This window comes from Zea mays, chromosome 2 (genome assembly GCF_902167145.1).
Source record: "Zea mays cultivar B73 chromosome 2, Zm-B73-REFERENCE-NAM-5.0, whole genome shotgun sequence".
NCBI classification, from domain to species: Eukaryota; Viridiplantae; Streptophyta; class Magnoliopsida; order Poales; family Poaceae; genus Zea; species Zea mays.
In genome coordinates this window covers 233,704,285-233,776,373 of record NC_050097.1, presented here as the reverse complement: position 1 = coordinate 233,776,373, position 72,089 = coordinate 233,704,285, and the positions used below count along the sequence as shown (strand labels likewise).

General features: G+C 46.8%; 1 protein-coding gene and 2 pseudogenes across 1 annotated transcript; all 3 read right to left on the bottom strand.

Annotated features, from left to right (window-relative positions):
- Positions 1-41,842: 41,842 nt before the first annotated feature.
- On the bottom strand, positions 41,843-43,211 carry LOC100275833 (uncharacterized). The gene has a single exon (NM_001374093.2). It carries the CDS (start codon positions 42,758-42,760, stop codon positions 42,260-42,262), a length of 501 nt encoding a protein of 166 aa, NP_001361022.1. The 5' UTR covers positions 42,761-43,211; the 3' UTR covers positions 41,843-42,259.
- Positions 43,212-66,372: 23,161 nt separating this feature from the next.
- Positions 66,373-67,269, bottom strand: LOC103649408 (pentatricopeptide repeat-containing protein At1g80150, mitochondrial-like; annotated as a pseudogene).
- Positions 67,270-67,469: 200 nt separating this feature from the next.
- LOC103648102 (F-box/kelch-repeat protein At5g60570-like) lies at positions 67,470-69,041 on the bottom strand (annotated as a pseudogene).
- Positions 69,042-72,089: the final 3,048 nt, after the last annotated feature.

Sequence of the window (72,089 nt, the reverse complement as noted above, 5' to 3'; positions counted from 1 at the left end):
GAGTTAGAACAATGAAATCAAATGAGAAGAGATGAGAGCTCTTGTGAAGCACAATAGACACAATAAGGACAAGCACAAGAGACACGAGGATTTATCCCGTGGTTCGGCCAAGTACAAAACTTGCCTACTCCACGTTGTGGCGTCCCAACGGACGATAGTTGCACTCAACTCCTCTCAAGTGATTCAATGATCAACTTGAATACCACGGTGTTCTTCTTTACTTTACTCTTTCTCGTTTGCAAGGAATCTCCACAACTTGGAGTCTCTCGCCCTTACAATAAGAATCTCAATGAAGCACTAGAGTAAGGGAGGGAAGCAACGCACTCAAATCCACAGCAAATACGCACACACAAGACAAAGACTTGAGCTCAAAAGAGTATCACAAGGTTCTCACTAGAACGGAGCTCAAATCACTAAGAATGTCGAACAAGTGTGCAAGAATGAAGTGTGAGTGATCAACAATGCTCAAGGAATGCTTGGTGTACTCCTCCATGCGCCTAGGGGTCCCTTTTATAGCCCCAAGGCAGCTAGGAGCCGTTGAGAGCATTTCAAGAAGGCAATTCTTGCCTTCTGTCGCCTGGCGCACCGGACAGTCCGGTGCACCACCGGACACTGTCCGGTGCGGATTTATTTCCTTCTTTGGCAAAGACGACCGTTGGCACTTTGGAGCCGTTGGCGCACCGGACACTGTCCGGTGCACACCGGACAGTCCGGTGCCCCTTCTGACCGTTGGCTCTTGCCACGCGTCGCGCGTGGATTATGCGGCCGACCGTTGGCCCGACCGACTGTTGGCTCACCGGACAGTCCGGTGATTTATAGCCGTACGCCGTTAATTGCTTCCCGAGAGCAGCCAGTTGACAGACGCCGGCCTGGCTCACCGGACACTGTCCGGTGCACCACCGGACAGTCCGGTGCACCCAGACCAAGCTGTCTTTGGCTGAACAAAGCAATCTCTTTTCCAACTTGATTTCTCCTGTTTCCTGCACTTAGACACAATACATTAGTCTCCAAAACAATGTACTAAGTCTTAGAAACATACCTTTTTACTTGATTTGCACTTTATCCATCACTTCGCATAGATTAACATAAGTCCACTTGTGTTGGCACTCAATCACCAAAATACTTAGAAATGGCCCAAGGGCACATTTCCCTTTCACCTACCCGAGCTCGCCACCATCTCTCTCTCTCACTCTCCTCGCCGTTAGAGCCATCGCCGCCGTCCGTGGAGACTCGCCGGAGTTCATACTCACCGTTTGCGTTCCGCGGCTGAACCCCCTGTCCCGCTCCCTACTCGCCCGACCACTTCCTGCTCGTCGACGTTCATCCCTGTGCATGAGCGAGAACACAAGGTTGAAGACAACCCGTTAATTTATTTTCTAAATCATGTTTTGAATTAATTTATGGATCTTGTGAATTATTGTTGTAATATTAATGCGATTTGGCGATTCACGTGTATGATTTTAGAGATTTCGATGTATACATGTAGCCAAAATCGAACCCCGCGACAATACTTTGAATATGTGTATGATTTTATAATTTTAAAAATGAGTACGGTCACTATTCACTACCTCAGTGATTTTCATACTAGGAAACGTTTACATATTTGATTTCGCTTTAGTGTATAGAGCGATAATTGGTTAGTATTGGTATAAGTATAATTTTATTGATATAAGAAAATAGAAGAAAGACTAGGCCATGTAGTTCCGGTCAAATGAAAATATAGATGTTACTAGTCATAATAAAAGTATTCATAAGTATAGCACTTAATTACTTAGAATTAGTAAAGTATTTATCTATGTCATAATAACCATGAATACGTTATTAAAAGTCCTATTTAGTAATTTACTGGTACTTCTTAGAATATTAATGTTAGAAGAATAAAATAAACAATTTTTAGTTATACATATAGTTTCTATTTAGAAAAGAAAGGAGAAAACAGAAAGATTAGAGTTTTCTAAAGATACTAAAATGATAGAATTGGTGTTCATATCTTTAAAATGATGACCTATCGGTTTGAATGTAGTTTTCTCAACAAATATAGATTTAGTATTTTCCTAATAGAATGATAATCATTTATTATCCCTTCACATAAAACCCATTTAGACTCATATTTAAGTATCCATAATTATATGCTTTACAGTAGAAATATGTCATAGAACTTTTCTAATAAAAATATAATGCCTTAATTAAGTGCTCACACCGCCATAACTAAAACAATAGTTAATAATTTATCAATGAATATAATATTCATTTTAAATATCTAGATCATATGTTTCTAAACTAAAGGTAAAGATAAGTAATAGAGTAATTATGTCCTCTCATAACCTAGTTAATTAGATTTATATTTGTTCACAACTGGTTATATAGGCTTAATTAATCATTTACTCAAAATTAGTTCATATTATTTATATATATGTCACTTAGTTTTTCCTAAAGAATAAACTAAGGAAATTAGTGTTCATGTTCATTAATAATAATTAAAATTTTAGTTTAATTATTGTTTTGTATATAGCTTTCTTAATAAAGAATATAGGACATGTACTTTCTAATAAAAATAAAATATAGTTGTTTGTTCATTGTCTTTTAACTAAAAGTTCATTTAAGGCATATATCATAACTTTTCATAAAATAGGTGTTTAACAATAATGATCTTTTCACCTAAAACCTATTTAGACTTATATCTTAGTTTATCAAAAGTGAATGTTTAACAATGAATTGTAAAACGTTCCATAATGCTTCTAAAATTAATAACGTGTTTCGTAGCGCATTAACCTTAGATATATAACTTATATCTTTTCTAAAAAGCTAAAAAGGTTTAATATTGTTATAACGTGTTTTATCGTCTTATAAACCCTTAATCTTAGACATATCATATATGACGTTTTATAAAAGATTAATTTGGTGAATGTCACACCCGGTTTTAGAAGGTAAACCGAATGCGAACCATGTATGTGCCAGGATCAGAAACTCACGTACACAGCGATTACATAATTGGACATCATCACACAATGCTTGAAATAAATAGCAGAAATTTACTTAATTACATCAAGATATCCAAGACTTTCACACAGTCTATTACATAACCATTGTCTTTAGCATAAATATCAAAGTGCGGAGAAACAAAAGTAGATGATCAGCCTACACAGGCAGTTGACTGGGGGTTTGCCACTAAGAATAAACTAGAACTCGTCGTAATCCTGGAACTCCTCGAAGTCCTCCATGCTGCCAGCATCACCTCCTGAACACTGAGTACAATGGGGACAACCTGAGGTGGGGGTGGTTTGTAAAGCAAGGGTGAGTACACATCAACGTACTCATCAAATGTCCCGTTTGGCTAAAGTGGACTAGCTGTATGTGGGGTTGAGGTTAAGCAGTTGCTTTTAGTTGGTCAAGTATTTATTATTATTAGTAGAGCCGAGTCTTCGCGGAGAAGCAACATTGGCCAGATCGCCACGCCAACCGACCGTATCGTAGGAGCATTTAATGCAAGGATCGCCTGACACCTTATCCTGATGCGCGCTCTTCAGTCGACAGAGCCGAAGTGACCGCAGTCACTTCACCGCTCCACTGACCGACCTGACAGGAAAACAGCGCCGCCTGCGCCGCTCCGACTGCTGTGCCACTCGACAGAGTGAGGCTGACAACATCTAAGTCTAGCCTCGGGCGCCATGGGAAGCTCCGCCTCGCTCGACCCTAGGGCTTGGACTCAACCTCGACCCCGGAAGACGGACTCCGCCTCGCCCGACCCCAGGGCTCGGACTCAGCCTCGACCTCGGAAGACGGACTCCGCCTCGCCCGACCCCAGGGCTCGGACTCAGCCTCGACCTCGGAAGACGGACTCCGCCTCGCCCAACCCCAGGGCTCGGACTCAGCCTCGACCTTGGAGGAGCCTCTGCCTCGCCCGACCTAGGGCTTGGACCGACCACGTCACAGGGGGGCCATCATTACCCTACCCCTAGCTTGCTCAGGCTACGGGGAACAAGACCGGCGTCCCATCTGGCTCGCCCCGGTAAACAAGTAATGATGGCGCCCCACGTGCTCCATGACGACGGCGGCTCTCAGCCCCTTACGGAAGCAAGGAGACGTCAGCAAGGATACGACAGCCCCGACAGCTGTCCTTCCACAGGGCCCAAGCGCTCCTCCGACGGCCACGACATCACATGAACAGGGTGTCAAAACCTCTCCGACTGCCACGACGGCATGTACTTAGGGCTCTAGCTCCTCTCTGCTAGACACATTAGCACACTGCTACACCCCCATTGTACACCTGGACCCTCTCCTTACGCCTATAAAAGGAAGGTCCAGGGCTCTCGTACGAGAGGGTTGGCCGCGCGGGAGAACGGGCTGCCGTACGGTCTCTCTCTCTCTCTCCCTCGCGGACGCTTGTAACCCCCTACTGCAAGCGCACCCGACCTAGGCGCAGGACAACACGGAGGCCGCGGGATTCCCCTTTTGCCTGTCTCTTCCCCCCTTCGTGCTCCGTCTCGCGCTGACCCATCTAGGCTGGGACACGCGGCGACAATTTACTCGTCGGTCCAGGGACCCCCCGGGGTTGAAACGCCGACAGTTGGTGCGCCAGGTAGGGGCCTGCTGCGTGTTGACGAACAGCTTCCCGTCAAGCTCCAGATGGGTAGTCTCCAGCAACCTCTTCAACCCGGGACGATACTCCGTTTCGGGAGTCTAGAGTTCATGTCCCTCGACGGCAGCTACGACATGATACTCCTTCCTCCGCCGTGCGACAACGACAATGGCGGTCGTCAGCCCGCCCGCCGGCGGCGGAATCGACGACGTCTTCCCCTTGTGGCGGAAGAGCAACATCCAGGTCTGTCCCATCACCTTCCCCGCCGATGGAGGAGGAGGCGGGGCAGGCATGGCCAAGCAGGAGGCGGCACCTCGTCGGCTGTCAAGCGAGTCAACGGCGCCGGCACCCCAACGGGGGACACGTCGGGCGTCGACCTCACGTCTAAGACAAAGACGAGCGTCGTTTCCCCGCAACACGCCAACTCCAAGTAGACGGATGATGCCAGCACGCTCGCGAAGGACATGCTGGGCGTTAGCCTCGTACCTGAGACAACGGTGCAGTCCGTCCCTGACGCGACTTCATCACCACCCGTCGATCAAGAGGTACCGTCCGTTTCCCGTTCCATGCCTTTTGAATTCAGCTGCGATCCACCGAGCAACCCCGCTTCGATGGACGCTTTCGTAAAGGCATGTCCAAACCCTCCGGGGTATCATATGCGGTCACCCTAGGACCAGCTGACGGGCGTCTCGACCTACGGGCCTCTGGGTTCCGAGGAAGATGACGAGCCCGACTCTGGTTGGGATTTCTCCGGACTCGATAACCCCAGTGCCATGCAGGACTTCATGACCGCATGTGACTACTGCCTCTTCGATTGCTCCGATAGCAGCCACAGCCTCGGCGACGAGGACTATGGCCCAAGTCGCGAATGCTTCGACGTTGATCTAGGGGGTCTCGACGAAGGCAACCATCTTGGTATGCCGGAGGATGGTGATCCCCCTAGGCCTGCGCCTCGCGTTGACATCCTTCGGGAGCTAGCTGTGGTCCTAGTCCCTGCGGGGGGTCAGGACGCACAGCTCGAGCAAATCCGCGAGGTACAGGCCAGGCTCGACGAGGAAGCAGGACAACGTGTGCAGCTTCGGCAAAATATCAGGCAGGAGTGGGCAGGCCGAGCACCGGCCGGAGAAGCGCGTCACCTGGCCCAGGACGTCCAGCACCGCATCGTCGATGATGCCTGGGCAAGGCTGCCTCCGGCTTCCAGTGGGGTCGGCCAGAACCTGGCTGCAGCATCGATACTACTCCGAGCGATGTCGGAACCATCCACTACCGAGGGGCGGTGTATCCAGGGAGAGCTCAAGAATCTCCTGGAAGATGTCGTGGTCTGACGGGCCGAAAGCTCTGCCTCCCGAAGGCAGGGGTACCCCCCGGAGCATCGCGCTGCGGCTTCCCGATTCATGCGGGAAGCCTCGGTCCACACCGGGCGAACGCGGAACTCAGCGCCTGCGGCCCCGGGTCGCCTCGGCAATGAGCACCACCGCCGCGACGGTCGAGCCCACCTCGACGAGAAGGTGCGCCGAGGCTACCACCCCAGGCGTGGGGGACGCTACGACAGCGAGGAGGATCGGAGCCCCTCGCCCGAACCACCCGGTCCGCGGGCTTTCAGCCGGGCCATACGTCGGGCGCCGTTCCCGACCCGGTTCCGAACCCTGACTACCATCACCAAGTACTTGGGGGAGTCAAAGCCGGAGCTGTGGCTCGCAGACTACCGGCTGGCCTGCCAGCTGGGTGGCACGGACGATGACAACCTCATTATCCGCAACCTCCCCCTGTTCCTCTCCGACGCTGCCCGAGCCTGGCTGGGGCATCTGCCTCCTGCGCAGATCTCCAACTGGGACGACCTGGTCAAAGCCTTCGCCGGCAACTTCCAGGGCACATACGTGCGCCTTGGGAACTCCTGGGATCTCTGAAGCTACCGCCAGCAGCCGGGAGAATCCCTCCGGGACTACATCCGGCGATTTTCAAAGCAGCGCACCGAGCTGCCCAACATCACCAACTCGGATGTCATCGGCGCATTCCTCGCCGGCACCACTTGCCGCGACCTGGTGAGCAAGCTGGGTCGCAAGACTCCCACCAGGGCAAGCGAGCTGATGGACATCGCCACCAAGTTCGCCTCTGGGCAGGAGGCAGTCGAGGTCATCTTCCGGAAGGACAAGCAGCCTCAGGGGCGCCAGCCGGAAGACGTCCCCAAGGCGTCCGCTCAGCGCGGCGCGAGGAAGAAGGGCAAGAAGAAGTCGCAAGCGAAACGCGACGCCGCTGACGCGGACCTTGTCGCCGCCGCCGAGCACAGGAACCCTCGGAAGCCTCCAGGAGGCGCCAACCTGTTCGACAAGATGCTCAAGGAGTCATGCCCCTATCATCAGGGTCCCGTCAAGCACACCCTTGAGGAGTGCGTCATGCTTCGGCGCTACTTCCACAGGGCCGGGCCACCGGCGGAAGGTGGCCGAGCCCACAACGACGACAAGAAGGAGGATCACAAGGCAGAGGAGTTCCCCGAGGTCCACGACTGCTTCATGATCTACGGTGGGCATGTGGCGAATGTCTCGGCTCGGCACCGCAAGCAAGAGCGCTGGGAGGTCTGCTCGGTAAAGGTGGCGGTGCCAGTCTACCTAGACTGGTCCGACAAGCCCATCACCTTAGACTAGGGCGACCACCCCGACCGCGTGCCGAGCCCAGGGAAGTACCCGCTCGTTGTCGATCCCGTCATTGGCAACATCAGGCTTACCAAGGTCCTCATGGACGGAGGCAGCAGCCTCAACATCATCTACGCCGAGACCCTTGGGCTCCTGCAGATCGATCTGTCCTCGATCCGGGCCGGTGCGGCGCCTTTTCACGGGATCATCCCCGGGAAACGCGTCCAACCCCTTGGGCAACTCGATCTGCCCGTCTGCTTCAGGACTCCCTCCAACTTCTGAAAGGAAACCCTCACGTTCGAGGTGGTCGGGTTCCGAGGAACCTACCACACAGTGCTGGGGAGGCCTTGCTACGCCACGTTCATGGCCGTCCCCAACTACACCTACCTCAAGCTCAAGATGTCGGGCCCCAACGGGGTCATCACCGTCGGCTCCACGTACCGACACGCGTACGAATGCGACGTGGAGTGCGTGGAGTACGCCGAGGCCCTCATCGCCGACCTAGAGAGCCTCTCCAAGGAGGCACCAGATGCGAAGCGCCACGTCGGCAACTTCGAGCCAGCTGAGACGGTCAAATCCGTCCCTCTCGACCCCAGCGACGACGCCTCCAAGCAGATACGGATCGGCTCCAAGCTCGACCCCAAATAGGAAGCAGTGCTCGTCGACTTTCTCCGCACGAACGCCGAAGTTTTTGCGTGGATTCCCTCGGACATGCCTGGCATACCGAGGGATGTCGCCGAGCACTCGCTGGATATCCGAGCTGGAGCCCGACCCGTGAAGCAGCCTCTACGCTGATTCGACAAAGAAAAGCGCAGAGCCATAGGCGAGGAGATCCACAAGCTGATGGTCGTAGGGTTCATCAAAGAGGTATTCCATCCCGAATGGCTTGCCAACCCTGTGCTTGTGAGAAAGAAAGGAGGGAAATGGTGGATGTGTGTAGACTACACTGGCCTAAACAAAGCATGTCCGAAGGTTCCCTACCCTCTGCCTCGCATCGATCAAATCGTGGATTCCACTGCTGGGTGTGAAACCCTGTCTTTCCTCGATGCCTACTCAGGGTATCACCAAATCAGGATGAAAGAGTCCGACCAGCTTGCGACTTCTTTCATCACACCCTTTGGCATGTACTGCTATGTTACTATGCCATTCGGTTTGAGGAATGCGGATGCGACATACCAAAGGTGCATGAACCACGTGTTCGGAGAGCACATTGGTCGAACGGTCGAGGCTTACGTCGATGACATCGTAGTCAAGACAAGGAAAGCCTCCGACCTCCTCTCCGACCTTGAAACGACATTCCGGTGTCTCAAGGCGAAAGGCGTAAAACTCAATCCCAAGAAGTGTGTCTTCGGAGTCCCCCGAGGCATGCTCCTGGGGTTCATTGTCTCCGAGCGGGGCATTGAGGCCAACCCGGAGAAAATAGCGGCCATCACCAACATGGGCCCCATCAAGGACTTGAAAGGAGTACAGAGGGTCATGGGATGTCTTGCGGCCTTGAGCCGTTTCATCTCGCGCCTCGGCGAAAGAGGCCTGCCTCTGTACCGCCTCTTGAGGAAGACCGAGCGCTTCACTTGGACCCCCGAGGCCGAGGAAGCCCTTGGGAACCTAAAAGCGCTCCTTACCAGCGCGCCCATCTTGGTGCCCCCCGCTGCCAGAGAAGCCCTCTTGATCTACGTCGCCGCTACCACTCAGGTGGTCAGCGCCGCGATCGTGGTTGAGAGATGAGAAGAGGGGCATGCATTGCCCGTCCAGAGGCCGGTCTACTTCATCAGTGAAGTACTGTCCGAGACCAAAATCCACTACCAGCAAATCCAGAAGTTACTATACGCGGTAATTCTGACGCGGCGAAAGTTGCGACACTACTTCGAGTCTCATCCGGTGACTGTGGTGTCATCCTTCCCCCTGGGGGAGATCATCCAGTGCCGAGAGGCCTCGGGTAGGATTGCAAAATGGGCGGTGGAGATCATGGGCGAGACAATCTCGTTCACCCCTCGGAAGTCCATCAAGGTCCAAGTCTTGGCGGACTTTGTGGCTGAATGGGTCGACACCCAGCTTCCAGCGGCTCCGATCCAGCCGGAACTCTGGACCATGTTTTTCGACGGGTCGCTGATGAAAACAGGAGCGGGCGTGGGCCTACTCTTCATCTCACCCCTCGGGAAGCACCTCCGCTACGTGCTGCGCCTCCATTTCCCGGCGTCCAACAATGTGGCCGAGTACGAGGCTCTGGTTAATGGGTTGCGCATCGCCATCAAGCTAGGGGTCCGACGCCTCGACGCTCGTGGCGACTCGCAGCTTTTCATCGACCAAGTCATGAAGAACTCCCATTGCCGCGACCCGAAGATGGAAGCCTACTGCGATGAGGTTCGGCGCCTGGAGGACAAGTTCTACGGGCTCGAGCTCAACCACATCGCCCGATGATACAACGAGACTGCGGACGAGCTAGCTAATAAAGCCTCGGGGCGGACAACGGTTCCCCCGGACGTCTTCTCCCGAGACCTACATCAACCCTCAGTCAAGACCGACGACACGCCCGAGCCCGAGAAGGTCTCGGCCCTTCCCGAGGCGCCCTCGGCTCAGCCCGAGGCACCCTCGGCCCTCGAGGGTGAGGCACTGCGCGTCAAGGGAGAGCGGAATGGGGTCCCGCCTAATCGAGACTGGCAGACCCCGTACCTGCAATACCTCCACCGAGGAGAGCTGCCCCTCGACCGAGCCGAAGCTCGGCGACTGGCGCGGCGCGCCAAGTCGTTCGTCTTGCTGGGGGACGGGAAGGAGCTCTACCACCGCAGCCCCTCAGGCATCCTCCAGCGATGCATATCCATCGCCGAAGGTCAGGAGTTATTACAAGAAATACACTCGGGGGCTTGCGGTCACCACGCAGCACCTCGAGCCCTCGTTGGGAATGCCTTCCGACAAGGTTTCTACTGGCCAACCGCGGTGGTCGATGCCACTAGGATTGTACGCACCTGCCAAGGGTGTCAATTCTACGCGAAGCGGACCCACCTGCCCACTCAGGCTCTGCAGACAATACCCATCACCTAGCCGTTTGCTGTGTGGGGTCTGGACCTCGTCGATCCCTTGCCGAAGGCACCCGGGGGCTACACGCACCTGCTGGTCGCCATCGACAAATTCTCCAAGTGGATCGAGGTCCGACACCTAAACAGCATCAGGTCCGAACAGGCGGTGGCGTTCTTCACCAACATCATCCATCGCTTTGGGGTCCCGAACTCCATCATCACCGACAACGGCACCCAGTTCACCGGCAGAAAGTTCCTGGACTTCTGCGAAGATCACCACATCCGGGTGGACTAGGCCGCCGTAGCTCACCCCATGACGAATGGGCAAGTAGAGCGTGCCAACGGCATGATTCTGCAAGGGCTCAAGCCACAGATCTACAACGACCTCAACAAGTTCGACATGCGATGGATGAAGGAACTCCCCTCAGTGGTCTGGAGTCTGAGGACAACGCCGAGCCGAGCCACGGGCTTCACGCCGTTCTTTCTAGTCTATGGGGCCGAGGCCATCTTGCCCACAGACTTAGAATACGGTTCCCCGAGGATGAGGGCGTACGACGACCAAAGCAATCGAACCAACCGAGAAAACTCACTGGACCAGATGGAAGAGGCTCGGGACATGGCCTTACTACACTCAGCGCGGTATCAGCAGTCCCTGCGACGCTACCACGCCCGAGGGGTTCGGTCCCGAGACCTCCAGGTGGGCAACTTGGTGCTTCGGCTACGACAAAACGCCCGAGGGCATCACAAGCTCATGCCTCCCTGGGAAGGGCCATTCATCATCGCCAAGATTTTGAAGCCCGGAACATACAAGCTGGCCAACAGTCAAGGCGAGGTCTACAGCAACGCTTGGAACATCCGACAGCTACGTCGCTTCTACCCTTAAGATGTTTTCAAGTCGTTCATACACCTCGTTTACATACGCCAATAAAGTCTAACCATCAAGGAAGGGTCAGCCTTGCCTCGGCAAAGCCCGACCCTCCCTCAGGGGCTAGAAGGGGCGAACCCCCTCTGCGTCAAAATTTTCCTCGGAAAAAGTCTTTCTGCCAGAACGTCTTTCGTGCTTTTCGACTACTTCGAAAGTGGGATCCTAAAAACGACAGAGTACATGTAAGCAGCCAAGGCCGACCAAGCCGAGGGACTCCTACGCCTCTGGGATACGGATACCTCACTCATCACCTTCTGCGATAAGTAACTCACGCTCGGATAAGCGATTCCGCTGACCGAACAAGTCTTAATGCTCGAAAACTTTTCTGCCGAAACGATTTTTCGTGCCTTCTCGACTATATCGATAACAGAATCCTACGGACGTGTAAGAGCACACGTAAGCGGCAAGGCCGACCGAGCCGAGGGACTCCTACGCCTCTGGGATACGGATACCTCACTCATCACCTTCCGCGAAAAGTAACACTCGCTCGGACAAACAATTCTGTTACCGATAAATAAGTCCAGATACTTGAAACAAGGGGAAAAGAAACGTAGCTTTACAACACGACGACGATATGTTTGGGCCTCGGCGGCCGCAAAAAAACATATGCACACTACAAGATAAACTGTTCCTGCAGGATCAGACATCAGTGGGGGAGCAGCAGCACCCTCGGCGTCAACTCCACCTTTGGCGGAATCCGACCCGGCCTCGAACGGCAACACGGTCGGAGGATCTCCACCTCGAAGGAACCTATTGGCACCACGCTTGGGCCATCGTCGCCGGGGTCTCCTCCGGGAACCCGGCCCGAGCAGACGGCCCGACCGACCGCTCCGTAGCCTCAGCCAGCTGTCCCCCGAGGACATCAGCCGGCTCGTGGCCTCGGCAACCCAACTCCGGTGTCGATCCCGCCAGTGGATGACCCGGCCAGGCTCCGGCTGACGAAGCTTCTTTTCGAGCCATCTCTGCCTCTGTCCGTGCTGGCACCGCTGCCTCTGGCTCCAGCTCATCGCAGAGCGGCCGAAGGTTCCTTTAACTAAGCAAGAGAAGCCTCGGGCGGCAAGGCCGACCGAGCCGAGGGACTCCTACGCCTCCGGGATATGGATACCTCACTCGTCACCTTCGCACGAGGCAACTCACACTTGGTTAAGCGGTTCAGCTAGCCGACAGGCGAGTCCTAGTGCTCGAAATGAGGACGAAACACGGCTTCACGCCAAAATACATACATGTTCAGGCCCCGATAGCCACGATGAACAGACACCGGCACTCAAGGTGCCATTACAAATGGAACTCCGGTTCCGCCCCTGCAGGTACGAACAACCCCCCACATTGGAGGGCCTGCGGGGCGATGAAACCCTAGTTGGCTCGCCGACGCCCGCTCCGGCAGCAGCGACAACGACCTCCGCTCCGGGTGGCCAAACAGCAGCAGCGATGGCCTCAGGGCGGACGCTGCTGCAACGAGCCCCTCGCCCACGTCCCCACTCGAGGGGCGAGGACAAGCTATCAAAGCCAAAGAGCCGGAGGCCCGGAGCGTGGATGGTGGCAGTGATCCCATCGGCGACGAGGACTTCTTCAGCCGCCACCACCTCAACGCCGACGACGGAAGCCATCTGCCCACCGGCAGATCCCCACTCGGATCCTCCCGGGCGGGCGAGCACCGACCCCCACGCAGAGGCATCGTACCGGAGCAAAGGCAGGACAACCTAAGAACACGAACGCCGCCCTAGCAGCGCGCGACATCTTGGGCGGTCCTCCGGTGCGCGCGGCGCGACAACCGCTCTCGCGGCGGGAGGGGGCACCGGGCGCCGAGCCAGAGCCAGCTGAGCCAGCGAGCCCAACACGCTGAAGCTGACGACGCTCACGGCCGACTGGCCCCGCGTTGTCGAAGTCTGACCCTCCCGCTAGGCCGGTGAGCGCCCTCTCCCCTGAATGCTGAGGGAGAAGGTGACCCACGAACCCGCGTGGGAGGTAGAGCTCTGGCTCAGCCCGGCCTCCGCCCCAGCCAGGATGATGAACATCCTTGAAGCTGAGGGAGGGGCGGAGGCCGCAGCCCGGCTCGCTTCTCCCGACCATCGAACTGGTGGTCACTATCTTGGGTGACCACCGGCGAGGGGATGCAGCCGGGCTGCCTGATGAAAATCCTTGAAGCCGAGCGATGGCTGAAAGGTACCAACTTCCGCGAAGTTGTGTTCCTCCAACGACGACAAGACGGAAGAACCACGAGCGCTCCCCATCCGGGGGCTCGGAAGGTGGAAGGGCGCGATGCATGAAGGGAGTGCGAAGACATGGTTGCCACCCAAGGGGGTCACCCCCCTTTTTAAAGGCGACTCTCCCCACTTGCGTCCTCAGCCGTCACGGACTGAGTCTTCACCAACACGCTCCAAGATCCTCCCCCTACGACACGGGGGCTGGGTCCCACGCGTCATGCAAGCTGGCCCAAGAGAGAAGGAGCCAAACCGCCGCACGCGGAGCGCACAACTGCCCAGCGGTTACAAGCACTCCTCCACTTTCGCCCAGACCAGCGGGTGAAAGGGCGGACCGCCATGCAGGCGGCATGCAACCGTACTGTGGCAGAACCGCCCGAATTATTCCAGCTTAAGTGCCTAAGTCACGCCTCAGGGGCCGTAACACACTTAAATCGGAATAACCCGTTAGTACCTCAGATCTAGTCTGATAGAGCCACTTAACCAGGATCAAATTCCACAATCTCACTCGAAGGTGAGTCACAGAAGAAATACAATAAAACAGGAAACCTCAAATTAAGTACTGAGTTATTACATAAATCGGAGTTTTTGAGTAGCAAATAAGAGTTCACGAAATAAAATGCAGCGGATAATCGATGTCGTCGGTATCGAGGAAATGGGCAAGGCCTAGCCCACTACTCCTCATGTTCCTCTCCTGCCGGAGCAACATCCCACTCGACCGTCCAACCCGGTGGCAGGGTGGTAGGCCAAGTCACACCATCGACCATTTCCTGAATGGTACCTACAAAAATTGTGCCACAAGCAAGGCTGAGTATACTAATACTCAGCTAGACTTACCCGGTGTGAGGAGTCTACTCCTCTACCTCTAGACTATGCAGCTGTTTGGCTGAGGGGTTTGGTTTGCCAAAAGCACTAGTTGTTTCTAAAATCAATTTTTAGCTTTTCAAATTTTATCATCATTACTTAGCTAGATTTGCTCCTTCTAAGCATACATGGTAACAAGCATTTAGTTCAATCAACAAGTTATCTCATGTAATCCTCATTTCACTTCTTACTCGATGCAGTACAAGGGGTCAAGCAGTCTCATTAGCTGCGAGAAGCAAACGATTCGAATCGAGTTTTAACCTTGCAAGGGAAACCTAAACACACGGCATGTCAGGGTACTCCGACCCCACATATGACAACCGTCCCCATCGATTCCCCGTTCGCGTCCAGGCCTCACCGCCTTGGCATACAATGCTCCACTGACCCCAGCTGCCGCCGTGCAGTGACCGCACTTGTACCCACCATAGCTAGCATGGGAGACCTAGTCTCAGGTCGCATGAGGGATAAAGTCCGCGCCCGGCTTCACTCAGGTACTAGGTTTACCGGTTACCATTTTTCCCGGCATGTGCTTAGTACGTTCAAAAGCTTGACTCAGGTATGCACACATTAATCCTTAATTCCTTTTCCCGTCTCATGGACAAGGCATCCTCCCTGGATCCAAATCCATAGACTAACATATATCCCATTATCAAGATGAATACATTCAATTTCCTGACCTCGCGCGAGTGCTAGAAAAATCACTCGACTTCTACCGAGATCCTGATTAGCAAGCAGCTACTCGACCTAGCATACTAGTATTCATCTCAAAAAGGAATCCTAAGTTCATGCAACTAGAGGTTTCAAGCAACTCCTACACTTAAGTACACATTACACTCCTACAAGCATTAAGTGTAGTAAAGTAGCATATAATAATACGGTTATGCATAAAACCGGGGCTTGCCTTCAATTGCTGGGGCTGCGGGGAGATCCTCAATAGCAGCCTCTGAAGCCTGCTCCTGGTCCTCCTCTTGGACAGGTCCTTGCTCGGGGATGAGCACGTACTCTCTGTCGAAAAGATTACAATCTAATGAATGCAATGCGTAAGATATATGCATGATATGATATGTGCTTTAGAAATTACAACTTTTGACGGTGTATGATCTACTTGAGTTAAACAAGTTAACTTTACTTATGTAAGACCCTTGAGTGGGATACTTGGTAAATTGGGTTAAACTTAGCTAAGGTAAGTGGTAGGTTTATTTTTTTGGGGTTCCACTGAATTCTTTCTAAATCTTAGGGGGGAATTAATAAGTACTCAAGTTAGACTTATTAGAGTGAGGTTTATTTCTTCTTTCCTTTTCTTTTGTTCTCTTTAATGTTTTGGAGTGGGTTTGAACTACAAGTTGCTTTTATAAAATTCCAAAACTTCTGCAAAAATTACAGTGGCTTGGTACTGGTGTATGTTTCTCTGTCTCAAAATTTGGGGATCAGAAAGTGAATAGTTTTCTCTGGACAAAATTATTAAATTCTAGGGAAGAAGGGGTGCTTTGAACTACAACTATTATTTAACAGTGGGTAGTTCTCTAAAACTTATTTTTGCTGGCTTTTAGGTGTTACAACATGACTTGATATAAATTTCTAGTCATTAATACCTTTTAATTATTTTCTATGGTTTTCTCAAGTTTCTAGCTAAATAGGTGCTTTCTACTACCACTATATTTGAAAAACATCAAACAACAGAGTTCTTATTTTTCTTTATTATTATTTTATGCAAGAGCAATCATTCTGAAGTTTGGCATCCTTTTGCTTAAGGGAAGGGGTGGTATGCATTATTTGAATTAAGTGGCCTTTCTCATAAATCCTTAGCAATAGGTATGAGATTGCTTCTTTTTCATGGGTTTGCATTTTTCTCTGGTGGTTTATCTCATTATGAACTTAGCAAATTTTTGGTTGCCCATTATCACATTATTAGGGGTTGTTCATGATTTATTTGGAAAATGCCTCATTAGCATTTTATATTTATTTTCCTTACTTAAAAAGTTGGGCTGAGGTGTTCTTTATTTTTGTAGTGGGGCTCTGGTGGTTGTAAGTCCACTGGATTTTTATTACTCATTTTGGTCATAGTTTTGTAACTCTAATAATTGATTTTCAGTCCAAATAAGGCTAAATAAAACATTTTAATTTAAAACTGATCTGAACTAATGGTCTCTGTATTTTTCCTAGGTTCTCTGTTACATAAGTAAACTAGGAAAAATAATCTTACTCACTGTTCACCAATTTCTAATGCCTTTCTAGTTTTTTCTAAGTTTTGGGCAAAATAGCTTTAAATGAATATCTACATCATATTTTCTAATGCTGGGGTTCCTACCATTTTTAAACAGTGTCTAAATGAGGTTTGAATACCTACAAATTTTCTTAGGTTCATCACATAAGAAAAACTAATTTTCCTTAATTAAACAAGGTTTAGTGGGTTTCTGTTTTTAATTTTAAACTCTAAAATTTAGAACGGAAAGAATAGGGTTTATCATTTTTAAATGATAGTTCATAATATTCAGGAGCTAGCAAAATTAGTTTGACAACTTTTTATTAGGATTTCATCAAGTTATGGATTTTCTAAGTTCTCTGGTCATTTTAAAAAGATTAACAGAATTGATTAAATGGAAATCCACTTTGCACTGGGGTCCCTGGCGGTTATTCTAAGTTTTCTTCGCAGATCAGTCCTTAGGCTACTATTCACATGAGTCACTGACGTTACAGAAAACCCCTCGGGTTCTTCAAATCCGGACCCGAGGTCCTTCTCCTAACTTAAACAGTGACCGCGGCGGAAGAAAGGGCGGAGGGGCTTACCGGCGGCGAGATGGCTCCGGTGAAGTGGTCGAGGACGTGGGGGAGGTCTCGGTGATCACAACGAGGTGCGGGTCGCCGTCGGGGATGGCCGGAGTTGGCCGATCCACGCACGCAGGCGAGGATGCTCGTCGGTGGCGAGGAGTCCGGCCTGGTCACGGCGAGATAGTTCAATTGAACTGGTCAGAGAGGTTCACAGGATGCCAGAGAAGATATGGGTGCAAGGAATTGGACGGAGACTCACCGGTTAGCTCGGTCCACGCGCGGCGGCGGAAGACCGAAGTCCGGTGAGGTCGATCTCGGGCCTCCGGTGAAGTCCGGTCTGGTCCGAGGGCTTAGCGAGCTTCACGGGCTACTGGCGGAGCTAGCCGAAGCACTGGCTCGACTTGGAGGGGGCTGGAGTGGCCTAGCTACGGTGGCCGAAGCTCTGGCGGCAATGGCGGGCGGAAATAAGCTCGCCGGAGCTAAGAGAAAGTGGCCGGCCGGTGAAGATGAGTGCGGGGCGAAGTGAGGCGCGCCCGGGGAGGCTTTATAGGCGCGGGCGGGCACGGCCGAGGGCGAAGGCGCGCGGCGGACTTGACCGAACGCCGGGGCGAGCGCGCGCGTGGGTTGGGCGAGCTCTGGCGTGCCGACCAGGGTCGAACACGTGTGCCCGTGCGTTCTGCCCAAGCTCTGGCGCGTGTGGTCGCTCATCCGAGCCTGCTCTCGCCTTGGTCAGTGCACAAGACCTCTTCTCCTCCCTACAAGCTACCAATCTTGTGGGGGGTCATAGGATTTTGCCTACTGGTTGCAGAGATATGGAGCCAGGAAATCCGGTCTGTCTCCCTGCTCAAACCCGAGGCAAATCCAAGGTTTTGTCATGTCTAGGGCTCGCGTCCCAATGCCATCTTCTGGCACACGACAGAGGGGTTAGTTAGACACAATTTTGTCAATGGGGCCATTAGGATTCGAGTTAGGGATCAAGGTGAACATCCCTGATCTTTGGCTCAAGGTCTGAATTTCAGAATTCTGAAATTCAGAATTCCCATTAAGTCCCCACATGAGAAGCTTGATTTGGGGTTTTATTTGAGTTATTTTGGTCAAGCTTTCTCAACCTTTCTTGTTGCTTATAAAATTTACTTCAACTTTTATAATTGGCTCAAGTCATAATTTTAAATTTTTCATACCCTTTTCCTTATTTTCTTGAATTTTGCTCATGGGGCTCACTTAGGGTTTTTATTAGGGTTGCACATTCTTACCTTTTTAAAAGACTCAATTGTTTTGATCATGATACTTTTAAGTATATGCTTGGTGGATTCTTTCTTACTTAAGTTAATTTGATGCTCATGCTTACTTTGGTTCACATGAAATAATGGTTCTTGGCTTGGCATTTTTAAGAGAAACCCTAGGTGACACTGGGGTGTCACAGCCTTCCCCCCTTAAAGGAATCTCGTCCCGAGATTCGGGCCAGAGTCCTCCCGGGGTGAAGCGAAGGGTGAGACTTATAGGAAATGGGTGATTATTGTTATTATTAGGGTAAAACTGCTCTTCGAATGTCATTCTCTTTGCAACTTCAGAAGGAAGTCCTTTTAAGTTTTACTTCATAGTTACTTCATTCTGAATTAAGATCATATTTTTGGAAATTAGATTCGAAGGGCAGGAGGAGGGGTTGGGTGTGATTACATACCAGCTTCCTTAGGTAGGCAATCGGGGAAGTTGGATCTCAAGAATTCCTCGGTTTCCCAAGTAGCTTCCTCCTCTGAGTGATTACTCCACTGGACCTTGTACATCTTGATCGATTTAGCCCGAGTTGATCTTTCTTTGCAATCCAGAATCTTGGAGGGGTACTCTTGGTACGATAGATCTGGCTCTATCTCCAATTCTGGCTCTGCTATGATCTCGGTCGGCAATCGAACACACTTCTTCAGCTGAGATACATGGAAAACACTGTGAATGGCAGACATCTTTGAAGGTAACTTCAGCTTGTATGCCACTGGTCCACATGCTTCTATGATCTCATAAGGTCCAATGTAACGAGGGGCTAGCTTGCCTTTGATCCCAAACCTCTGCACTCCCTTGGTGGGTGATACCTTGAGGTATACAAAACTTCCCACCTCGAACTGGAGAGGTTTCCTTCTTCTATCATGGTAGCTCTTCTGCCTGGCCTGAGCAGCTTCTAGATTCTTCCTGATTAGTTTGACCTTCCTTTCAGCTTCAGTCACTAAGTCAGGTCCAAAAACTTCTCTTTCTCCAGGTTGAGACCAATTGAGCGGTGTCCTGCACCTTCTTCCATAGAGAGCTTCAAAAGGTGCTATCTTTAGGCTGGATTGATAACTATTGTTATAAGCAAACTCTGCCAAGGAGACGTGCTTATCCCAGTTCTTGCCACAATCGATTGCACAAGCTCTCAGTATATCTTCCAGGATTTGGTTTACCCTTTCCGTCTGACCATCAGTCTGTGGGTGGTAAGCTGAACTCCTGATTAGCTTGGTTCCCAGAGACTCTTGCAATTGTTCCCAAAATCTGGCAACAAATTGGGCTCCTCGGTCAGAAACAATGGTCCGAGGTAATCCGTGCAAACACACGATCCGGTCAATATACAATTCTGCATACTTCTGAGCCTTATCAGTGGTGTGCACAGGAAGAAAATGTGCCACCTTCGTCAGCCTGTCCACAATAACCCAAATCGAATCATGATGACGAGAGGTGTTGGGCAGACCCACAATGAAATCCATGCTGATGTCATCCCACTTCCACGAAGGTATGGACAGTGGTTGCAAAGCTCCAGCTGACTTCAAGTGGCTTGCCTTTATCCTCTGACAGGTGTCACATTCTGATACATACTGGGCTATCTCCCTCTTCATTCTGGTCCACCAGTACAAAGGCTTCAGATCATGGTACATCTTGGTGCTTCCCGGATGCATAGAGAATTTGGAGAGATGAGCCTCATCCAAAATTTTCCTCTTGAGGTCCTGGTCTTTAGGAATCACCAATCTGCTTTTGAACCATAATACACCCTTTTCATCTTGGCGGAAACAATTATACTTCTCAACCTTCTGATGGAGATTCTTCTTGATAATTTGCAATCCCTTGTCACTGAGCTGGGCCATGATAATCTGGTCTTGCAAAGCTGGCTCAACAGAAATGTGAGACAAGGAACCAGAAGGAATCACTTCAATTTGCATCTTGCTCAACTCATCACACAAGGTGTTAATGCGAGAATCCATCAGAATACAGTTGCATTGCAACTTCCGACTCAAGGCATCTGCTACCACATTAGCTTTTCCTGGGTGATAATGTACCTCCAGGTCATAATCCTTGATCAGCTCTAGCCATCTTCTCTGCCTCATGTTGAGATCAGCCTGAGTAAAAATGTACTTAAGGCTCTTATGATTAGTGAAGATGTTGCAGTGGGTTCCCATTAAATAATGCCTCCACATCTTTAATGCATGAACCACTGCTGCTAACTCGAGGTCATGAGTGGGATAGTTTTGCTCATGAGGCCTGAGTGCTCTTGAGGCATAAGCAATGACTCGGTTGTCTTGCATCAAGACACAACCTAGCCCGGTGCCAGAGGCATCGCAATACACATCAAAAGGCTTGCTGCTGTCGGGTTGCGCCAACACTGGTGCTGTGGTCAGATGCTGCCTTAATGCATGGAAGGCATCTTCGCACTTCTGACTCCAAACAAATTTGACTTCTTTCTTCAGCAACTCAGTTATAGGCTTTGCAATTCGAGAGAAATCTGGAATAAATCTTTGGTAATAACCAGCCAATCCCAGAAAACTCCGAATCTGACGAACAGTTGTTGGTGGCCTCCAGTTCATCACCTCTTGCACTTTATCAGGATCAACAGCTATTCCAGCCTGAGAGATAGTGTGACCCAAGAATTTGATTTCCTTTAGCCAAAAATCACACTTGGATAACTTGGCATAAAGGTGGTGCTCTCGCAGACGTTGAAGCACTACATGCAAATGCCTGACATGTTCTTCTTCGTTCTTTGAGTACACCAGAATGTCATCGATGAAAACCACCACGAACTTGTCTAATTCAGGCATGAAAACAGAATTCATCAGATACATGAAATATGCTGCTGCATTTGTCAGCCCGAATGACATCACCAAAAATTCATATAGCCCATATCTGGTTGAGAATGCCGTCTTCGGAATATCACTTGCTCGTATCTTGATCTGATGGTAGCCAGAGCGAAGGTCTATCTTGGAAAACACCTTGGCCCCGACCAACTGGTCAAAAAGAACATCAATACGAGGCAAAGGATACTTGTTCTTGATAGTTACCGCATTAAGAGGGCGGTAATCTATACACAGCCTCAAGCTTTCATCCTTCTTCTTCACAAATAGTGCTAGACATCCCCAAGGCGAAGTGCTTGGGTGAATAAACCCCTTATCCAGCAACTCTTGCAATTGCTTCTTCAATTCTGCCAACTCAGCGGGTGGCATTCGGTAGGGCCTCTTGGAAATTAGGGCCGTTCCCGGCTGCAACTCGATGGTGAATTCAACATCCCGGTCCGGTGGCATTCCTGGTAATTCATCAGGAAAGACATCTGCATACTCACAGACCACTGGGATCTTCTTCAGAGGTAACTCCGTCATAGAGAAAGCACATGACTGAGTAGAACCCTGACTAGGCAGAATTAAAGTGAAGTTCCCGCAGAACGGAGAATTAACTTCCACGGTACGGCTGGCTACATCAAGCACAACTTGGTGCAAGGTCATCCAATTAACTCCTAGAATAATGTCCACATTTTCCAATCCCAACACAAGAAGAGTAGTTTTGATAATGTGGCTTCCCAGTTGAATAGGCACACTTTGGTTTAATTGATTAGTTGAAATTTTACCCCCAGGTGTGACTATCATGAATGACCCTTTTGAGTGAGAGAATGGCAGTTTGCATTTAGCACTGAACTTTTGGCTAATGAAACTATGAGATGCACCAGAATCAAACAGAATTAAAGCAGGTTGATTATAAACTGAAAAGATACCGGTCATGATAGGAGCTCCTTCAGGTACTTCCTCTAGAGTAGTGAAGTTGAGCTTCCCTTGCCTGACTTGCACCTTCTGCTTTCTTCCCTTGTCTTGATTTGGTGCTGGCATCTGCCTCTGCTGGTTCCTGGGACAATTCTTGGCATAGTGGCCCACATTGCCACAAGTGAAACACTTGTTCCCATTGCCCTGGCGGAACTGCTGCTGCTGCGGAGGCTGATTGTTCCTTGGGGCGGGAGCTGGGTAGCGGTTGGGTGCCGGCTGCTGCTGCTGACGTGGCCTGATCACCCATCTGCCTGCCTGCTGCTGAAAACCCCTGCTCTGATTGTGAGAAACAATCCGGAACCTCTGAGCCTGAGCGGATGGTGCTGCCATTGGTGCCTTTCTCTTCTTCTCTGTCCGGTGAGCAACAATGCAATCCTCCTGGGAGATGGCCATGTTGACCAACTCATTGAAGCTATCAGCCCGGACAGTGTTGAGTCGTTCCCGCAGCTTGGTATTGAGACCCCTGCAGAAGCGATCCCTCTTCTTTTCATCAGAATCAGCATGATACCCTGCATACTGGCATAAGTCGTTGAAGGCTTGCGCATACTGCAGTACCGTGCGGGTTCCTTGATTAAGGGCCAGAAATTCATTCAACTTCCGATCAAGAATGCTAGCTGGGATGTGATGTCCTCTGAAGGCAGTCTTGAATTCCTCCCAAGATACTTCACGATCAGCGGGGAGCATAGCACGGAAGTGGTCCCACCAAGTCCGAGCAGGGCCGCGAAGCTGCTGTGCGGCGAAGCGAGCCTTGGCCTCATCAGGGCAGTCTCCCGTGAGGAGGGGAAACTTGGACTCAACGACGCGAAGCCATACGTCGGCATCCAACGGATCCTCTGCCTTGGTGAACAAGGGTGGCTGCGTGCTCAGAAACTCCTGGTATGTTGCCATAGCCGGAGGTCACTGATGCTGGCCTCCACCATGCTGCTGAGGGTGGGGCTGGCGCTGCAAGAGCTGTCGCAGAATCTCATTCTGCTGAGCCATCAGCTCCTGCACTGTGGGAGCTGGAGGAGGTGGCGGGGGAACCTGCTCATTATGCCCGCGACGCTACCTAGCTGCCATCTGAAAACAGAGATTGCCGCCATTGTTATCCCAACTCACAGTTTCGAATGACAAGATATCATCTCATATGGAAGAAAAATGCCATAATCAAAATATTAGGTTCGAAATGAAGATAACATGGTGACAAATATCCCACAGATTTCAAAAGTTCGCAGGGTTACATCAATTAGGGGAAAGTACCCATAAGCCTAGTCCAAAATCTGATATTACTAAGCTCGCATAGGTTTCTATCCGCCTAAAAGTGTTGAAGTGACTGCTTAACCCTGAGCAGTGGAAGCGACACTGGATACGGGTGAAGGAGGCATCGCCGAGGTAGTCCCATTAGCACCAGGGGCTGGTCCTAGCTCCTCGAGAGCCTCTTCTCCCTCGCTTCCTGCTTCATTGGCCTCCATCTCCAAGTGGTGCATGTCCAAGTGGTCATTCGCTTCCTCGAGTTCCCTCTGCACATCGTGAAGCTGGTTCTCCAAGACATCAATAGTGTTGTCTCGGATCTCCACCTGCTGCTCCAAGGTGGTGATGCGCTGGCTCAGCCTCTCCACCTGCAGATCCTTCTCCACCAACTCGGTGGATAGGTCGACCACAAAATCTTCCCGACTGTCGAGAGTGAGCTTGGCAGTCTGAGCGGTGTTAGCAAGGAGTGCCATAGCATCGCTCTGAAGGGCCAGAAGGCGGTACAGCGCACTCATGCACTGAACGGTGACCCTCCCAACCAAGTCAGGATACATTGCCCACACATCCTTTACATGGCTCACGCGGTTACACCACATGGGATCATCCTTTTTCTCAGCAGGAAGAGTCCCAAGGGGTGCATCACCATCTCCAGGGGATGGTAGCCACAGAAAGTCGTCAGAGTCTTCATGGCTGCTGCTTCAACGGTGTCGTCCGTCCTGAGTCCAATCGTCTCAGAATCAAGAGAACGCCAACCCGGCTGAAGGGGATGAGCCTCCAAAGTCAGCTAGACCCGACAACGAGGTACCCGATGCTCCTCATACAACTGCACCGTGTACAAAGGGGGCATAGGGTAACCGGCGGAGTTAAGCACTTCCCACAAGATGGAAGGAAAACCATCGCGAGAAAGGAAGTCAGAACTGAAACGAGAGTCTCCTCCACTGGCGGGGGTGGGTGAATTCATCTGCGGAAGGGAATCAAAGGTAAAGATTATGGTGGAAGGAAAAAGAAAAAGAGAGCCCGGATGGTTTTAAAGAAAGGGGGTTAGCTCAAATTTTAATTCCTTTTTGTGTTTTATAATGCATACATGCTGGAAGTAACGTTGCCTCTCCAAGAATAAAATATAGGGTGCCTTTTTAGGGCATCCTTAAAAATATAAGTACTGGCCCACGGGGCCTAATTAATTAGCCACCTATTTCTCCCTCTATGCCTAAGGCCTTTGTCCTAGGTCTAGCGGTCTAGTCCTGACGATCCATAGCAGTTTCTAGGCAAGTTTTAGATTTTGAAAATTGGTGTTCATGGTTTATTGTCCTTCTCCGTGGTGGAATTTGCTCCGATACCAGCTATGGCAGAACCGCCCGAATTATTCCAGCTTAAGTGCCTAAGTCACGCCTCAGGGGCCGTAACACACTTAAATCGGAATAACCCGTCAATCCCTCAGATCTAGTCTGATAGAGCCACTTAACCAGGATCAAATTCCACAATCTCACTTGAAGGTGAGTCACAGAAGAAATACAATAAAACAGGAAACCTCAAATTAAGTACTGAGTTATTACATAAATCGGAGTTTTTGAGTAGCAAATAAGAGTTCACGAAATAAAATGCAGCGGATAATCGATGTCGTCGGTATCGAGGAAATGGGCAAGGCCTAGCCCACTACTCCTCATGCTCCTCTCCTGCCAGAGCAACATCCCACTCGACCGTCCAACCCGGTGGCAGGGTGGTAGGCCAAGTCACACCATCGACCATTTCCTGAATGGTACCTGCAAAAATTGTGCCACAAGCAAGGCTGAGTATACTAATACTCAGCTAGACTTACCCGGTGTGAGGAGTCTACTCCTCTACCTCTAGACTATGCAGCTGTTTGGCTGAGGGGTTTGGTTTGCCAAAAGCACTAGCTGTTTCTAAAATCAATTTTTAGCTTTTCAAATTTTATCATCATTACTTAGCTAGATTTGCTCCTTCTAAGCATACATGGTAACAAGCATTTAGTTCAATCAACAAGTTATCTCATGTAATCCTCATTTCACTTCTTACTCGATGCAGTACAAGGGGTCAAGCAGTCTCATTAGCTGCGAGAAGCAGACGATTCGAATCGAGTTTTAACCTTGCAAGGGAAACCTAAACACACGGCATGTCAGGGTACTCCGACCCCACACATGACAACCGTCCCCATCGATTCCCCGTTCGCGTCCAGGCCTCACCGCCTTGGCATACAATGCTCCACTGACCCCGGCTGCCACCGTGCAGTGACCGCACTTGTACCCACCATAGCTAGCATGGGAGACCTAGTCTCAGGTCACATGAGGGATAAAGTCCGCGCCCGGCTTCACTCAGGTACTAGGTTTACCGGTTACCATTTTTCCCGGCATGTGCTTAGTACGTTCAAAAGCTTGACTCAGGTATCCACACATTAGTCCTTAATTCCTTTTCCCGTCTCATGGACAAGGCATCCTCCCTGGATCCAAATCCATAGACTAACATATATCCCATTATCAAGATGAATACAATCAATTTCCTGACCTCGCGCGAGTGCTAGAAAAATCACTCGACTTCTACCGAGATCCTGATTAGCAAGCAGCTACTCGACCTAGCATACTAGTATTCATCTCAAAAAGGAATCCTAAGTTCATGCAACTAGAGGTTTCAAGCAACTCCTACACTTAAGTGCACATTACACTCCTACAAGCATTAAGTGTAGTAAAGTAGCATATAATAATACGGTTATGCATAAAACCGGGGCTTGCCTTCAATTGCTGGGGCTGCGGGGAGATCCTCAATAGCAGCCTCTGAAGCCTGCTCCTGGTCCTCCTCTTGGACAGGTCCTTGCTCGGGGATGAGCACGTACTCTCCGTCGGCAAGATTACAATCTAATGAATGCAATGCGTAAGATATATGCATGATATGATATGTGCTTTAGAAATTACAACTTTTGACGGTGTATGATCTACTTGAGTTAAACAAGTTAACTTTACTTATGTAAGACCCTTGAGTGGGATACTTGGTAAATTGGGTTAAACTTAGCTAAGGTAAGTGGTAGGTTTATTTTTTTGGGGTTCCACTGAATTCTTTCTAAATCTTAGGGGGAATTAATAAGTACTCAAGTTAGACTTATTAGAGTGAGGTTTATTTCTTCTTTCCTTTTCTTTTGTTCTCTTTAATGTTTTGGAGTGGGTTTGAACTACAAGTTGCTTTTATAAAATTCCAAAAATTCTGCAAAAATTACAGTGGCTTGGTACTGGTGTATGTTTCTCTGTCTCAAAATTTGGGGATCAGAAAGTGAATAGTTTTCTCTGGACAAAATTATTAAATTCTAGGGCAGAAGGGGTGCTTTGAACTACAACTATTATTTAACAGTGGGTAGTTTTCTAAAACTTATTTTTGCTGGCTTTTAGGTGTTACAACATGACTTGATATAAATTTCTAGTCATTAATACGTTTTAATTATTTTCTATGGTTTTCTCAAGTTTCTAGCCAAATAGGTGCTTTCTACTACCACTATATTTGAAAAACATCAAACAACAGAGTTCTTATTTTTCTTGGTTATTATTTTGTGCAAGAGCAATCATTTTGAAGTTTGGCATCCTTTTGCTTAAGGGAAGGGGTGGTATGCATTATTTGAATTAAGTGGCCTTTCTCATAAATCCTTAGCAATAGGTATGAGATTGCTTCTTTTTCATGGGTTTGCATTTTTTCTGGTGGTTTATCTCATTATGGACTTAGCTAATTTTTGGTTGCCCATTATCACATTATTAGGGGTTGTTCATGATTTATTTGGAAAATGCCTCATTAGCATTTTATATTTATTTTCCTTACTTAAAAAGTTGGGCTGAGGTGTTCTTTATTTTTGTAGTGGGGCTCTGGTGGTTGTAAGTCCACTGGATTTTTATTACTCATTTTGGTCATAGTTTTGTAACTCTAATAATTGATTTTCATTTCAAATAAGGCTAAATAAAACATTTTAATTTAAAACTGATCTGAACTAATGGTCTCTGTATTTTTTCTAGGTTCTCTGTTACATAAGTAAACTAGGAAAAATAATCTTACTCACTGTTCACCAATTTCTAATGCCTTTCTGGTTTTTTCTAAGTTTTGGGCAAAATAGCTTTAAATGAATATCTACATCATATTTTCTAATGCTGGGGTTCCTACCATCTTTAAACAGTGTCTAAATGAGGTTTGAATACCTACAAATTTTCTTAGGTTCATCACAGAAGAAAAACTAATTTTCCTTAATTAAACAAGGTTTAGTGGGTTTCTGTTTTTAATTTTAAACTCTAAAATTTAGAATAGAAAGCATAGGGTTTATCATTTTTAAATGATAGTTCATAATATTCAGGAGCTAGCAAAATTAGTTTGACAACTTTTTATTAGGATTTCATCAAGTTATGGATTTTCTAAGTTCTCTGGTCATTTTAAAAAGATTAACAGAATTGATTAAATGGAAATCCACTTTGCACTGGGGTCCCTGGCGGTTATTCTAAGTTTTCTTCGCGGATCAGTCCTTAGGCTACTATTCACATGAGTCACTGACGTTACAGAAAACCCCTCGGGTTCTTCAAATCCGAACCCGAGGTCCTTCTCCTAACTTAAACAGTGACCGCAGCGGAAGAAAGGGCGGAGGGGCTTACCGGCGGCGAGATGGCTCCGGTGAAGTGGTCGAGGACGTGGGGGAGGTCTCGGTGATCACAACGAGGTGCGGGTCGCCGTCGGGGATGGCCGGAGTAGGCCGGTCCACGCACGCAGGCGGGGATGCTCGTCGGCGGCGAGGAGTCCGGCCTGGTCACGGCGAGATAGTTCAATTGAACTGGTCAGAGAGGTTCACAGGATGCCAGAGAAGATATGGGTGCAAGGAATTGGACGGAGACTCACCGGTTAGCTCGGTCCACGCGCGGTGGCGGAAGACCGAAGTCCGGTGAGGTCGATCTCGGGCCTCCGGTGAAGTCCGGCCTGGTCCGAGGGCTTGGCGAGCTTCACGGGCTACTGGCGGAGCTAGCCGAAGCACTGGCTCGACTTGGAGGGGGCTGGAGTGGCCTGGCTACGGTGGCCGAAGCTCTGGCGGCAATGGCGGGCGGAAATAAGCTCGCCGGAGCTACAGGAAAGTGGCCGGCCGGTGAAGATAAGTGCGGGGCGAAGTGAGGCGCGCCCGGGGAGGCTTTATAGGCGCGGGCGGGCACGGCCGAGGGCGAAGGCGCGCGGCAGACTTGACCGAACGCCAGGGCGAGCGCGCGCGCGGGTTGGGCGAGCTCTGGCGTGCCGACCAGGGTCGAACACGTGTGCCCGTGCATTCTGCCCAAGCTCTGGCGCGTGTGGTCGCTCATCCGAGCCTGCTCTCGCCTTGGTCAGTGCACAAGACCTCTTCTCCTCCCTACAAGCTACCAATCTTGTGTGGGGGTCATAGGATTTTGCCTACTGGTTGCAGAGATATGGAGCCAGGAAATCCGGTCTGTCTCCCTGCTCAAACCCGAGGCAAATCCAAGGTTTTGTCGTGTCTAGGGCTCGCGTCCCAATGCCATCTTCTGGCACACGACAGAGGGGTTAGTTAGACACAATTTTGTTAATGGGGCCATTAGGATTCGAGTTAGGGATCAAGGTGAACATCCCTGATCTTTGGCTCAAGGTCTGAATTTCAGAATTCTGAAATTCAGAATTCCCATTAAGTCCCCACATGAGAAGCTTGATTTGGGGTTTTATTTGAGTTATTTTGGTCAAGATTTCTGAACCTTTCTTGTTGCTTATAAAATTTACTTCAACTTTTATAATTGGCTCAAGTCATAATTTTAAATTTTTCATACCCTTTTCCTTATTTTCTTGAATTTTGCTCATGGGGCTCACTTAGGGTTTTTATTAGGGTTGCACATTCTTACCTTTTTATAAGACTCAATTGTTTTGATCATGATACTTTTAAGTATATGCTTGGTGGATTCTTTCTTACTTAAGTTAATTTGATGCTCATGCTTACTTTGGTTCACATGAAATAATGGTTCTTGGCTTGGCATTTTTAAGAGAAACCCTAGGTGACACTGGGGTGTCACACGTACCATGGGGGTGCACCCTTTCGACTCCGACGCATCTAGCATGGAGGCCCAGGCCCACACGTCATGTAACTAGCGCGCCGGTTACTACGTGCGGAAAACTGCACCGCCACTTGCGCCAATACCGCGCCTTCTCGACTGCGGAACCAGTGTCGCAACTCGAGGCGACCCTGCGCATGGCCCAACAGTGCCAACCGAGCACATTGATCACGGGTCAGTCAGCCGCGGGAGAAGGCACGACGGTCAATATGGCCAAAAGTGGGCCGGCAGTAATGGCGGCGATAGGCGGGCGGAAGCAGCGGTCAAGTCGTCTGTAGGCTCACGTCCCCTCCTGGGACAGCGAGAGAGCCCTCACCCACGGAGTGAAGACGACGCGCCCGTGTTCCGTTCCTCGAACGGCTCGCGCACGCACAACGGCTGCCCCGCGAACCATACGTCCCATCGCATTAACTCTGCGACAGGGCAGGCGGCACCTTTGGCAGGCGAAGCAGGCGACGCTTCACCTTCGCCATAATGACTGCGTCAAAAAAGGTGTGCCACGTCGTTCGATTTCGTATCCTTTTCCTCCTCCTCTTTCTCTCTCATGCCACAAGGACCGAGAAAGGGAATACTCTGAAAGGGATCCTTCTCCACGAAGGAAGCGGGCCCCGAGCCCTCCTACTGATCAGAGGTTCGAAGGCTGGCCTCTCGGAAGGGTTCGGCAGCCGCCTCAGAGCACTCAAGCTCCGCGCCTACTACTGATCAGAGGTTCGAAGGCTGGCCCCTCGGAAGGGTTCGACAGCCGCCTCAGAGCACTCGGGCTCCGCGCCCACTACTGGTCATAGGTTCGAAGGCTAGCCCCTCGGAGGGGTTCGACAGCCGCCTCAAGCCACTCGGGCTCCGCGCCCACTACTGATCAGGGGTTCGTAGGCTGGCCCCCGAAGGGTTCGACAACCGCCTCAGAGCACGCAGAGCGAGGGATGACTCTGGGTACGTTTGATACACAACCAAGGCTCGGGCTACGCTCCCGAGGTACCCTAGGACATTTCCGAGACCAGCGGGAGCGATTTTGTAACAGAATCCCATCAGAGGGAGGCATCGAGCCCTCGGACCCTATCAAACGGGACCGGGTCCGGCAAATCACCTGTAGGTACTTTTGGAGCGCGCCTCTGGGCCACTAGCCGACCCTTATCGAACGGGGCACGGGCGTCCACTCGGATCACCCGCTAGCAACTCACTGGAGACACTATGTTCGGCGCCCTCTGAGGGCAACATGGCGCTTCCCCCCCCCCTCCTCCTTGCGGAAAGGCGACGCAGGGGCGTATGAAAAAAGCCGAGTCTGTCTCTGACCGTCCTCTCGCTCTGTGTGGAGGCTCGGGGGCTGCTCTCGCAAACCCAGCTCCGGCCGAACCGTTGACAGCGTCAACATACCAGCCCGAGAACTTGGAACCTGACTATGCACCCGGGCTACGGCCAGTTCGCATGAGGGAACAACCAGACCGGCCAAAGCATCACGAAACGCGCTAAGACCTCGAAGGAGTCAAACCACTCCTCCGAGGCCTCGGGGGCTACACCTGGCGGGTGCGCTCGCGCGCACCCACCGGAACGAAACGCAACCAAGAAAGGCCGGTCCCCTTGCAAAAAAAGTGCGACAAAAGCCTCCAAGCGAGTGTCAACACTCCCTTCGAGGCTCAGGGGCTACTGTCGGGGACCATAATTAAGGGTACCCCCAAGACTCCTAATCTTAGCTGGTAACCCCCATCAGCACAAAGCTGCAAAGGCCTGATGGGCGCGATTAAGGTCAAGGCTCAGTCCACTCAAGGGACACGATCTCGCCTCGCCCGAGCCCAGCCTCGGGCAAAGGCAGCCGACCCCAGAGGATTCACGTCTCGCCCGAGGGCCCCCTCAAGCGACGGACACACCTTCGGCTCGCCCGAGGCCCAGTCTTCACGGAGAAGCAACCTTGGCCAGATCGCCACGCCAACCGACCGTATCGCAGGAGCATTTAATGCAAGGATCGCCTGACACCTTATCCTGACGCGCGCTCTTCTGTCGACAGAGCCAAAGTGACCGCAGTCACTTCGCCGCTCCACTGACCGACCTGACAGGAAAACAGCGCCGCCTGCGCCGCTCCGACTTCTGTACCACTCGACAGAGTGAGGCTGACAGCAGCTAAGTCCAGCCTCGGGCGCCATGGGAAGCTCCGCCTCGCCCGACCCCAGGGCTCGGACTCAACCTCGACCCCGGAAGACGGACTCCGCCTCGCCTGACCCTAGGGCTCGGACTCAGCCTCGACCTCGGAAGACGGACTCTGCCTCGCCCGACCCTAGGGCTCGGACTCAGCCTTGACCTCGGAAGACGGACTCCGCCTCACCCGACCCCAGGGCTCGGACTCAGCCTCGACCTCGGAGGAGCCTTCGCCTCGCCCGACCTAGGGCTCGGACCGACCACGTCACAGGGGGGGCCATCATTACCCTACCCCTAGCTAGCTCAGGCTACGGGGAACAAGACCGGCGTCCCATCTGGCTCGCCCCGGTAAACAAGTAATGATGGCGCCCCGCGTGCTCCATGACGACGGTGGCTCTCAGTCCCTTACGGAAGCAAGGAGACGTCAGCAAGGATCCGACAGCCCCGACAGCTGTCCTTCCACAGGGCCCAAGCGCTCCTCCGACGGCCACGACATCACATGAATAGGGTGCCAAAACCTCTCCGACTGCCACGACGGCATGTACTTAGGGCTCTAGCTCCTCTCTGCTAGACACGTTAGCACACTGCTACACCCCCCATTGTACACCTGGACCCTCTCCTTACGTCTATAAAAGGAAGGTCCAGGGCTCTCGTACGAGAGGGTTGGCCACGCGGGAGAATGGGCTGCCGGACGGTCTCTCTCTCTCTCTCCCTCGCGGACGCTTGTAACCCCCTACTGCAAGCGCACCTGACCTGGGCGTAGGACAACACGGAGGCCGCGGGATTCCCCTTTTGCCTATCTCTTCCCCCCTTCGTGCTTCGTCTCGCGTCGACCCATCTGGGCTGGGACACGCGGCGACAATTTACTCGTCGGTCCAGGGACCCCCCGGGGTCGAAACGCCGACACTAATATACCGGTTTCTAACACTCTGCAGAGGTTGCACACTTTACCCACGAGTCATGATCCCTTCCCAGCCTGGGTTGTATAGACCCGATCTTCACTTCCAAGGTGAATGGCCACGGATACACTACATAGCCTTTACAAAGACTCCCCTGGTGCATAGTTGCTCGTTAGGTTTCACCAGTCGTACAAACGCAGTACACCTCCCCAAGGTGGGTGACTAACAAAACCAAATCGAATGAACCTCTGCACCCCAACCTTGGCAGAGCGAGCACTATGCCCCGACCCCCATTGACGGCCCTCCGGCAAAGCCAACTACATCCCCAGGTTCATCTAATTAATCAGCTAAGGGCGTCCCATTTCACCCTCATGGTTGCACTGTTATCCCGGGTGGTCACTCCACGAACAGGTCCTTATGGAGAGGTACTCAGGAAAAAGGCCTGAGCCCCCTAGAGTATCACAAGATCATCAACATAATCAGGATAACAGTATCGTATCATAAATGTTCACATCATGTTCATTTATTAAAGTAAAGCAAAAGCAAGATGCTAACCATGATAACCCAAAAGGTAAACAAGGATAAGGTACATACAAACTAGTCAATCCTTAGGTTTAGATAATGCAATGCGGGACAGTGAATCATAAAGTATGTAGGACATAATAGGTCACAGGACACTTGCCTTCACCAGGTTGTTGCTCAGAAAGGTCTCCAACAACACACTCAGGAACCTTGGACTGCTCGTTGTCTAAATAAAGCGAACATGCACTCAATACATTTGGAAATTACAAATGAACAGCACACCAAACATGTACAAATATAGGAATACATCTTAAAAAGACACAATACTACATAAGGGATAATGAGTTCAAAGTATAACATAAACTATAACATAAACTAACTTCATTTGGAAATATATTATTATTTCTTTAACTGTTACTCACAAATACATAACATAGTTCAATTTATTTTATTGTGACCTAAAAATTAGAACAGAGATGAATTCATGTAATACACATTATTAATCTCACAAGATTAAGCATGTTTTAATCTCTAGGGTTTTCCCTTTTTATTTTATTAAATACACCAAATCCATACATATACTGGTTAATAGTTATCCATAAAATTAGGAAGCACATGTGTAAATGGAACTAATTTATTTGAACAGAGAATAATACTATGAACATTTTGCAATATGAATCACTAAATTTGGAGTTCATAGGCAAAAGATATGAAATAAACAAGTTTGGAATTCAAAAATATGAAATTAGGTCTAATTATGTGAATATTTAAAAGTCCAAGGTTCAATCTGCAAGAATACAGGGGCCTGCGCGCGAAAACCTGGGACGACGGGTTGATTCTAAACAAACTGAGGGTCTCTTTAATAAAACTACCGCGCGAAGGGGTATCAGACGATTCAAACCGTTAGATCTGAAACCAACGGCCGAGGTTAGATCTGTGGTCGTGGGCGCGCGCGCACGGGCGGGCGAGCGCTGTCAGGCGGGCCAGGGGCGTCAGCGACAGAGGGGGAGGGCGCACTGACCGAGCAGGCCCAGCGCAGGGAACACGGGCACTGACAGACGGGCCCGGACGCAGGGCGCGCGTGCGCGAAGCGGTATCACGTGATCTGGGCCGTGCGATCAATATCGGACGGGGGAGATCAGACCGGGGGGGTGAATGGCTGCGGGTGGCGCCGCTGCTCTCCGCGGCGGTGAAGTCGCAGAAGTTAGGGCAGACGCGTGCTAGGGTGGTTCCGGGGTTGCTGGGATTGGGCAGAGAGGGAGAGAATGCCACGGCAAACTCAGTGGCGGGGAAAAGGCCACGAATCCGAGGGTACAGAGGGGAGAACAGCGAGGAGAAGGCCTCGGGCAGACCGGAGGAACTCCAGTGAGGGATTCCGACCATGGGGAGGGGGCTTGAGGCGTGCTAAGGCCTGGGAAGGCTTCAAAAGAGGCAGGGGTGACACAAGGACCTACACCAGGGCACTAGACCGGGCTAAATTGGTCGGCCACCGCACGGGCGCGACAAACCGCCACGGCCGAGCACAGAGTGAAATCGGGGAAATTAGGCACGGGCAAAGGTGTCTCACCTCGGGGCGGAGCTCGGGGTGGCTTAGCGAGGTCTCCGGCGAGCTGGATGGCTGGGGAAGCGAGCGCGGGTCTCCGACGGTGTCTGGCGGCGTGGGCAGAGCGCGAGAGAGGGCGGAGCTGTGCGAAATGAGGCGGGGAAGTGAGTGCGGGCGCTGGCGGGGCTCTAAGAGGGATCTGGGGCGCGTGGGTGAGCGTCGTGGCCAAGAATTCCGGCGACGTGCGCGAGTGCGCACGCGCCGGTCCACGGCGAGGGCGGAACTGATAGGGAGGGTCCACGGCGCAGAGAGAGAGAAAAGGGGCGCACGGGCAACGACTCAGCGCCTGGCAGAACGGGCCCGCGAGATAGAGAGAGAAGAGGGACGCGCGCGGGCGAATTAACTGGCGCCAACAGGTCGGCCCCAGCGGGCAGAGAGCGAGAGAGAGAGAGCGCGTGGGAGAGAAAGCCGCCGCTGACAGGTGGATCCCACCTGTCAGGCGGCGTGGGCGCGCGGCCTAACTGGGTCGAGCTGGGCTGCTTTTCTTTTTTCTTTTTTCTTTTTCTCTGGATTTTCTAATTCCTTTTCTATTTCTTTTCTATAGGGTTTTCAATTCCAAATTCAAATTAGGTTTCAAATTCAAATAAATTCAAACATGTGCAACACTTTGATGTCGATAAAACGGGCGGCAAAAGCGCCATCTCCACGTCAAGAGAGACAAGTTTTAATTTAGATATAATAGAGTAAATACTATCGGTATTGCAGGCTCATACTTCCATAATTCTTATATTTGCATAAAAAATATGTTAATTACATCTCCGTAGAGAAAACCCTTGATTAAGAGTTCCAACATGGATACATAAAAGAAAATTACATCATATGGCTGACTATTACAAACTACAAAAGAAAACAAAACATCTTCGCCTCATGTAGTCGTGGATGGTTGCATGTGTACGTCAGATACGACATGATTTTATTGTTGACGAGCTAACAAATATCTCTTTATTACTAGCTTGGTCAACTCTCTACCGAACCATAATATGCATGTATTTTAATTTATGCATACTTTTATGAATATCTTGTTATTTGTTCAAGATATGGTGTTGGATTTCTACAACTCAACATATGGCTTGTTTTCTAATTATTTGAGTATATGTGTCTTTTGAGACACTGTATACACTTTATCATGGATAAACAAGAGAAAATTTATCTCTTTAATATTTACTTCTTTGGTTGACAGTGCATTGTATCACATACGCACACGATTTATTTTGAAGACTGAATTTGATAGTATTTATTGAATAATGCGAGAGCATGAATCGACAACCTTTGTTATTTATGGGTACACTTAATGTACGATGCAGCGTTTTAAAAATGTTTATCTTGGGAAGATATGTTGTAGCGCCACACTAAATTACGCATGCACAATTAATTTATTAAGATCAACATGTATGCTCATGACATGGTATTTGACTACTATTTACATGTGCGATGCTATTTAATTAAGTTAATTGGCTTTAACTTTTGTTTGCGATAACTTCACTCGCTATAGATGCAATTTAGCTAAGATGCAATAATTAATTTATTTATGGCGCGCGACATTTGAAGGCCCTTTGTTTGTATATGGATGACGAGTGTGAAAATTATGATGAGTGAACAAAGCTTATTTCACTTGGCTAAAATCACAACGATGATCATGACATTTTGTTTATTTTACTCCGTACGCCACAACAAGTTAACTAGCTGTGGCAGAACCTCCCAAGTTATTGTGCCCACATGCACCTATCCTTGTCTCAAAGACTTCAGACGGCTATGCATGTGCACCAAATAACTTAACAGGATCCGTCCGAGTGTCCCAAAGACCCCGGATAAACCACTTACAACCAAGATCACAAGATTAAGTAACACAAATCACACACACCAACAGTTTGCAGCGGAAATCTTATTACCAAATTTTACAAATTAAAAAAATTTTACTTTGTACATGATCGGAGTGATTACAAAAGTGATTCAAAGAAATAACTTTGAACTGTTATAAATTATTTGTAGTTTTGAAATATATGCTAGCTCAAGTGACCATCCTCATAAGAATATAAAGACGAAGTATATTTATATAAGAAGGTCGAGCCCACCGGCACTTAACACCATTAACAGCAGCACAAAACTATAACCTGAAAAACGACAGGGAATAAAACCCTGAGTATAGAATTACTGAGCAAGACTTACCCGACTAAAGAAAAGACTTTCAAGGGTATGCTGGATTTGGTAATCAAGGAAAAGTTTTAGCAAGAATCAAATTAGATACTTTTGCAGAAATAGCTTACTAAAGTGAGTCCTTGCTTTCAATATTTTAATGCTAGATTAAGTATTAATAGACCTTGTTTACATTTAGTCTAATTTCACCATCTCATCAATACAACATCATTTTTATTCATGAGGTTCACATCCTGACTTAGGTTGCAGGGCAGTGACCAAGTCTCCACTGTCCGGGGATATAACGGCGATCCGAATCGATTTACTTAGCTGAGGATCTCTAACCACACGATATATGTAGCACTTAACCCTTGTATATGTCAACTCGCCACCGGGGTTCTTAAGACCATCACTACACGACGGTTCACTTACAGCGACCTACGGTTGGTTGCTAAAACGGCTTTCAGCGACCTACGGTTGGTCGCTAAAAACTTTTAGCGACCCATAAGGATGGTCGCTGTAAGTGCCGTCGCTAAAGGCTTTAGCGACCGACATCTTTTTAGCGACCGACCGTCCGTTGCTAATATTGTACATTTAGCGACCAACTGTGGGTTGTTGTACTATAAATTTAGCAACCAACCGTAAGACGTCATACTATACATTTAGCAACCAACAGAAAGTCGCCCTTTTATAGTTGTTATTAATAATAATATACATTTAATTAAGCACCGCAAATCACAGATTTTTATACACAAATCATAAAGGCATACACAGTTAATCAGTATACCACAGTCATAGATCCATCACATAAACACAAAAGCACCACAATTATATATTCACAAAAGCATCACAATTATAACATCATTCACAACTAGATCATTTACAGATAGCTAGCTAGATCACAATAAAAATGCATAGGACCGATCTACAGGTGCTGTTTAAATCTTTTAATTCTAGAAGGAAGAATCTTCAAACAGAAAATACACTGAACAAAGTCCTTTATAGTGTGACAGTGTATGGCCACCTCCCAAACTTCCATCCAGGGTCCTGTGACCTTGCCTGCTCTTCGGATCAGTTGCTTGTGCACGAAGCTCAGGAGACAGTGGCAATCTGTGTGTGTATACTCTCGTCAATATTTAGTTGAATAACCTGCAAACACAGTGGCAGACGATGAAGGAGGACCATTTACAACAGTTAGGAAGATTACACAAAGAAGATACTCCCCCAGTTCTTTTTTATTTGTCGCATTTAGTTCAAAAATAAACTAGCGGACGACAAATATTCGAGACCGGAGGTAGTACTACCTCCGTTGTCGAATATTTGTCGAATGGAGGGAGTACAATGCAGAGATCGTTCTAAAGTCTTGACTGTAAAGAACCATAAATAAGCAGCATCAAAGAATGATTGCGTCAGAAATACCTTCAGAGCAAAAAACTGGCCAGTAAATTTATGGCGGACCAATTGCACATTTCCGCTGCTACCTTTCCCGATCACTTTTATAACGTCTAGATCATCTAAGCTCAGTTGACTATCCAGTGGCTCTATAGGAGGAGCCTGAAGAACATTTTTTAGCAAGTCAGAAAAAAGCGTGGGAACAGTATCAGAAATTTTTAATAGGTAAATAAAAAGTAAAACACCAATAATTTGTGTCTCATTCAGAACGAATTCAGCTAACAGAACGAATTCTCCACCGGTCACATGCCCCTACACCCTCTGCAGTCGCCCTAGGATCCTCCATCCTATCAGGTATGACAAGATTTTCCCCACAATTTGTCTCATTCAGAACGAATTCAGCTAACATATACTACATCTATAATCCCAGTGCGCCAAAGAACGTACATATATTTATTGCTAGTGCCTCATTTGTGTCTCACTCATCAAATGGGAAAAGGTGTCAACTGTCAAGAGCCACAAAGCTACCTGTCGTTTTCCCTGAACTAGTCTCTTAATTAGAGTACCAAATGGATGGGATGGTGGCCCAGTCATCAAATTGAAAAAGCCGTAAAAATGCCACAAGGCTACATATCGTTTTCCCCCAAATCAGTATCTTGGTTAGATAATTAGTGGACGGGAACGCCACATATGCAGACATGCTATTAGAAAACTTCTGTGAAGTGGAGAAGCTACTAGTGCAGAACTTTGCCCAAAATATCTACGTGCTCGCCGACTGATTTGCATTACCGTGAAGAAAACAAATGTGACGGAATTATCACTGCGCAACGCCCTGATTCCCGGAGACTCCCAGTTCCACGAACAAACAGAGCTCAACGACGAGATCAACCCATCTCTACCTGGCCTGCCAAAGCAATCATTCATACCCCCAGCGCTTCCTCGAGAGAAGCGGCTACAAGAGCCGATTTTCGCTATCCCGATCCCACGACGATTTCCGAACGGGATGACGCCGCGATTCCTAGTCCTTATTACAGCGGGCGATTCTTAGTCCTTATTACAGCGGGCGGCTTACCTCGCCTCCCTCCCTCCGCGAGACGATGCGCAGGGCGTCCTTGTTGACGCGCAGATCCCCGTCCGTGAATGTCCCGCTGTGCGTCCTGTGATCCGGAACCCACTCAAAGGTTGAGAGCCCCAATAAGTAACCAGCGCCGGGCAATTAATTAACCGACAGAAAAGGAAAAGGAAGCCAGCGAGGAGGGGGAGCGGAGAGCGTACAGGAACTTGCCGATGGTGGTCTCGTGGGACGGCAGCGTGAGCTTGATCTGCTTCCGTGGCGTCGCCATCGGAAGTACGTCCGGCGGCGGCTGCGCCGGGTTCCTCTTCCTTGCCGGGGCTCGGAGGAAGGGGAGGCGGAGTGGACGGGCTGGTCGGTCATGCAGCAGCAGAGCTGGCGGTCTCCTGGCGTCGTGCTCGGGGTGCAGGTGGCGCGTTGGGCGCGTGCAGAGAGAGGGAAGAGGAGAGAGTGGGTGGCGGCTGAGAGAGAGGAAGTAGGAGCGGCGGCCACAGGGAGGAGCCAGGGCGCGCGCGCTAGGGTTAGGTGTTGGGCCCCTAGTGGGCCAATTAGGTTAGGGTTTGTGTGTTTTTTTTGAATTTCGTTTTTACTGCAACAAAAATATATATATATACTCTCTAAAAATTATAAAAATCTAAAAATAATAGTTTATAAATAAAATACATAATTTTCGAATAGATTCCACTTAAATCAAACGTGTGTCACAATAAAACAATAAAAGTGAGATTTTTGCAAATAATTATATACAAAATAATTAACCTTAAAAATTGAGTCAAACAGATTCAAGGTTCAAAACCTTAAAAATCATTTTTTACAATTTGTTTTCTTTACCATAATTCTTTTTTTCTTTTCTACAATTCTTTTTTTCTTTACTACAATTTAGCGATCAATGTTTAATTGTTTTAATTATTTTTTAGTCAATAACATCTACAGGTACGTTCAGGCTATAAGATTTAATAGTGATCCTTGCTCTATAGCGACCCACCGCTAGTCCCCAAAGACATCTATAACGACCAACCATAAGTTGTTAAATTTTTAGACTTTTAGCGACCAACCGACCGTTGCTACAAAAGGTTTTAGCGACTGACCGTCGGTCCCTAACCTTTAGCAACCAACAGTTGGTACCTATTAAGGGTCGCTAAAGATCAACCGTCGTGTAGTGCATATCAGGTTCACGCCAACCGAGAGCAAAAATACACCACCGTCCAGCCTTTTGCCACGGAGGGTACACGCTACTCCCGCCATCTCTCCACTCCCATTGTGCGTTATCTTATTCTGGTATTAGTCTGTCCGAGGCAAAGCTTACCATGTCCCATTTCCAGGTCATGTGGCCAGTTAAGATAGTCCTTGATCAGCAAGCCTACATACGCATCCAATCCTTAATCAACCTGGGTAGAACATCACCGGTTCCTAGCCCAAGTCCCGATTTAAGTACTTCCACCCTTAGGATTGTTTGTATTCCTTAGGATGAAAAGAGCATCAAAGGGAACTTTGCAGTAAGATCCCACCATGCTCTCAATGAAAATATTTTTGCAGGTAGAAGCCATCTTTCCTTAGGATAACCCCTGAGCTAGGCCTTAATGCAAAAGGCAACATCTATCCACAAGATCTGAGCAGGGCTAAGCATTTTTGTAAATCATAATTTTGATACTTCATCAGAAGTATTTATAAAGGTGTGGATATCAAGGAAAGCAATGCATCAAAGGGTTCCAAACAACTCCTATAAACTTAATGCACATTTCACTAGACTTAAAGTGTGCAAAAATTATTTAAAAACACAAGGAAGGGGTTGCATGCACCGGGGCTTGCCTAGAATAAACACTATGTTAGTGTTTGTTAGATGACGTCCACTTGGCGATCAGCTTTTGTTCCGATACTTGCTCCGTCTATCCATCTTCAGATTCGTCCATCAGCTTCACTATGCGGAGTAGTCCACCCGTTATGTCATCTTGGGGTCGACTCGGTTCAGGTTCTTCACATCACGTAGTCAACAAACGTACCTAAATGATTTGCATAATGCACATGAATGCATATAAGCAGGAACAACACAAATCTAAATAGTGCTACACGATAGCGAATTAAACACCTAGTGGCGAGGCGTTGAACAACTTCATACGAAGACACTAGTTATCGACGTACGACTAAGCACAATAATTACGCTTATCTAAATTAACCGAATCTAACACAAACATCTCGAAACAACAAATTATACACATTATTCACGATTGGCCTAAACACAACTTATTAGTTAATTAATTAAATTCTAAACTTATTCCTCGCATTATTAATTATACCACATCGCTCACAAAGAACTAATTTAATTTTATTTCGTACCACACATATTTATTCAATCTATCTAACAATTTGACTAACAGGAATAACAAATCAGTTCGCCATACTAAAATCCTACTTGAACCCACGAAATCGACGACACTACCTGGTCCGCGCATATCACCAAATACGTGACGAGCAATGTACTAGACTTCACTATTCTACACGATTAAATTTTATTCTCGCAATAAACCACTACTGCGATTTACTCGTACGTCACCAGCCCACATTAAAAGCGCAGGTATACCAAACTGATGAGAAATATTAAAACGAAGAGCGGGGGCGACGATAGCTCACCAATAATTTAATATATCTTGAAGGCCACGAGCACAGCTACGATTTCCAATTCCGCCATTACGTCGAGCACGTGGTGAGCACCACATGGACCTCACTGTCTTCTAAATCACGACAGCACCCATCGCGACTACTTCAGAATCATGAAAATAATCATATCTCATTCATCGAACTAATTCAATAATACTAGACGCATCCATTTATCAATCCAATAATTAAGCTAACAGAAATATGAATCGGCTTACCCATGACTAAATTTGATATGATATCGGCGAATATGGCAAGGATTCCGGTTCAGCCCTTGTGTCGAGCACAAAGGCGAGAATCGCAAGTCATCGACACGGTGCTGCGACGGAGGGTGATGGCGAGGCGGAGATCGAGCTGGGGCCGAGCAGGGGTTGGCGAGGATGAGAACCGGTGTCTGCCAGCAGCGAGATTGAAGACCAAAGTATGACGGAGACACAGCTGCTTGAGGGATACAGTCCGATGTCCATGGACGCGAGCTGGAGCAGAGCGAGCAGTCTGTCGAGCGAGATGCAAGGGAGGCGCGGAGCCGAGCAATCACTTGAACATGGTCGACGGCGAGTTCTGCCGGAAGAGAACACTAGCACACAGCGCGGCACGACGAACGCGCAGAGCTTCAAAACCACGCGCGCGAGACCTGGCCGGAACCAACGACAAGCGAACAGAGAGGAACATGTATGGGAGTTCAACGGCGATGGGGACACTGCCGAGGTCCACCTCCACAGGCTGCGAGGGGAACAACAGCGCGCAGGAACCAGAGCTCAGAGTCGAGCGGTGGCCAGGGAACAGGGTCGAGCGGTTGAATCGATGCCGATCGCGAGCAGTTTCGCATGTACGACAACCCGGCGGAGGAGAACTTAACGGGGTGCTTTGCGGCTGGGGAGGGAGCGGCTGCGCGCACAGGAAGCAGGCGCGCGCGCGGCGATGAGCCGGGATGCGACAGATCGAGGCTGAGGCGCAGCAGTTCCAAATCAAATTAGGAGGAGACCCAGGTACCCACGACGGCCGGCTAGGAAGGAAGCGGCTTGGCACGTCCATGGCTGAGGGCTAGCTGGGCGACAACGCGCGACCATGGCGAGCACAGGGAGGGAGCAGGTACGGCTGGGCTGGGCGACCATGGCGAGGGAGCTCAGGAGAAAAGCTACGGCGCAGGAAGCTGGGCGGCCGAGCGCGTGGGAGCTCGAGGGCGCGCGGTACAGAGAGCTCCAGCGGCGAGCGCAGGGGCGCGGCGCAGCGGCCATGGCCGAGTTGGAGCCAGGGACGGCGCCGAGCAGAGAAGGAAGCTGCGGTGCCCAGACTGGGCGAGCGCCGGTAGAGGAAGATCCGAGCTGGGGCGCGGCGGGGAAGCTCCACGGCGATCATGGCACAACAGCGCGCGGGATCCGGTGAACTCTAGTACAGAGGCACGGACGAGGTGAGAGATGGCACATCCGCTCGGGGAGGCAGGGAAGCGATGCAGGCAGGGAGCTTCGACGGTGCACAAGGAGATGAAGGATAATTGAAAGAATTAGTTAGAAGATAAGGCAGAGGAGAAGCATATCCACTAGAGCTGAGGGCGTACGGAGACGTGAAGGAGAAAAATTCTCCTGTAGAGCGGTGGATTTAGGATACGACCTATGGCCAGCCAAGGAGAAAATGAATTTTTCTTCTTTTTTAAAAAAAAAATAAATATATTTCCTGATTCTAAAAAAATCACGGTTTGACGGATGTATAGATGGGTCAGACTAAAACAAGATCGACGATAATATTTGGACAAGATTTGATCTAGAGAATACTCCAGAGTCAGATGAATGCTTAACCGTTGTTTATATTTGGAGATTTAGATCGGGACGAGAAACACACGGAATGAACCAAACGAGATCGGCTTGGATATTCTATACTATGTCCAAACTAATTGAAAACAGATAAACTCCATCTGTTCCGAATATTGGGATCTAGACAAGACGTAAACAGATATATATACACAGTTCTAGCAGTAGGTTTTGGCAAAATATAAACTATTTGGACTAAAGCGACTTTTGGGATGTACATTTTTGTTTTTTGCAATTACAATCAAAGAAATGGATTAATTATGAATACCGGGTCCCGGCTCCAATTATCTCAGTCCAGTTTTAGTCTCGCATCAATACTCTTGTCGCCAAGCTTCTAATAAAATTCACTTGGATCAAAAATCACAAGAGTGGGTCGAGGTTCCAAATTCATGTTCTCTTAATTCATAAATTTTTTTATAGGCACATGACTCGATATATCGCGAAATAAATGCGCGATATCGATGCGGCATCGAGAGTGTGATCCTAATTATTTTGCATTGAGTATTTTAGTCATTGAGTTATAATAAATTTATTTGGGACACGGATTGCAACGATGGATTGAGCTTCCAAGTTCATATTTGCGAGAGCGATGAGTTTAAAATAATCATCGGACGCACTGATTTTCGAAATAACTATGTTCCGAACATCACAAAAATTTACGATGAGCCCGGATAGATAAAAATAATGTCGAACTCGCGACAGACGAAACATATGCAATATTAAAATCGCGATAGACGAAGATGATTAAAATTTGTCATCTGTTTTATCCACTGATATTACGTGCTTAAATCCATACTTGTTGTCGAGCAGAATATAAACACCAGGGGTGTTACAGCCCTCCCCCTTAAAAGAATCTCGTCCCGAGATTCAGAGCGAAAAACTTTTAAGAGTAGAGAAGCATGTATCCCATGTCCATATCAGCGGTAACTAAGGCAGTCCGGAGCGAAGGCGAGTGTCTCAAGATGTGGTTTCTCTAGTGGACATATCATGTATCGCCTTAGGCTAATTTAAAGATGTCCAACAATAGAGGTGATGTCTGCTAGAAGAACACATAAGGTTCCATGTGTGCAGTTTGCTTTTCCTGACGACACTGTACTATCTAAGTCTGTTGAGCGAGCGGTAGACATTGACTTCGTTATCAATCCGTTTTTTGTTCAAGCACTTAAACATGGATCGACTTAATCACACATGTTAGAAAATCACATGTGAGGCGATCGAGACACGACTAGAATTTTGGTCACGCTGTTACCAGTTAGCTGAGGATGGCAAAGTACCTCGACCAACACTGTAGAGTTAAGATGCATATGCTCATAATCTAATCCAATATGGCACAAGACCTGCGCCTATGTTCGTAACCTTCACTTGATCTTGATAAGGGTTTCTTCAAGATAGACTGAACTAAAGTGAGTTTAGACAACTCGATAAAACGATCTCTAAACTCAACCTTTGTTCATTGGGCAGTTACAAGTTAGTAAAAACCAACTTGTTGAACTACTTTTTGACATTGAGTAGGTCCTCTTATTATCCATCGGCAATCCAATGGTCGAGAGTTCACTCTAGTTAACAAGAGATCATGCATTTTGAATAGAAATCCATTTGGTCATGTTGTTCATCTGTTTCTTTATGCGAGATGAACTGACTTGGTTCGGGAATACACGGATTAAATAAGAGAGCGAATGAACAAACTCCTGCATCTCAGCAGTAGGGAAAACCAATCTCCATTTTGAGAGCTAATCAGTTGTCTCTCAACACTAAAAAGCTTCAAGGCTTCACCTTTACACAAAAGACGTAAAGGGAACACATATGTGTGAAGTCACCATCAAAGTCAAGGGAAAAGAGACCACACATGAGAGTGACCTTTTGATCCAACAGGGATGATATATGTTGCTTGATCACTTGACAAACAACATAGAAATTATTTCAAGGGAAGGTCCACAGAAGATAACCATCAGGGTAGTTCCACAATGGATCATGACCAGAGACCTTGATACCAGCATCCGACGAGTAGCACAATCCTGTGTGCGCATTCACAGGAGGCTCTCAGTTTCGCGGCGGCACCATAAGTAATTAATCATGACACCATCACCGAACTGGCACCAATAATGAATCTTACGTGGCAAAATTAGATTGTGCCAAGATAACACATTGATATAGTCTCATAATGGATTACAACTATTAACTGTGATACCAGCGCGTGCCAAGCAGCACGACCATGTGTGCACACACACATAAGCAGTGGCGGATGCACAGGGTATGCTGGGTATGCACCCGCATACCCTGCAAAATCAGTGAATATTTACATATTATATAATAGTATTGCTGCATGTAGAAACTAAAATGGAAAAAGAAAGAAAAATATATCTGGACTGGACGAGATGACGAGTGGACGCTAAGGCCCATCACCCATGACACAGCAGAGAGCACGCCGCTCCTTGGTCTGGCCCGTCGCGCGCAGGTCCGTACATAGCCCAATTAGTGAAACATAATTAGCTTCTGCTTGCTACCCGCTGCAGATCCGTAGCCCACCGCGCGCGTCGGAAACTGAGAGTCTGAGAGCCGCCCTAGTGCCCTGCCGCCGCCACCCTTCAGTGAGTTCAGTCCTTCTCTAAATCAGATTATATCATCTTCAATATATATCAGATTATCAGGTATACTCGTAGGTTCTTCGTCTACTGGTTCTCAAATTGGTATTGCTTTTACCGGTGGCAACTGCGAGTGTTGAAAGAGTATTTTCTGCATTGGTTATAGTGAAATCAAAATCAAGAAATAAGCTAGGTGATACTATTTTGGATGATTGTCTACTCACGTTTATTGAGCGAGATATTTTCTTCTAAGTTGATGAATGTGATATAATTGAGTCATTCATGTCATTAGAAAAGAGGAGGATCAACAAGTAATATTGTAAGTCTCTTCTATAGCTATACTTTAAATTATATGTATTTCATTTGAACAATTTGTATCAAGATTTATCGTCGTACTCTATATGGTTTTACCGAATTAGAATGTGGTTTTACCAAATTATTAATGGTTTACCAAATTGCATAAGACATTTTTTCTATCGTATACCCTGTGATCAAATCCTAGGTTCGCCACTGCACATAAGGCCCTCGGTTTCGTCACTGCACTACCGGTTTTAGTCATAACACCATTACCAGACATAACCAATAAGAAATCTCACGCGACACAAATGAATTGAGTAAGGGTGGCAATATACAAAGGGATATTCTACCTGTAAGAATGGTTACAAGTAGAGAGCCAAATAGATTATGGCCCGATGAAATGAACAAGACATGGCCATAACCTAAACTTATTGATGAAAAGAGTACGATGGGAGACTGTTAATTCAGCCCCAAACATATTTCTATGCCCATCATAGAGATTACAAGGTCAAGGATTAGTATCTGATTAGATACGGAGGGAAAACAATCAGAAGATTAAGTTGGTATGCCTTTGATAAATATGAAGAAACCAAAGGCATCAAATTAAGGAAATGGTCGGACATGCCTTTCCTAAGTTAGGTTGAGAAAATAACGACATGATCTTCAAGAAGAGGCAAAAATAGAGATATCTACTTGCACCAACCGAACAAGGGAATGGTTTTGGTTGGAAACATGACTTGATATTCTTGTTTTAAGCCCAGGTACACTTTAGGTCCAGCAAAGAAATTATCTAAGCATTTACTTGTATGTGTTTGGTCATGGGGTGATAATGGAGAATTCAACTTTGGGTCATGGTTCACTAAATAAGAACATAGCCTAGTTTTGAGTTTAGGCAAACAAGTCACCAACCTTCTATCGACACATCAAGTACAAGAGCAAACACGTATAACACCTAAACATATTACCTAAAGAATGGAGGACAACTATTTTATCGAAGTTCATAATATAACATTACACCACAATATCCACAATCATTGTTTACTGGAATAAAGATGAGATAAGCATTTTGGATGTATAGGTGACAAACATGATGCAACAATCAGGATGCATGCTCGTCCTGTTCATCCTCACAAGTTTTTGCCAACATAATGTGGCGATAGCGTTCTATATCGGTGGCATACTTACGACTCTCACGGTATATTGCTAGTCGTCAGCTACACATACGTTTCGAAGTTAGTGTACCTGCAGAAAAAATCCATCACAGCCCAGTTCCCATGATGCAACTCACACATGACAGTTTATCACAGTTTATACTCCATATATTGCTATATGGAGGCCAGCTCATAATTAAGCGTCGAGCCACGCATAGGCATCGTTGCCACACTTTAACCATAGGGCAACTCATTATGGTAACTCACCTTCTTACCTGAACGTAGGTGCGTCGTTGCAAGTACATTACACTTCTCAGTATTCCCATGTCTGTATACCCATACACATCCAAGGGGTACTAAATTCCCAGAAAAGTAAATACTCCATTTCGCAGCCTTCATATATACATATGTGGAACATGTATATAATCAAGCGCTTTTTATACGCTTCCCTAGACCGACGGTTGTTCGGTCATGCTCTCACATCTCACCTTACCTGAGCGTCGATCCATTCAGAACTGAATGGCCTCAAAAATAACAATACACATGTATGCAATACCCACCCGGTTGTGGGTTAGTGGTTTTTAAATAAGCCACCTAATAGTCCTTGATTTAGGGCTAAACAGAGGATGTCGCTAGCATTATAGTTTTTCAAAACTGTTTTTCAAAGCCAAACAATGTGTTTAGTTGAAAATAGGTTTTTCAAAACCAAAATCTTTGTTTTGGAAATATGTATGTGAGAGCACCTAGAGGGGGGGTGAATAGGTGATCCTGTAAAACTTGAAACTTAAGCCACAAAAATTTGGTTAAGTGTTAGCACAATAATCGCCAAGTGGCTAGAGAGGAGTCTCAACAAAACACAATACCACAAGAGATCAATCACAGAGATGACACAGTGGTTTATCCCGTGGTTCGGCCAAGACCAACGCTTGCCTACTCCACGTTGTGGCGTCCCAACGGACGAGGGTTGCAATCAACCCCTCTCAAGCGGTCCAAAGACCAACTTGAATACCACGGTGTTTTGCTTTGCCTTTCAATATCCCGTTTGCGAGGAATCTCCACAACTTGGAGCCTCTCGCCCTTACACTTGAAGTTCACAAAGAAATACGGAGTAAGGGAGGGACGAGCAACGCACACAAGACACAAAGATCACAACAACACCACGCACACAAGTCGCAACAAGAGCTCACGACACAACTCAAAGAGTTCACAACTCAACTAGAGCTCTAATTGCTATCGCAAGGAATCAAAAGCGCGGAATCGATGTCTTAGTGCTTAGGAATGCTTTGAGAATGCTTGGTGTGTTCCTCCATGCGCCTAGGGGTCCCTTTTATAGCCCCAAGGCAGCTAGGAGCCGTTGAGAGCAATCCAGGAAGGCAAATCTTGCCTTCTGTCGCCTGGCGCACCGGACAGTCCGGTGTCCGGTGCGGATTTCTTTCCTTAAATGGCGAAGCCGACCGTTGGCAGCCTGAGAGACGTTGGCGCACCGGACATGTCCGGTGCACACCGGACAGTCCGGTGCCCCCTTCTAGCCGTTGGCTCGGCCACGTGTCCCGCGCAGATCGCGCGGCCGACCGTTGGCTCACCGGACAGTCCGGTGCACACCGGACAGTCTGGTGAATTATAGCCGTATGTCGCCGATGAATTCCCGAGAGCAGCCAGTTCGCCCGAGCCAGCCTGGCGCACCGGACACTGTCCGGTGCACCCAGACTGAGCAAAGTCTTGGCTGCTCGAGCTAAGACATTTCCAATCGGTCTTCTCCTGTTTCCAGCACTTAGACACAATACATTAGTCACTAAAACAATGTACTAAGTCTAGAAACATACCTTTTGACATGATTTGCACTTTGTCCACCCCTTTGCATATATTAACACAAAAGCACTTGTGTTGGACACTAAATCACCAAAAACACTTAGAAATGGCCCAAGGGCACATTTCCCTTTCAATCTCCCCCTTTTTAGTGATTTATGCCAACACAACATAAAGCAAGTAGAACAAGTGCAAAATCAATTCAAATAAGAACTCCAATTTGCTTTGGATCAAATTTGGCATATATGGATCATTCTTTGCCACCACTTGGTTTGTTTTTGCAAATTAACCTCAAATTCCTTTCTCTAAGTCAACCACACATGTTGAAACATAAAGAGAGCTATTTCATGAGAAATTGATTAAGATTTCAAAAACTCCCCCCATTTCCCATAATCAACCATTCTCCCCACAAGAGACCAACTTTTGACAATAAGAGGCAAACAAGAGTGTTTTGACAAACAACAATTCTAACTCTACTTTTTCAAAATTCTCAAGTGGTAGCTGATCCATTTCTTGCTTTGGCCTTATTTTCTCCCCCTTTGGCATCAAGCACAAAAACGGGATAAATCTTGGCCCTTTAACCCCATTGCCTCACCAAAATCTTCAACTAAGAATACAAAGGCAATACAAGTACAAAGATGAACTTGGAAAAGTCACTCTTTCATCGGAGTGCAGTGGAAGTCTTGCATGGTCCAAGTCCACCTTTTCCCTTTCAATTCTCCTTCGAGACTAAATCAAGCAAACTCAAGCACATGGTTAGTCTCAAAGGGTCAAGTTGTAACACACCTCCCCCTAAATATGTGCATCACTTGCACAAGGAATTGTGAGGTCCGGGGAGTGCTTGTACAACTTGAGCACCATAAATAAGCAACAAAATGCATAATGAACATGATCAAAGGCATAAATACATGTATGCTACAATTCAATCCAGGTTCCGTGAATCTAAGACATTTAGCTCACTACGCAACCTGCAAAAGGTCTGCTCATCTAGAGGCTTGGTAAAGATATCGGCTAGCTGGTTCTCGGAGCTGACATGGAACACTTCGATATCTCCCTTTTGCTGGTGGTCTCTCAAAAAGTGATGTCGGATGTCTATGTGCTTTGTGCGGCTGTGTTCAACAGGATTTTCCGCCATGCGGATAGCACTCTCATTATCACATAGGAGTGGGACTTTGCTCAGATTGTAGCCAAAGTCCCTGAGGGTTTGCCTCATCCAAAGTAGTTGCGTGCAACACTGTCCTGCGGCAACATACTCGGTCTCAGCGGTGGATAGGGCAACGGAGGTTTGTTTCTTAGAATTCCATGACACTAGGGACCTTCCTAAGAATTGGCACGTCCCCGATGTACTCTTCCTATCGACCTTACATCCAGCATAGTCGGAATCTGAATATCCAATCAAATCAAAGGTAGACCCCTTTGGATACCAGATCCCGAAGCAAGGCGTAGCCACTAAATATCTAAGAATTCGCTTTACCGCTACTAAGTGACACTCCTTAGGATCGGATTGAAATCTAGCACACATGCATACGCTAAGCATAATATCCGGTCTACTAGCACATAAATAAAGTAAAGACCCTATCATTGACCGGTATGCCTTTTGATCAACGGACTTACCTTCTTTGTTGAGGTCGGTGTGTCCGTCGGTTCCCATCGGAGTCTTTGCGGGCTTGGCGTCCTTCATCCCAAACCGCTTTAGCAGATCTTGCGTGTACTTCGTTTGGGAGATGAAGGTGTCGTCCTTGAGTTGCATCACTTGGAACCCAAGGAAGTAGTTCAACTCGCCCATCATCGACATCTCGAATTTCTGCGTCATCACCCTGCTAAACTCTTCACAAGACTTTTGGTTAGTAGAACCAAATATTATGTCATCGACATAAATTTGGCACACAAACAAATCACCATCACAAGTCTTAGTAAAAAGAGTTGGATCGGCTTTCCCAACCTTGAAAGCATTAGCAATTAAGAAATCTCTAAGGCATTCATACCATGCTCTTGGGGCTTGCTTAAGTCCATAGAGCGCCTTAGAGAGCTTACACACGTGGTCGGGGTACCGTTCATCCTCGAAGCCAGGGGGTTGCTCTACGTACACCTCCTCCTTGATTGGCCCGTTGAGGAAAGCGCTCTTCACATCCATTTGGAACAACCTAAAAGAATGATGAGCGACATATGCTAGCAAGATACGAATGGACTCTAGCCTAGCCACAGGAGCAAAGGTCTCCTCAAAGTCCAAACCTGCGACTTGGGCATAACCTTTTGCCACAAGTCGAGCCTTGTTCCTTGTCACCACCCCGTGCTCTTCTTGTTTGTTGCGGAACACCCACTTGGTTCCCAAAACATTTTGCTTGGGACGAGGCACCAGTGTCCAAACTTCATTCCTCTTGAAGTTGTTGAGCTCTTCCTGCATGGCCAACACCCAGTCCGGATCTAGCAAGGCCTTCTCTACCCTGAAAGGCTCAATAGAAGAGACAAAGGAGTAATGCTCACAAAAATTAACTAATCGAGATCGAGTAGTTACTCCCTTGCTAATATCACCCAGAATTTGGTCGATGGGATGATTCCTTTGGATCATCGCTCGAACTTGGGTTGGAGGTGCCGGTTGTGCTTCTTCCTCCATCACATGATCATCTTGTGCTCCCCCTTGATCACACGTCTCCTTTTGATGAACCTGTTCATCGTCTTGAGTTGGGGGATGCACCATTGTTGAGGAAGAAGGTTGATCTCGTTCATCTTGTTCCTGTGGCCGCACATCTCCAATCGCCATGGTGCGTATTGCGGCCGTTGGTACATCTTCTTCATCTACATCATCAAGATCAACAACTTGCTCTCTTGGAGAGCCATTAGTCTCATCAACTACAACGTCGCTAGAGACTTCAACCAAACCCGATGATTTGTTGAAGACTCTATACGCCTTTGTATTTGAGTCATAACCTAACAAAAACCCTTCTACGGCTTTGGGAGCAAATTTGGAATTCCTACCCTTCTTCACTAGAATGTAGCATTTACTCCCAAATACACGAAAGTACGATACATTGGGTTTGTTACCAGTTAGCACCTCATACGACGTCTTTTTGAGGAGGCGATGAAGGTAGACCCTATTGATGGCGTGGCAAGCCGTGTTCACGGCTTCCGACCAAAAGCACTCAGGGGTCTTGAACTCTCCAAGCATCGTCCTCGCCATATCCATGAGCGTCCTGTTCTTCCTCTCTACCACACCATTTTGTTGTGGTGTGTAGGGAGCGGAGAACTCGTGCTTGATCCCTTCCTCCTCAAGGAACTCCTCCACTTGAAGGTTCTTGAACTCGGACCCGTTGTCGCTCCTTATCTTCTTCACCTTGAGCTCAAACTCATTTTGAGCTCTCCTTAGGAAGCGCTTGAGGGTCCCTTGGGTTTCAGACTTATCCTGCAAAAAGAACACCCAAGTGAAGCGGGAAAAGTCATCAACAATAACTAGACCATACTTACTTCCTCCTATGCTTAGATAGACGACGGGTCCGAAGAGGTCCATATGTAGCAGCTCCAGGGGTCTTGATGTGGTCATCACATTCTTGCTGTGATGCGCTCCTCCTACTTGTTTATCTGCTTGACAAGCTGCACAAGGTCTATCTTTTTCGAAAGTAACATTGGTTAGACCTATCACGTGTTCTCCCTTTAGAAGCTTGTGTAAGTTCTTCATCCCCACATGTGCTAAGCGGCGATGCCACAGTCAGCCCATGCTAGTCTCAGCAATTAAGCATGCATCTAGACCGGCCTCCTCTTTTGCAAAATCAACTAAATAAAGTTTGTCGTCTAATACACCCTTAAAAGCTAGTGAACCATCACTTCTTCTAAAGACAGACACATCTATATTTGTAAATAAACAATTATATCCCATATTGCATAATTGACTAACAGATAGCAAATTATATCCAAGAGACTCAACTAAAAACACATTAGAGATAGAGTGCTCATTTGAAATTGCAATCTTGCCTAAGCCTTTCACCTTGCCTTGGTTCCCATCACCGAATATGATTGAATCTTGGGAATCCTTATTCTTGACGTAGGAGGTGAACATCTTCTTCTCCCCTGTCATATGGTTTGTGCATCCGCTATCGATAATTCAGCTTGAACCCCCGGATGCATAGACCTGCAAGGCAAATTTAGGCTTGGGACTTAGGTACCCAACTCTTGTTGGGTCCTACAAGGTTAGTCACAATTGTCTTAGGGACCCAAATGCAAGTTTTATCACCCTTGCATTTTGCCCCTAATTTCCTAGCAACTATCTTCCTATCCTTTCTACAAATAGCAAAGGAAGCATTTAAAGCATGATAAATTGTAGAGGGTCCATTCATAACTTTCCTAGGAACATGAACAATATTCTTTCTACGCACATGATGAATATTTTTCCTAGGCATATCTCTACCATGCATATAGGAAGAACTAGAAGCAAACATAGCATAAGAATCATAGGCATGTGAATCAAAAGCATTATAAGCATTACAACTCCTATGAGACTGTCTTCTATCATTGTACATAAAAGCATGGTTCTTTTTAGTACTACTTGCCATAGGGGCCTTCCCTTTCTCCTTGGCGGAGATGGGAGCCTTACGGCTTGTCAAGTTCTTGGCTTCCCTCTTGAAACCAAGCCCATCCTTAATTGAGGGGTGTCTACCAACCGTGTAGGCATCCCTAGCAAATTTTAGTTTATCAAAATCACTCTTGCTAGTCTTAAGTTGGGTATTAAGACTAGCCACTTCGTCATTTAATTTAGCAATAGAAGCTATGTGTTCACTACAAGCATCAATATCAAAATCTTTACATCTATTGCAAATAACAACATTTTCTACACAAGTTGTTGATTTACTCGCTTTTTCTAACTTAGCATTCAAATCATCATTTATGCTCCTTAAGCTAGAAATTGTCTCATGGCAAGTAGATAGTTCACAAGAAAGCATTTCATTTCTTTTAACTTCTAAAGCATGAGATTTTTGTGCTTCTACAAATTTGTCATGTTCTTCATACAACAAATCCTCTTGCTTTTCTAATAGCCTATTCTTATCATTCAAGGCATCAATTAATTCATTAATTTTATCTACCTTGGTTCTATCTAGGCCCTTGAATAGACATGAATAATCTATTTCATCCTCATCACTAGATTCGTCCTCACTTGAAGAAGCATAAGTAGAGTTTCGAGTACATACCTTCTTCTCCCTTGCCATAAGGCATGTGTGACGCTCGTTGGGGAAGAGGGATGACTTGTTGAAGGCGGTGGCGGCGAGTCCTTCATTGTCGGAGTCGGACGAGGAGCAATCCGAATCCCACTCCTTTCCAAGATGTGCCTCGCTCTTCGCCTTCTTGTAGTTTTTCTTCTTTTCCCACTTTCCACTCTTCTTTTCCTGGTCACTATCATTGTCGGGACAATTAGCTATGAAATGACCAATCTTACCACATTTGAAGCAGGAGCGCTTCCCCTTCATCTTGTTCTTGTTGGGGTGCTCCTTGCGACCTTTTAGCGCCGTCTTGAATCTCTTGATGATGAGGGCCATCTCTTCATCATTAAGTCTGGCCGCCTCAATTTGTGCCACCTTGCTAGGTAGCGTCTCCTTGCTTCTTGTTGCCTTGAGAGCAAGGGGTTGAGGCTCATTGATTGGACCATTCAATGCGTCGTCCACGTATCTTGCTTCCTTGATCATCATTCACCCGCTCACGAACTTTCCAAGTATCTCCTCGGGCGTCATCTTGGTGTACCTAGGATTCTCACGAATATTGTTCACAAGATGAGGATCAAGGACAGTAAAAGACCTTAGCATTAGGCGGACGTCGTGGTCCGTCCATCGCGTGCTTCCATAGCTTCTTATCTTGTTGACAAGGGTCTTGAGCCGGTTGTACGTTTGGGTTGGCTCTTCTCCCCTTATCATCGCGAATCTCCCAAGTTCGCCCTCCACCAACTCCATCTTGGTGAGCATTGTGACGTCGTTCCCCTCATGAGAGATCTTGAGGGTGTCCCAAATTTGCTTGGCGTTATCCAGGCCGCTCACTTTGTGGTATTCATCCCTGCACAATGAAGCTAGAAGAACAGTAGTAGCTTGTGCATTTTTATGAATTTGCTCATTAATGAACATAGGACTATCCATACTATCAAAGTGCATTCCACTTTCTACAATCTCCCATATACTAGGATGGAGAGAGAACAAGTGACTACGCATTTTGTGACTCCAAAATCCGTAGTCCTCTCCATCAAAATGAGGAGGTTTACCAAGTGGAATAGATAATAAATGAGCATTTGTACTTTGAGGAATACGAGAGTAATCAAAAGAAAAGTTCGAATTGACTGTTTTCTTTTTCTCGTAGTCGTCGTCCTTTTGGGAAGAGGAAGATTCGTCGATGTCGTAGTAGACGATCTCCTTGATGCGCCTTGTCTTCTTCTTCTTCCCATCTCTTATTTTGTGGCTCGAGCCCGAGTCCGTAGGCTTGTCATCTTTCGGCTCATTGAAGATAGACTCCTTCTCGTTGTTGTTGACCACCATCCCCTTTCCCTTAGGATCCATCTCTTCGGGCGATTAGTCCCTTCTTGAAGAGAACGGCTCCGATACCAATTGAGAGCACCTAGAGGGGGGTGGTGAATAGGTGATCCTGTAAAACTTGAAACTTAAGCCACAAAAACTTGGTTAAGTGTTAGCACAATAATCGCCAAGTGGCTAGAGAGGAGTCTCAACAAAACACAATACCACAAGAGATCAATCACAGAGATGACACAGTGGTTTATCCCGTGGTTCGGCCAAGACCAACGCTTGCCTACTCCACGTTGTGGCGTCCCAACGGATGAGGGTTGCAATCAACCCCTCTCAAGCGGTCCAAAGACCAACTTGAATACCACGGTGTTTTGCTTTGCCTTTCAATATCCCGTTTGCGAGGAATCTCCACAACTTGGAGCCTCTCGCCCTTACACTTGAAGTTCACAAAGAAATACGGAGTAAGGGAGGGACGAGCAACGCACACAAGACACAAAGATCACAGCAACACCACGCACACAAGTCGCAACAAGAGCTCACGACACAACTCAACTAGAGCTCTAATTGCTATCGCAAGGAATCAAAAGCGCGGAATCGATGTCTTAGTGCTTAGGAATGCTTTGAGAATGCTTAGTGTGTTCCTCCATGCACCTAGGGGTCCCTTTTATAGCCCCAAGGCAGCTAGGAGCCGTTGAGAGCAATCCAGGAAGGCAAATCTTGCCTTCTGTCGCCTGGCGCACCGGACAGTCCGGTGCACCACCGGACACTGTCCGGTGCGGATTTCTTTCCTTAAATGGCGAAGCCGACCGTTGGCAGCCTGAGAGCCGTTGGCGCACCGGACAGTCCGGTGCCCCCTTCTAGCCGTTGGCTCGGCCACGTGTCCCGCGCAGATCGCGCGGCCGACCGTTGGCCCGGCCGACCGTTGGCTCACCGGACAGTCCGGTGCACACCGGACAGTCCGGTGAATTATAGCCGTACGTCGCCGATGAATTCCCGAGAGCGGCCAGTTCGCCCGAGCCAGCCTGGCGCACCGGACACTGTCCGGTGCACCACCGGACAGTCCGGTGCACCCAGACTGAGCAAAGTCTTGGCTGCTCGAGCCAAGACATTTCCAATCGGTCTTCTCCTGTTTCCAGCACTTAGACACAATACATTAGTCACTAAAACAATGTACTAAGTCTAGAAACATACCTTTTGACATGATTTGCACTTTGTCCACCCCTTTGCATATATTAACACAAAAGCACTTGTGTTGGACACTAAATCACAAAAACACTTAGAAATGGCCCAAGGGCACATTTCCCTTTCAGTATGTGACCATATATACTTAATCCTGCTCCGATATTAGCTGTGGAAGAACCTCCCAAGTTATTGGGCCCACATGCACCTGTCCTTGTCTCAAAGACTTCAGACGGCTATGCATGTGCACCAAATAACTTAACAGGATCCGTCCGAGTGTCCCAAGGACCCCGGATAAACCACTTACAACCAAGATCGCAAGATTAAGTAACAAAAATCACACACACCAATAGTTTGCAGCGGAAATCTTATTACCAAATTTTACAAGTTACAAAAAATTTTACTTTGTACATGATTGGAGTGATTACAAAAGTGATTCAAAGAAATAACTTTGAACTGTTATAAATTGTTTGTAGTTTTGAAATATATGCTAGCTCAAGTGACCATCCTCATAAGAAGATAAAGACAGAGTATACTTATATAAGAAGGCCGAGACCACCAGCACTTAACACCATCAACAGCAGCACAAAACTATAACCTGAAAAACGACATGGAATAAAACCCTGAGTATGGAATTACTCAGCAAGACTTACCCGACTAAAGAAAAGACTCTCAAGGGTACGCTGGATTTGCAAATCAAGGAAAAGTTTTAGCAAGAATCAAATTAGATACTTTTGCAGAAATAGCTTACTAAAGTGAGTCCTTACTTTCAATATTTTAATGCTAGATTAAGTATTAATAGACCTTGTTTGCATCTAGTCTAATTTCACCAACTCATCAATACAACATCATTTTTATTCATGAGGTTCACATCCTGACTTAGGTTGCAGGGCAGTGACCAAGTCTCCACTGTCCGGGGATATAACGGCGATCCGAATAATTTTACTCAGCTGAGGATCTCTAACCACACGATATATGTAGCACTTAACCCTTGCATATGTCAACTCGCCACCGGGGTTCTTAAGACCAGATCAGGTTCACGCCAACCGAGAGCACAGATACACCACCGTCCAGCCTCTTGCCACGGAGGGTACACGCTACTCTCGCCATCTCTCCACTCCCATTGTGTGTTATCTTATTCTGGTATTAGTCTGCTCGAGGCAAAGCTTACCCTGTCCCATTTCCAGGGCATGTGGCCAGTTAAGATAGTCCTTGATCATCAAGCCTACATACGCATCCAATCCTTAATCAACCTGGGTAGAACATCACCGGTTCCTAGCCCAAGTCCCGATTTAAGTACTTCCACCCTTAAGATTGTTTGTATTCCTTAGGATGAAAAGAGCATCAAAGGGAACTTTGCAGTAAGATCCCACCATGCTCTCAATGAAAATATTCTTGCAGGTAGAAGCCATCTTTCCTCAGGATAACCCCTGAGCTAGGCCTTAATGCAAAAGACACCCTCTATCCACAAGATATGAGCAGGGCTAAGCATTTTTGTAAATCATAATTTTGATACTTCATCAGAAGTATCTATAAAGGTGTGGATATCAAGGAAAGCAATGCATCAAAGGGTTCCAAGCAACTCCTATAAACTCAATGCACATTTCACTAGACTTAAAGTGTGCAAAAATTATTTAAAAACACAAGGAAGGGGTTGCATGCACTAGGGCTTGCCTGGAATAAACACTATGTTAGTGTTTGTTAGATGACGTCCACTTGGCGATCAGCTTTTGTTCCGATACTTGCTCCGTCTATCAATCTTCAGATTCGTCCATCAGCTTCACTATGCGGAGTAGTCCACCTATTATGTCATCTTGGGGTCGACTCGATTCAAGTTCTTCACATCACATAGTCAACAAACGTACCTAAATGATTTGCATAATGCACATGAATGCATATAAGCAGGAATTGCACAAATCTAAATAGTGTTACGCGATAGCGAATTAAACACCTAGCGACGAGGCGTTGAACAACTTCATACGAAGACACTAGTTATCGACGTACGACTAAGCGCAATAATTACGCTTATCTAGATTATCCGAATCTAACACAAACATCTCGAAACAACAAATTATACACATTAATCACGATTGGCCTAAACACAACTTATTAGTTAATTAATTAAATTCTAAACTTATTTCTCGCATTATTAATTATACCACATTGCTCACAAAAAACTAATTTAATTTTATTTCGTACCACACATATTTATTCAATCTATCTAACAATTTAACTAACAGGAATAACAAATCAGTTCGTCATACTAAAATCCTACTTGAACCCACGAAATCGACGACGCTACCCGGTCCGCACATATAATCAAATACGTGACGAGCAATGTACTAGACTTCACTATTCTACACGATTAAATTTTATTCTCGCAATAAACCACTACGACGAACGCGAGAGCTTCAAAACCACACGCGCGAGACCTGGCTGGAACCAAGGACAAGCGAACAGAGAGGAACGTGTATGGGAGTTCAACAGCGATGGGGACGCTGCCGAGGTCCACCTCCACAGGCTGCGAGGGGAACGACGGCGCGCAGGAGGAGCAGAGTCGAGCGGTGGCCACTGAACAGGGTCGAGCGGTTGAATCGATGCCGACCGCGAGCAGTTTCGTGCGCACGACAACGCGACGGAGGAGAACTTAACAGGGTGCTTTGCGGCTGGGGAGGGAGCGGCTGCGCACAGGAAGCAGGCGCGCGCGGCGATGAGCCAGGACACGACAGATCGAGGCTGAGGCGCAGCAGTTCCAAATCAAATTAGGAGGAGACCTAGGTACCCACGACGACCGGCTAGGGAGGAAGCGGCTTGGCACGTCCATGGCTGAGGGTGAGCTAGGCGACAACGCGTGACCATGGCGAGCACAGGGAGTGAGCAGGTACGGCTGGGCTGGGCGACCATGGCGAGGGAGCTCGGGAGAAAAGCTACGGCGCAGGAAGCTGGGCGGCCGAACGCGTGGGAGATCCAGGGCGCGCAGTACAGAGAGCTCCAGCGGCGAGCGCAGGGGCGCGGTGCAGCGACCATGGCCGAGTTGGAGCCAGGGACGGCGCCGAGCAAAGAAGGAAGCTGCGGTGCGCAGACTGTACCGAGCGCCGGTACAGGAAGATCCGAGCTGGGGCGCGGCGGGGAAGCTCCACGGTGATCATGGCACAGCAGCGCGCGGGATCCGGTGAAGTCTAGTACAGAGGCACGACGAGGTGAGAGATGGCACTAGGGGTGAAAACGGGCGATACAGACGGATAGTAGTTCATCCCGTATCCTAACCTAATGTATTTAAAACGGATTCAGGATCGCATACGTATAGTTAGAAACGGGACGGATACGGATACAGGGACCGGATATTTATCCGGGCGGATAAGTGACGGGTACGAATATTATTTGATCGGATATCGGATACTTGTCGGATAATGCATTAATTGGTTATCATAAAATATTCTTGTTCGACCACAAAATTGCAAGTAAATTAATACTAATAAACATTTAATAGAAGACAATCTCAAGTTCCCACATAAAAATGGTAAAGTGAAGTATTGATTATGTTGAAACTTGGATACTTAGAACGATTTCACGTGTAACTCACGCAATAAGTGGAAATAAAATAGAAAAAACATTGACATCCTGTGGATTTTATGGTCTCATTATTTTTTATGACTATATGTGGCCATATGTTGTACCTTCGTATAATTTTATAGATTTCTGAGGCTATTTGTACATTATTAATTTCTTTCTACATAAAATCATCAAAATATAATTAAAATTCATAAATACACTAGTTTTGACCCAAAATTGTAAAAAGCTTACCAAAACAAATAAACATTTTATTCAAATAAAACCTCAAGTCGTCACATGAAAATGATAAGTGAAATATTAATTATGTTGAAACTTCGATACATAAAATGATTTCACGTGTAACTCACGCAATAAGTGGGAGTGGAATGGAAGAAACACCAACATCTTGTGGATTTTATAATCCAAATGTTTTTGAGAACTATATGTGGATATATGTTGTGTCCCCGTAAAAATTCATGAATTTTTTAGCCTATTTGGCGTATTATTAATTCCTTGTTGTAGAAAATCATCAAAATACAATTAAATTCATAAAAATATTGTAGTGTCGACCGGAAATTGCAAATAAGTTACCAATATTAATAAATAGTTTATAAAAAGATAATTCTAAGTTCTCACATGGAGATAATCTTAAGTCCCCACATGAAAATGTTAAAGTCTATTATTTTGATATAAATTTAGACATTATTTCAATGATTTTGGCCTAAAGATATGTTTAAACAAAAATGTGTTATACTACAAAGTTATAGATCTCTTCGAGCTCTACAATTTTCATATAAACTTTATCTTCATCCGATTTCATATGTAAAAGTTATGATTTTATAACTATATTCTTATGCAGAAAAAGAAAAAAACGGGTACCCGAATTCCGGGTACCCGTATCCGACCCGATTATCCGGGTATTTATCGGGTAGTACTCGCTCCGTATCCGACCCGAATCCGAAGCTGTACTATTCAGGTATTACCCGTATCCGTCCCGAATATAAAAATACTCGTATCCGTATCCGAAAAATGGTCCCGAATCAGTACCGTATCCGGTACCCGTTTCGGGTACCCTGCCCGTTTTCACCCCTAGATGGCACATCCGCTCGAGGAGGCAGGGAAGCGATGCAGCCAGGGAACTTCGACGACACACAAGGAGATGAAGGCTAAGTGAAAGAATCTCTACAACTATTAAGCGTCATCTGTAGACTGCCCCTGCTATCCCCTGCCTCCCGCATCCCGCGCGCGGCAAACCACCGCCGCCGATTATCCCGCCGCCCGCCCGCTGCCTCCCGCATCCCGCGCGCGCGGCAAACCACCACCGCCGAGTATCCCGCCGCCCGCCCGCTGCCTCCCGCATCCCCCGCGCGCGGCAAACAACCACCCAGCCGATTCCCCCGCTGCACGCCACCCCCCACCCATCCGATTCCCCCGCCGAGGATCCCGTCGCCGCCGAGTATCCCGCCGCCCGCCCGCTGCCTCCCGCATCTCGCGCGCGTAGCAAACAACCACCCAGCCGATTCCCCCACTGCACGCCAGCCCCCACCCAGCCGATTCCCCCGCCGAGGATCCCATCGCCCACCCGCCCCCAATGCGCGTGGGTCACGCGCACGTCGCGCCCGCTCCCTACGCGCGCGCCTGCCGCTGGCACATCCCACCGTCATGCCGCTCCCTACGGGCACGACGCCGAGCACGGCCCCGAGCTCTCCGCCAACTAACGCCACAGAGCCGTAATCAAATAATTCCCCAGCTCAAACCCCTCTTCAATCCCCTGCTCAATCCCCTTTTCAATCCCCTGCTCAAACCCCTTTTCAATCCCCTGCTCAATCCCGCACCACTTCATTCCCCCGCCCTGCCCCCTTAGTTTCCCCGCCTCGCCACCTTCATTCCCACGTCAGTGTGTCGCTGGAGAGGAAGGCAGTGTGCCGCTGGAGAGGAAGGCCGAAGGTGAAGGAGCTTGCCCCAAAACCGGATAGGAACGATATCTGCTATTGCTCAACCGCGCAGGCCTCGACCAAGGTATGCCATTATGCTCGACTCTCCAACGAAGTATGGTATTATATGTTTGTTCATATAAAGTTTGCTTGGAGCAATATTTGAATTGTAGACCATGTATTGTTTTGTTTTATTCTGAGCACTTAAGTCTCATGTCAAATATAAGTAGAACCACCAGAGGGTTAATGCCACAGACTTCTAATGCCTACTGCCCCATCCATGCACAAATTTAACAAGTTGCTGCAGACACACCTTTTACTACTTGATCCTTTACTGTAGCTCGAAATCTTGAATCATGGAAGACAAGGATCCATCTTCACTAACTAAGAAGCTTGATAAAACATTCTCAAATTAAACAACATATTTGATCCTGGACATATACCAAGCTGGATCACGGAACCGGCAAGTTGATAGAGTGTTTGACCAACTAGAACCCAGAAACTGCACTAGATAAATAATATAAGAACAAACCTCTGTGATATCCGAAAAGAAGCCAATAACATCAACCACACACAGTGGTCTTCCTTTGTTGTGGATTCTTAGTTTCTCCACATCAGTAACAAAACCTCTTTCAAATTATAAGAGAACAAACATTTATTTCTACTAACCTGTAGAACAGTTAAATTATTCAGAGCAAAGGACAGCTCTCATGATGCTCAAGTCCCCAGTGAGCTAACCTGACTACAGTCCAACACTAATTTAGAGCAGCTATACTGAAATGAAAAACTTTAATGGTAACATTTACGTGAGGATCCCTACTAAGGTTCTCCACATCACCAGCTCCAAATATTCTTTGAGCTAGAGCTGTGCAAAAGAGACCCTATATGTGTGCATTATCATCTCATTTGAGCCACCACTTTTAGTTATCAAAGCACTCTGATCTTTCAGCCACCTCAGACTCACTCCAAATCCAGTATCAAGCGCAGTTTGGATGTTTGCCACCCAATCTTAATCAGTTCCTTCAGGCTACATCCCTCCGAGTGGGCTTTTGTAACATTTCCACCAGTACTGATTAGCATATGGATCTCCTCATGCTAAAATCCGATTTATTAATCCATTTAAATTGCCTAGACATCCGTTTAAAGGAACCTACTATTTAAAGAGTTCTAAGTTGGCTGGGAGCAAACATGTAAAGGGGAAAAATGCAATCACAGAATTTCTTCAAGCAAAGACGGTATGTTTTTTCCCTAATACTTTAGAGAAAATGTTGAATGGATTGCATAGTATTGGAGAAACTGAGAAGCTCTAAAAAAGGTTGAGATATTGCTAAAATGCTTAGAAGCTCCCTAAACCCCTATCTAAAGATTTAGTCAGGGGGGTGGAAATAGAGAAGACATAGAAACAAACCATGCTGCTATATCAGTAGTACCGAAGCAATAAAAAAACTTATACTTAATTGTATTCACCAAAAAGTTTGCTAGCTGCAAAGTTGGAATCATACCAAAAGGTATAGAGCATTAGCTTCTGTACATTATCATGAGACTGAGGATATTCTGATAGCGCCTTTTTTCATTTTAATCCTTTGATGTCTGCTGGAATTGCCCTGTCACCTGAACAGCAGCAGTTCTTCAACCAGCTTACCAAGCAGATTTATTGCATCCTCCCAACCCCGGCTGATCTGATCCTGAAGAATAATAGCACCAAAACACTTGTTGCGACTCCCCGGCTGATCTGATCCTGAAGAATAATAGCCACTAAAAACTAGAAGTACTGAACAATACTTAACAGATATTTGACATTAACCCTCATTTAGTTGTAACATAAAGTACTGTTATAGACAGGGAGTTTAATATTGAAACAAATAGGTGCTGATCTATGTGAGTTACTTTACTGCATATCAACAAGATAACTCATGGATACAAAACTGAATATCGCTTCCTGTTTCTAAGTCGCAGAAGGTTAAATCAGCGTAAAGACAATAGCAGTACCAACATATGCTTTTACAGCTTCTCTTGATACCACCACTAAAAGCTTGCATATCTCCTTAATATCCTCTGCTTGGACAGTGTCTGCTAAAAGGGGCCTGAAGTAGGATGGCACAAAACCATCAGTAGCAAACAGGTACGGTAGGCATTCCATGGAACTATTATATAGCTGATGGATAGTTACTTATAGGTGAAGGGGCTCAGAGTTACTTAAGCATTCATGTATAGTTACTTAAGCATTCATGTAATATGATTCTCAAGGACATATCCCTTTTTTCAAAATAAACATGTTTTTAATCCGATCAAATAAAAATCACAAAAGAACATAATTCAGCATCCAATGATAAAATATTTCTGGGATTGTAACATGTTCCCTTCAAACGGTACCAACTTTAAATCGACTTGACTTACTCTCTCATCCTTGGACCCTAGAACAAAATTAGGCAAATGATTAAATATGCACAATAAACCAAATCAAACTACATTAGAAATCAATGTGAGGCAATAACACATGAATAGATGGTCAATTCACATTTCAAATTTACCTATCCTATTGAATTTAGTAAATTTACAAATGCCTAAATCATATAATTGGAAATAATTCAAGAGCAGGGCGTCCATCGACACCCTTTGGCATATATTCGAGAGCAGACTGTCTACCTACACCGTAACATACATTGGCATACCATAAGTACTACTCGTGGAATCACAAGTGCTTATCATACGTGCTTTAAGTTGCCTTATATTATTCCTTTTTGTTCTATACAGGTCGTTATCCCTTTATTGAGATTGATGAGTTTTGATATTCAATTCAAACTTTATTTCTTTTTAATTTGGTATGCCAATCTCCGTTTCTACATATTTGTTGTCTTTCTCAATTTAGTAAGCACCTGCCCATACCTTTGTGATGCATTCTGTTAGCGGTTTCATTACAAGTTGTCCTGCTCTTGATCTGAATTTACGGATTAGAATTTTGTCCAGTTGGTCTTGCTCTTATTAGTTCTATATTCTGCTAAATTTAACAGCTTTTGATACTAAAACTATTGGTCTGATTATTATGCATTTGTTCATTGGCTATGATGCAAGCTACACCAGAGTATTGGACTGTCATTGCAGAGTTATTTTCAATGAATTATTGAAGTGACAAATTTGTGCGATTTCTGATACTTTTCAGATTGAGCGGATTTGGTAAAGGGAGCCAAGGACAAGCATTTTAGGGTTAAGAGACTTGTTAGGATCCCTACTAAGGTTCTCCACATAACCACTCGCGTGCCCCCTTACGGTGAAGGTATGAAACTGTCTGCTGGTTGGCTTTGTTTAATTATACTGATTGAGTTTTTAGTGCTTTCATTAATAGGAATACGTATTACATTGATCTGTTCACTATTCACTAATTTATACATGTGTTAAGCATTAAAGTGCTCGCAGTTCACATAATATTATGCTTTTGTTAATTTTATTTTGGATTCCATTTTTCTTAAAAAGATTTTTCTTACTACTATAACATGTAAAACTACTGTATCTATCCTGCACCATGGGAGGTGATTTTTGTTATTTACGTTATTATCTACTCCATGTGTTCCTAATTATTGGTCACTTTGGCTTTTCTATAGTATAATATTCCAAACTTATGTGTATTTTGGGTATTTATTGGGGTAGTCTAAAGTTTATATGCATACTTCCTGTATATAGAGGTTGATGCTATTTATCTAATGATAGTGGTAAGGCTTAGCTAATAGTATGATTTATGTACGGTGAGTTGCATCCGTTCACAATTCTCTTTCTCACATGCTTACGTGAAAAGAAATATGAAGTGGTTCAAAGGATACAAGATTTAGAAAGCGATGGATTCCAACAATCGGGACTACTCGACTAATTCGCGTCGGCCACACTTATAGAAAGCAGCCATGAGCGTCGTGTACGTGATGACATCCGGCCGCACACCAGCCCTCTCCATCCCCTGCATGACCCGGTACGCCGCACGCAAGTCCCCCATGTCGTAGAACATCTTCACCACCGCGTTACACGAGATGTCATCCACCTCGACGTCGTACTTCTCTGGGCCCTCCTCAAACAGCGACAGAGCCTCATCAAACATCCGTGCCCGCAGCAGGACCTTCATGGTGGCATTGAGTGACTTTGCGGTGCGCGGGCACCCGTACATCCCCATCTCCTGGAAAGTCCGTAGCGCGTGGCCTGGCATCCCGGCCTTCCCGTACAGGCCGATGATCCTGACCACGAACCCTTCCCGCCTCCCCTAAGGCAGCGCCTTGTGCTGCTCGAGGATCTCCTCGACAAGGTCATTCCGACGAGCACCCGTACGTTTTCCATTTACAACACTATATTGGTTTAATGTCGTGTCATGTTTGACATTAAAATCGTAACTTCGCTCGTGAAATTATGTCAAATATACAGATCAAATCTGGAACAAATTTAATGTACATTCTGTATACCGAAGCCCATCTATAGGAGCTAGGCGTGCTCCAGGAAGATATTCCACATGCTCCTTCAGTTCAAGTTCTTCACTATCCAAATATGTAGCATATGGAAAGAAATCTAATTCTGAAATATCACAGAACACATCTGAGTGTTTCTTCGACTCCCCAGAGAAGTAGTCATTCCTGACCAACAGAAAGTAAGTATATATGTACTTCTGCCATGAACTCTGATCCTGCTGGCCAAACAGCCTAAAGAGATGCAGAAGCAAAGAGCCCAGAAGGGCAACCAGGCTTCTTGAGTTGCAATCTTGTAACTCTTCCATTATTCCTGAACTGTTTGAGCTGGCCCAAGATCTCTGAACATCAGTACGCAAGTACGGTGCATTGAAAATCGAGGCCTTAGATTTGTCTCAGAGCAATGGGGCAGACAAGCTTTGCAAAAATGATGAATAACGAATACTGCATAAAATTCGTAATGGACAACAACAAAGAATTCTGAACGAGTTTAACAGAAGAAGAAAAAAAAGTAGTTCTAGGTAAACTGAACCGAATGCTCTTTGCTCTCTACAAAACATTCAATCAATTGAGAGCTCCGCGAAATGAGGGAAGGGGGTGTCATTTCTGAATTACAAGTCATTATAAAGAGTAGCTAAATGGCAGCAAGAAATGGTTGGCTTGCTAAACCAGTGGCATGTACTGTAGCAAAGGTAACTCAACACCCCATTATTGCACAGTTGTAAACAAAGACGCCTGCACGTTCCTTCACCGAGAGAACCTCCCAGTCAGCACCATCTTCCCCACCTTCAGGGCACCAGGAATGCAGCAATATTACCTCGCCACGAGGTCCTCTATGGCCCCCGATTACCAGCAATCGATTGCCACAAGCTTTGAAAGCTAGACCCCAACCATTGGATGAGTCAGCTCTAACAGACAATGGCTTCAGTATGTTCCAGGCATTGTTTGCCTTGTAATACTTCTTGACCACATTTGTCGACTGGTCAGCGGCGTAGAGCTGGTTATTCACAACAGCAACAAAAGGAGGCGATTGAGACGCACTGGTTCCACCAGGGTACATATCAAATATTCTTCTCCAGGTCCTTGTTTCAAGGTTATATTCCTCTCCACAAGTCAATGAATCCCTCTGACTGGACACGCCCCCAATGACATAAAACTTGCCATCCATGAAGAAACCTGAAGAGAGCCGCCTGGGCAGGTTCATGTCTGGGATAGTCTCCTAGTGGCCAATCTCTGAATTGTACAATTCAGCAGACCTCAGCACCTGTCCATTCTTATCACATCCACCAGCAACAATAGCAATCTCACCTGAGCTTCCCGAGGCAAAAAGGCAGCGAGGGAGATTCATTGGAGTGCATGGGGACCAACTGCGAGTCAGTAAGTTGTACATCCAAATAGCAAGGCCAGTATATTCACGGCCGAAGACAAGCAGCTGTGTTCCGACGGCAAGTGATTCCTTGTCTGCACAGGAGAAGCACTCGTCGCATGGCATTCTCGGTAGCCTCAACCAGCGCTTTCACGAAGGATCAAATGCTTCCCAAGGCATCAAGCTACAAGCAAGATGCACCCAGTGCTCAACAATGCCATATTTCCTTCGCAGTCTGTACAAATATCCACTGTTAATTAACAAATTGAATCTTTTGTTCAGACAAGAAAGGGAAGGGTAGTCTGATCTGCTTGCCCAAGCAAGGCAGTCTTGAGACAGGTCATCATGAAGGCCTAGGAAGTAGCAATCATTCGATCTGCTGCCACTTGAATCACCTCCTGATTGAGCCTTCGTAATGGGTTTCTGCTCCTTCAGTTCAAGTTCTTCACTATCCAAATCTGTAGCATATGGAAAGAAATCTAATTCTGAAATATCACAGAACACATCTGAGTGTTTCTTCGACTCCCCAGAGATAGTCATTCCTGACCAACAGAAAGTAAGCAAGTATGTACTTCTGCCATGAACTCTGATCCTGCTGCTGGCCAAACAGCCTAAAGAGACGCAGAAGCAAAGAGCCCGGAAGGGCAACCAGGCTTCTTGAGTTGCAATCTTGTAACTCTTCCATTATTTGTCTGATCTATGACAAAATCGAGGACTTGACAAAATCGAGGACTTCTTGGTGTGGTAGTACATCTCAGCTCTCTTGCCAAAGGAATCAGCTTCCTGTCCGAGGAGTTTGAGCATGATCTTGACAATGAGACAGGTTTAAGAAATGAGCAGCAAAAAAAATTGTGTCTAATGTAATCTACAGAGCAAGTTGAAATTGATAAAAAAAGTGAGAGGCGCCTACCCAATATGGAATTTGTCTGCAATTAGAAATTAGTATGAGCTGTAGACGCCGTACTAGAGCATCAACTGGGCAATACAAATACGTCATACGCAATCATGCATGCCATTCACCTCTGCATGAGCTGCAGACTCATGAACTACAAGCCTTAATCACAGTCACACCTACAATCCAAAATAAGTGCTCAACCAACCAACCCACACTGCTCCTATGTCGTGCTATATCAATGTATTATACTATTTTACAATTTAGTTTAAAATATTTTCAAATGATAAAAGGTTTTGATGGAGCCAGCCGTATTGAACCGTGAAAGAGTTGCATTGGACAAGAAAAACAGGATGCCTATGTAAGTTATATATTATAAACAACAGTTAACACAAAATTTCGCTATCAAATTTATATGAACGTTATTTAGTTGCATGTTTAATATAGCTTTAGGTTGTTCGACGACTATAGCGATGAAGATTTTTATGGGGTACAACGGAAGTATAGTATTGTCGCACGAGTTGAAGTTAAATTCCCGATTGAACCACGTTATCGTGACAGGCAACATTACATTTTGTCTGACATCAATGTAAGACAACCCCTCTTTAGGTTTCATTTACATAACTATATATAATGTTCGTACCACAATCTATTTTGTGCTGAAATCAAATTAGGGAGCCAAAATCGAGGCCATTGCAACTCGGTATGAGATAGTCAAATACTTCAACAGTTTGCTCCATGAAAAGCATGTCTACAAGATGCACAACGTATGGTTTGGTCTTAATCCGGGTGCATTTAATTTTTGACATCTAAATGGTACCATGGAGTTGTATTTCACCCAACAGACTGTCGTTGAGCCCTAAGCTGTCCCAGTTCAAATGCCGCCATTTCCAAAACATATATTCTTGAACCTTGATGATATTGCTGAGCTGCCAAACAGGACTTTAGTTGGTAAGAATATATCGATCTACTAACCCTATTAAAAATTCCTTTACACAAAATTGAGTATTAATCCATATTTAATTGTGCTTTTTGTAGACATTATGGCTATTGTAGTCCACTTGGATACAATCCATCGCACAATGTGGGGTACATTCAGGAAGATTGTTATAATGGATGCTAGGTATATTCCATTAATATTACCGATATGATGTTAAATCTATTAGTATTAATCTATTCTTCACAAAATCAATGTCTCAAGGTGGTCTTTACATACCATTAAAGTTTGGGGTGATTTACTAAACAAAAATGCACTCCGTTGGGCGTTGGCTAATGAGAATTATAGCATCATAATTGGGACCATGTTTCGGCGGTTCAGAAAACAAGGTACAACATATGTTTACGCCTTGCAAACACATTATTCACTAATTTTTCTTTTATAATGATTCATACTGAATATTTAAATATGCTATTATAGAGTGTCTCGAATCAACTGACCATACAACAATACACTTCAAACCGTTCCATCACAACACCCATTATTTTGAACGTAAGTATTTTATACGATTACATACATCAAAATTATGTACTTGTTTTTCATTATATTGTGAACTGAGTATACATGTGATTAAATGTTGCACTCATTGCAGCAATTCAAAAGGCTTTGGTGGCACAGAACGATCGTCAGTTTGCCGTTAGATATCTTGATGACCAAAGGCGTAGATAGAGTCTGTAACTTTTGCAAATCTGAATTTTATGATGGAATACATGTATTGTTATTGATGCAACTTACATGTGTCAAGATTTGTAAAACATTTTGTTGTACTGGGAAATATCAATGAATAAGTGGAACATGAAATCGTTTAGCCCGTACGTTTTCCATTTAGAACACTATATTAGTTTAATGTCGTGTCATGTTTGACATTAAAATCATAACTTCGCTCGTGAAATTACGTCAAATATACAGATCAAATCTGGAACAAATTTAATGTACATTCCGTATACCGAAGCCCATCTATAGGAGCTAGGCGTGCTCCAGGAAGATATTCCACATCACCAGAGTTATGAAAATAATTACTTAGCGCGTCACCCATATCCATCTATGCATTTCAAACTTGGAATATAATAACATATCTTATACGGACACCAAAATCGTTCTCCTATCACCTCTCTCTAGGTCTTATCTCTTTACTCTCGGTTATGATGCTTGTTTCTATAACCTCTATTACCAAGGGCATCTTTTTTGGTTTCTATTCGCTTGGTTTGTTGCAGTCAGATCATTTCACCCTTGGTTCTTGCAGTATTATTTTTATGCTCATGTTTTCTCGGGTACTGTTCTTGTTATAGATCAGATGGGACATAATGCCGGTCGCAAACCATTCACAGACATCTCTAGCAATATCATTAGAGGTAAAGGTCAATACACAAACTGACCATACATCGTCGAAACGTAATAAGTAGGGAACACTAATACACAAACTTACATTATAGGTGATCAAAATGAATTGCTCGGACCGATGGTCGATGCTAAGGAGCGTAAGAGGAAAAGGGATAGGGAAAGATATGCAGCGATGTCCATTGAACAAAAAAACGAGAAGAATAGGAAGCGTCGTGAAGCACGTCAATGAAACAAGGGACACAATGTGATGCCCAATGTGTCAGGAGGTGATGAAAAACGTCCAATTTTAATTAATAAATCTGCGCATAAACCTACAATTGGAAAGTAATTGTGTTTATATTTTATAGGTGACCAAAATGAACAGCTTAGGTTGTATAATCAGACACCAAGGCGGAAAGAGGGAAAGTTAGAGTACATAAGAAAACGTAGAGCACTGCAAGCTAGCACTTTGAATCAGGGGTCCATCGCCATGGAGGTCCCAACATATACCTCTGAGGTTCTACACCCTACAACATATGTATCGGAACCTGAT

Bases quoted from the DNA above. Each gene is read 5' to 3' on its own strand.
- LOC100275833 (NM_001374093.2), bottom strand. From the start codon at position 42,760: ATGGACGTGCCAAGCCGCTTCCTTCCTAGCCGGCCGTCGTGGGTACCT.